The 72,089-nt window shown below is 32.6% G+C and overlaps 4 protein-coding genes across 5 annotated transcripts; 3 read left to right on the plus strand and 1 right to left on the minus strand.

The window, feature by feature from the left end:
• The first annotated feature begins 13,994 nt into the window (after window positions 1-13,994).
• Window positions 13,995-16,835, plus strand: LOC105788595 (cell number regulator 6). Its single transcript, XM_012615549.2, has 5 exons — window positions 13,995-14,161; window positions 14,252-14,353; window positions 15,120-15,234; window positions 15,539-15,804; window positions 16,380-16,835. Exons 2-5 carry the CDS (start codon window positions 14,252-14,254, stop codon window positions 16,599-16,601), a joined length of 705 nt encoding a protein of 234 aa, XP_012471003.1. The 5' UTR covers window positions 13,995-14,161; the 3' UTR covers window positions 16,602-16,835.
• A 1,755-nt stretch (window positions 16,836-18,590) lies between these two features.
• Window positions 18,591-26,268, plus strand: LOC105788596 (structural maintenance of chromosomes protein 2-1). Its single transcript, XM_052627425.1, has 20 exons — window positions 18,591-19,082; window positions 19,251-19,931; window positions 20,111-20,254; window positions 20,368-20,658; window positions 20,738-20,923; window positions 21,003-21,167; window positions 21,260-21,319; window positions 21,486-21,548; window positions 21,733-21,824; window positions 22,069-22,165; window positions 22,307-22,423; window positions 22,539-22,757; window positions 23,155-23,295; window positions 23,369-23,536; window positions 23,613-23,797; window positions 23,946-24,039; window positions 24,116-24,204; window positions 24,361-24,586; window positions 25,165-25,239; window positions 25,787-26,268. The coding sequence occupies exons 1-20, from the start codon at window positions 18,765-18,767 to the stop codon at window positions 25,904-25,906; spliced, it is 3,531 nt and encodes a 1,176-aa protein (XP_052483385.1). The 5' UTR covers window positions 18,591-18,764; the 3' UTR covers window positions 25,907-26,268.
• A 35,528-nt stretch (window positions 26,269-61,796) lies between these two features.
• On the plus strand, window positions 61,797-64,336 carry LOC105788599 (putative glycerol-3-phosphate transporter 1). 2 transcript variants are annotated; one of them, XM_012615552.2, is made up of 3 exons: window positions 61,797-61,937; window positions 62,385-63,470; window positions 63,546-64,336. In XM_012615552.2, the coding sequence occupies exons 2-3, from the start codon at window positions 62,456-62,458 to the stop codon at window positions 64,109-64,111; spliced, it is 1,581 nt and encodes a 526-aa protein (XP_012471006.1). In that variant the 5' UTR covers window positions 61,797-61,937; window positions 62,385-62,455; the 3' UTR covers window positions 64,112-64,336. The 2 variants fall into 2 exon arrangements, with proteins under 2 accessions (XP_012471006.1, XP_012471008.1); XM_012615554.2 differs by having other exon boundaries at window positions 61,800-61,937; window positions 62,393-63,470.
• Window positions 64,337-66,369: 2,033 nt separating this feature from the next.
• Window positions 66,370-67,192, minus strand: LOC105788600 (uncharacterized). The gene has a single exon (XM_012615555.2). It carries the CDS (start codon window positions 66,958-66,960, stop codon window positions 66,790-66,792), a length of 171 nt encoding a protein of 56 aa, XP_012471009.1. The 5' UTR covers window positions 66,961-67,192; the 3' UTR covers window positions 66,370-66,789.
• Between the last annotated feature and the right edge of the window lie 4,897 nt (window positions 67,193-72,089).

The following is a 72,089-nucleotide window of genomic DNA, read 5'->3' on the forward strand; positions in this document are numbered from 1 at the left end:
GAATGCACTTTCCAACACCTCTGACTATAGGATCATTACAGATATAATACATGAAAAAGATTATCACAGAAAGGTTATGTCGAATTACGACTTCTTGTAACTTAGGTAGCAATGATGCAATGCTAAACGCCACTCATTGCTTGTAATATTAGAAATGTTCTAGTATTACTACTAACGTTAGAAGAGCCTATAGGGTCACACCCTATAGTGGAAGCAAACAGAATCCAAATACATTTGGTATTGTATTTAGCTGTCACATGAATTAAATTAATTATTGAATTAGTTTAATTTGATAGTTAAATATTGAATACATTATATGTACAAGCTTGTTGTACACATATAGAGAACATAGATAAAATTAATATATGAATTTGATTCATACAAAATATTAATTGAATATATTTTACCGAAATTATTAATATAAAAATTATAATAATTTCGGTCAAAATATAAAAGACATGGAAATTGATATTATTTAATAAAGAATATAATTTTTATTCCGACTTTCCATTTGTTTCTCTAAAAATAAGGGAATAATATTGTTTTTTCCTAATATGTGATATCAAAGAAAAATAAAAGGAATATGAATCCCTAATGTGTTAGGGTTACCAAAAAAATACAAATACACAACTCAAAAGGTCTAGCAGCCATCTTTGAATTCTCTTTGAAATTGTTCAAAGAGTTTTCCTGTTCGTGGTTGACTGGGTGGACTACATAGAAGCAGAGACACTTTTGTTGCGGCTTGGATTGACATCACGCAAAGGATTTCAACCAAAAATGTTACACACCCTTTTTCCAGTTTGAAAAGGTATATTTTCAGCCCTATTCCAATCCGATTCGTTCCTCGTACATAGATCTATGGTTGATGATCGCCAGAATAATTTTTTCATTGTGCCATGTGGAGTACCGACGATCCAATAGTGCCATCAATAGTTGTCACAATTGGTCGAGTCCACCAATCTTCAATAGCTCCCTAATCTATTTTATTAACAAGCATGATGAAAGCCCTCATACATGCCTTCTAATATGCATAGTTTTCTGAACCAAATAGCAATGGAGGTCAAGTAATCAAACTACCTTCCTTTATGGATTCCATGGTTACAAGCTGAACACATGATCACCTTCAACCAACTCTTGAAGCCTACTATGATACCAATTGAAAAATCTTTCGGTTTGCTACTTGTCCCATTTCAATGTCCCAACTAATGTTCCAACACAGATTGGAATAAGTACATTAATAACAAATTTCAAATTGAGTAAAGTAAAGAGTAAATGGCACACAAGGATGGTTAACGTAGTTCGGATTCACCAATCATATTATGCAGAGCCTTGCTTAGTGAATGATTTTATTCAACAATACATTCATAACAATAGATCCACAATTTTATTCAACAATGTACCCTTTTGTAATGGATAATTGCAACTCCAACAAATAACTCCAATGTTACAATCACTCACCCCAAATAACCTCATTTAAAACAAGGTTTACTCTCCAAAAAATACTTAAAACAAGAGTGCAATCAATACACAGCTAATACAAGATGAAAGCAATAAATAAAACTCATGCCCAAAGCACTCCAAGGATGCCTCCAATGAACGCTATCTATTTATAGGCTAAGATTGACAGCTTCCCCAAGTAACTTGAGAAGATAAATCTTCATTAAAATAAAGAAATTATCCACACAAAATCTCGTCTTTTAAATTTTAAAAAATGCTTCCTTCTAAGTAAACCTGATCAGCTTTATCATCAAGGAAAATAAATTGATTTAAACCTTAATTGATAAGGATAAGGTTTGTTTTAAATTAATCTCTTTCTCTTTTCTCATTCTGCTAAGGGAAAATAAACCCACCAAAAACAATAAAATTAATCCAAGTAAAAACAAGAGGTCTTTTGTTAATACAAAGTCAACTAAAATTATACAAGTATAAAATGTCACCAAACTTACTGAGCTTTAACTGTCCTAACATATTGTCCGAACTGTTGTCCTAACTTGTTATCCCAAGTGTTGTTTGAGTAAGGAATGAAACATGTTGTCTTAAGTATTTTTCTAACTTGTTGTCTCAAGTGTTGTTTGATTAAGGAATGAGACAATCACATCATAGACAATTAAAGTCACAACAATAAATATATTTTTTTACATAATTTTTTAATAGAATCTATTATTTAAATTAAGAAAATGAATTACTTGCAAAATATTTTTTAGATTATCTGGAAAATATTATAGTTTAACATAATCCATTTTTCCCACTTTGGTACCTAACCTTTTTTGGGCTCAAATTGGTACTTAAAGTTACATTTTGTCACCAATTCACTCCACTACCGTTAAAAAAAATAAGATCAAATGTGACCCAAATAGAATGTGCCACGTGGCACTTCAATCCAATTAGGAAGTGCCATGTGGCATCTATATGAATTAACAATAAAAATATATTTTAAAAATTCAAAACATAAATAAAATTATAAAATAATTAAAAACTAATTTATAAAGTAAAAATATAAAAAACTATTAGATCAACTACTGATCAATAGTCGTTCTACACATGGTCAACCATTTGTCACATTAGTCAACAATTGAACAACACCGGTCAACACTAGTCAACACCAATCAACGGTCGATCAATGGTTGCTCAACACCGATCAAAGTCAAAAGGTGATTTCTATTTATTATTTTTTATATTTTTTATTTATTTTTAAATTTTTTAATCTATTTTTATTTTTATTTTTATTTTTATTTTTATTTTTATTTTTATTTTTATTTTTATTTTTATTTTTATTTTTATTTTTATTTTTATTTTTTGTAATATATGTATGCCATGTGGCAATTTTTAATTGGATTGAAGTGTCATGTGACACATTGTAATTGGGCCACATTTCAACCAACTTTTTTTAACAGTAATGGGTTTTTTTTAACAGTAGTGATGTTTTTTTAATGGTAGTTGAGTGAACGGATAACAGAATGTAAAGTCAGGTACCAATTTGACCCCAAAAAAAATTTAGGTACCAAAGTGAGAAAATTTGTATACTTTAGGGCCAAATGATGCTTTAAGCCTAGTTTAAATATTATTTATCCATACTATTATTTAAGTGTCTTCTTGAATTGATGTTACAAGTCAATTCAACATCAAGATGCTATTTGATAAACTAAAAATTAAGCTCTAAAAATTAAGTATACTAAAAAATATTAAATAATTAATAAATATTATTACAAATTAATTTTGTCATTAATTCTTTGGGATCAAGTGCCCTTATTGTAGTGATATTGTCTATATACCTTATGTACTTGTAATGTTTGAACAAATTGGTTTAATAATTTTCATCATTATCATTAATATCTATTGTATAACATCCTCAACAGTTTTTGCACACAAAGAAAAATGAAAGTAAATATTATCTCATTGGTTATCTAATGTTTAACTAATATTGAATTACATTATGTGGTCAGATCATAAAGCGAGAAGAAAACTTGTATTAGTAGATAATCTAAACAAGTCCGTAGTCTAATTGAAATTGAGAAAATCAATTGAAAGACTATTATATTGTCTATCAAGTCCAATTAAAGAGATACATTGTCTTGGGTATTGAATCCCATGACTCCCAAAAGATGGAGACATAGATGTGACTAACTGGACTGACAATACATTAGACAGGTTCTAATAGAATAAATCATAGATCCGTTTATGGATGTATTCACTTGTGATGTTCATAGTGTGGCTTACCTCAATCTTGAGTAAGTGACAGACCATATGTATGTGACTCATATACTTTGATGTATTAAAAACCTGAGTTCAATTAGTAATATAGTCCAAAGCTGGTAAATTATGTATACGACCTCTGCATGACATATCTTCTTTTAAAATAATGGAATTTACAGCCCAATAAGGGTAAATAATAGCCTCTTATGGTCATTACATGGTATATGGAAAAGTAACGTGGTCACAAGTAATTTGTCATAAAAAGAATGATTTGACTACTATTTGTTAGTAAATGACTTTTTCATAAAGGAAGATGTAATGGATACCATGAGATAAAACAAGATTATACTGGGAGAATGAATTATATCCCAAAGAGATTAAGGATGGTAATACACATATGATACGGTCATTGGACGAGCACCATAACGCCCCGAAAATCCCAATATGACACATTGCATAATTTTGAGCTCGAATATTGAGAAATAATGATAAAAAATTTCAATGCGCGACTCAGATAAGAAATTTTTATGAGAGTAATTTGATATTCGAAATGGAAATGTGTGAAAAGAGTTATAAAAGCAAGAATATGTCAAAAAGGACTAAATTGTAAATTTTGAAAAGTATAGGTCTAATGTGCACAATTATAATAATATGAAAATATTAATTATTATGTATTATTTGACATGAAATGGATTGAAATATGATTTGGTGTGATGAAAATCACTTTTGGGACTAAATTAGAAAAAACGAATAGTAGGGACTAAATTTAATTTTTTCATTTTTTAAGAAAAGAGTCAAAGTTTGATTTTCATTACTCATGGAGTTATAATAAATATTTATGATGAATTATGAGCTTAAATTGGTCTACGATTGAATTTTGAAAAGAAATCTTTAAAAAGGGCAAAATGATAATTTTGTTAAAAAAGGTAATTTGGTTAGTTCTCGAGACTTCAATGATGGGGATAATATTTAAATATGATATTTGGTATCTAAAATTTATTCTGAGATCGTTCGAACCTCGTATTATGGAAATGGGCTTCAAATTAGTAAAAAATGGACTTGAAACAGGTAAACATGAGCCCAAAGCACATTTGTTGGTATTTTGAAGATGAGAAAGAAACTCATCAGCTCATTCTCTTCTTCTCTAATTACAGGAGCAGAAAAACATGGAAGCTTCCACTTCCTTCTTTCATTTTCTTGTTTATTTCATCAATCTCTCTAAAAAATTCCACTACCCACCTTAAGATATTAATAAAATCTTTATCGAAACTACCTCCTAAACTCATTACCATTATCAAATTCACTAATCTCAGCTTAGGGTTCATAGGGCTTTTGTGAGAGAAGATGAAGCTAGAGTGAGAAAGGTTCAACAATGGTAAGAAATGGTTTATTACACCTCCGTTAGTTTATATTTGTTGAAAAATGATATGAAAAAGCTTAGAAAGAACTTATATTAATTATTGGTTATATTTTTTGTTTATGGAAAATGAGGAAATAGTGATTAGTGGGTGTTCAAACTTGATTTATGGTAGAATAAAGCTTGTGGAGACTTGATTTAGTGTTGGAAAGAATCCGTTGAGGTAAGTATCATGGATACTCATCGTTCTCCTAAGTTAGTAAGCTTAAGTTTTATGTAATTAATGTTATAATTAAGTGTTTAACTATGCTAATATTAATGGGAAATTCCATGACATTAATATATGAAATAACACATTAAAATGTGAAGTTGTAATTATATAGCCATGAGGTGCTTTTGAATTAAAATTATAACATAAGAATTTTTTGGTGCCATGGAAGTATAGGAGGATATCTATGAAGCATGTCACTATTATGGAAACATTAGATAAGGCCACTATGGCCAAAAACATGTCAAAGTGCAAATTCCTACTTCAAGTCGACAAGTGTTTATACAAGCTTACAATATCAAAACGGCTGAAAGATTATGAAAATCTTTTGTAGACACTTATTTTATGTTTAATTGAATTTATTGAAATTAAATTGAGTATAGTATTGTGAATTTATATTTTTATGTTTGAAAATTGTGGTTTAGATAAGAAAGTAAATGTTGATACAAACTTAAAATATTGAAACGGCTGAAAGATTATGAAAATATTTTGTAGAAACTTATTTTATGAAAATATTTTTAGCTTTTATTGTTAATAAATGGTTTTTGTTAGTTTTATGCCCTTTTGAGACCCAAATTGGCCCAATGATGCCACGAGGACCTAACGATAAAATTGATTTAATGTAGGAAGTCAATAATGACTCTAACTTGAAAAAATCATCATTTAGAGGGGGTATCGCGACATTGAGGCATGGAATTCGTGATACCGTTGACAGTGCTAAAGTGAAGAAAATTGAGGCAAACTCTAGTGAAATCGTGATACCAAGGATGGGTATTTCGAAACGAGATCCCTAAGACTCTCAGTTTTAATACTTTGTTGGGCATTGTTACACCAGAGCCTGGGTATCGTGATACCATGCATGACGAGGAGAAAATTGACTACAATGGTAGTTTTTGTCCAGCACCAATCAAAATACAATGTCCAAGGGCATTTTGGTCCAAAATTTTGGGTTGTACTCAGAAATTAAAAGCCACTTTTGGTAGAGAACTCAAGGGTTGTTTACTTTTCACTTTCTTATCAACTTTTTAGCTAAATAGTTGTTGTCTTCTTCATATTTAGGGTTTTAGTTTTAAAACTTTTATGGTGTTAGATGTTAGTTATTTATTACTGTAGATAGGTGTTATTTACACTTTAGTACTCAAAATTTACCTTATATTTTTATTTTCATCCTAAGTTCTTAATAAATTTTTGCTTCATTTTATTTTCAAGCTTAAAAATATGGTCTTTGAGAGTATTTGTGACCTCCATTGTTGCCAACATTAAAAAATGTATGAATTGATCGTTTATTAGGTTGCTATTTTTATGGAAATGATGTTAGGTAACTAAGTTTAGGGTTGTTGGTTGATGGAAATGTTGTTTGGTTAGTTTTTGGTACAGAGACTAAATTGTAAAAACTAAACTAAATTGAATAATATTCAAAACTTAAAATTGACGCCTCTAAGAAAACATATAAATAGGTGAGACCAAGAGGGGATCCTATTGAGCATCAATTTGTTTAGCTCGAGTTATTTTGGTGGGGTCGAGAGATAAACCGAACTAAATCATCAAATTTGGTAGAATGGTGACTAGGAGGTAAAATTGAGCCAATTGGAAGTTTAAACATTTTAGATCCCTAATCTAAAGACTAATAAACAACATGGAATCCAATCGAACACTTGTGTTTCTTGAATTGTTAATTGTGTAATTTTGCTTGTTTTACAATTTGGTCTTCATTAGTGTTAAGGCGTTACTTAGCTTAATTAACCCTGATCATGAATTATCGTAATATAGAACTTAATGAGTAGTTAGCTAGATTTCTTTGTTACATGCTTGTCAATTAGGAAATACTTTGTCCTTGAACTCTCTTGGGTTCGATCCTTGGAATACTCGAGTGTTCCATTGTAATACTAAAAATATTACAACTCGACCTGTTACACTTGCAGTATACCGCCCTATCACTGATTGTTTTTGTGTTGATTCTCAACCTTGGTTCATGCACAATGGGGCGCAGTCAATGTGTTTATTGATATTTTGAAAATCTTGTAACAAGGTCTTGGTAGCTTAAATAAATAGTTAGGATACGGTTGACATGCCAATAGGGACTCTTGATTTGTACTTCGGTACTCTTGTTACTTGTATTTCGGTTGTCCTTCTCCTAATACTTTAGTTGATCCTATTTTGGTCTTCGAACACCTACGCTTCGGCGTTCCTATTATTGTAGTTCCAGGTAAGTCGTCCCTAGTATCCCTATTTGTTTTTCTAGGCTTACTAAAGGCTGAATTTAAACTGATTTCATCATTGTATGAATGAATTTTTGAAATTGTCAGATGTTATTTTTTTTACTTATGAACTTTATGGAACTAAACTAATTTCTGCTTTTCGAACTGTTGAATAGATGCTATTAACACTACTTTTAAATGCTTTATAAACCATTGTACAAAGTCCAAATTTTCGTTTAAAAGGGTATTAACTTTAAAGAAATTAAATGGAAAAGTAAACATTCAAGAAAGTGGTGTAACAAAACATTTAAACAAATTGTGGTTTAATTAAAACCCTTAATGTGTTATTGATGTGAGTTAATAATTGTGTAAGTCCTTAGGGGTGAAAATTGAAAAAGGTGAGATTCATAAATGAATCAAATGTCAAAATTGGAAATACAAGCATAATGGGAATCGTTAATAAATCATCAAACTATAAGTTGAGCTTAACTTGCAAACTCACATGAGAGGTCTAAAATAGTAACAATGTGGCTTAAATAAACTTGAAATGATGCTTCATCTAAAGGACTCAAGGTTAATAAATACTCAGGATAAAGTTTGATTATCCTTGTTACTTACTAAACTTTATAGCTTACGTATTAGTTGTTTAAAACATGTAGGTACGGACTTGTCGAGAAGTTTCTATGATAGCTAGAGAGCATCGCATCATCCAATGATCCTATAAGGTTGTTTTTCAAATGTTAAAGTGTAATTTGTATTATATTAGTGGCATGTATACTAAATCTCATGATGAATATGAATATTTTAATGTGAATAGCATGTACTTAGAGCATCAACTTGTATAAATATGCTTATTTCATATGTCAAATAATACTTGAAACTTGGGTTATGGTGTAGTGGCTGAAGACTTAAGAAATTAGTTATAGTTCAAGAATATGCAAAAATTGTAAACAGTTTCAATACCACCTGAGAGACAACTTGTGTCGCCTAGGCGGCAACTTAATAAAATTAGTATTATCTACATTAACACTTGAGTGGTGGCTTAAGCCGTCTAAGCCGCTCTTTAGTGAAGAAATTATAAATCTAGTACTGCCTAGGCGGGAGCTTGGCAACTTAACGTACTGTTACTCTTTTTTGTTTTGCTTAATTTCTTATAAATTCCTTAAGAATTTGAGTAACCTTTGACAAATTAAGTAACATTCCCATATTTTACAAATTACCTAGTTATTTTGTTTTAATTGGCACTATAAGATTTTTTAACTTTGTTTTGGAAGCATGAAATTCATTTTGAATAGAATTTAAATATTTTTCTATAATTTATAAAAAAAATGTTTTATAACTTTATTTTCTTAAATAAAGTATTGGTTTTGCTCCGAAAGTTCCATGTTAGTGTCTCACGTTTGTATCAACCATTGAGACGTGCAATGGGCGTTACAAGCACTTAATATAGTACCTTTAATAATGGTATATAATTAGGAAAGCTCAGTCATGGTACTTTAGTAGAACGACTCCATGACTAAATCATGTTGTCATTAATAGACGAAGAGTCGGAACTTAATTACAAATTATTTGAGCCCTAATAATATATGTCAAATCGGACCCTCCGCTAGCTCATTATAATCTTAATGGTTTGCAATAGAATCGATGATATAAAAATGTGAAACGACGCACTAGAGAAATAGATCACATTCATCACTATCTACAATGAATGCATTTTCTCACTATGAAAAAAACGACAATTTGGAAATTAAAATAATTTCTTTTAATTATTATTTAATTATTTTAATTAAATAATTGAAGTTCAAAGTGGAAATTAAATTAATTATGCCATCATGGTTTAATGAGAACAAAAATTAAATTAATTTACTCATAGATTCTAATACGGTAAAGTCGTCATGATTTTAATGAGATTATAATTGAGTTGAAAATAATTTAATTAATTAAATGAATAAATAATATTTTGAGCATAGGAAATATATTTATTGGGTTGGATAAATTATATGAGTTGGTTTAAATACCAAATAACACATATAATTGACCCGATATATGACAAGGCCCAACTAAGCTCGACTTAGTAGTAGGGGAGGCAAACCCTAGTCCCAGAGAGGGGTGTCGCCGCCCCTTCATGTACTCTCCTAGTAGGAGTCGATTTTTCTATTTAAATATGTTTATTTGGTCACACCTTGTTCTATTGAGACTCTTGTTATTTTCTCTAGATTAAGGACTAAGTAAAAAAATTCACTTCACTTGCGTTGATATTCTATCAAAATATAGTCAAGTTGTTTTCTCAAAAATATTCTATATTTTGATAGAGTTCGTCTTCGATTTTTAGCTCTTGAAAGTTTTACAAATGTTTTCGAGCTCACACTCTAACAAACAAATGTCGAGATTAGTAGAGAAGATCGAGTGGTAGCCAAGAACAACTAAGTCTGCATAATCCAAAAATAGAAGTATAATTCACGTAATAGGTTTAATTTTATAAATATCACAACTAGTCAGTTTCAAAGAAAGTTTTAAACTTCTGCTATGCATCTCGACATTGTTTTCAAAATAAAATTTCGAATACTAATACTTATATAAATTATATAAAGACAATTTAAATTCAAAATAAATATACAAGATTTGAACCTAAAATATCAAATATTTTAAAACTTTAAGTTTACCATTTCAAATAAAACCTCACTAATATTTTACATAAATTTTATTTTCATGCGATAATTTAATTCAAATAATAAATTTCAAATTCAAATTATCTAAAATTTAAAATTTTAATAAGATGGCTGAAATTGAATGACACTTTTCCTTCTCCCAAAACTGCAAAAAGAAAAGAAAAAATTGTAATCATATATATATATATATACTATAACAATCCGATGTTTCAATATAAGAAAACATTCCTATGTGGCATATTTAATAATTTGTTATTATATAAAATTGTTGTACAAGCCCAATTTTGCCCAGCCCAAACTAACCCAAACCCCAATTACAACCCAAACCGAAGCCCAAATGCACCGGCCCAATTTCCCTAAAAAAATACCACTTTTTCTATTGTTTAAACATATTATTAACCTTATTTTTAACATTATTTTACATATTTTTAAATTAAAAATATGCCTTAATCGTACACTATAATGACAAATGGATTAATTTCCATTTAAATCCTTGGTTCAATTACCACTTAAGCCATTTAATCAATAAAAAATTATATCAATTAATTTTTATAGTTTTTACGATTTAGTCCTTGTACCTTAATCACTAACTGTTCAATAAAATTATAGGACCAAATTTCAATATAACTCTATAATAGACTCATAAATATTAATAAATAAGATTTATTGATTCAATCATCGAAAAATGATTTCCGAAACCACCGTTTCTGGCACCACTGAAAACGGGCTGTTACACCTACAATAATATGCAATTATAATTTTAATAAATTATTCTTTCAATATGTAATATACCAAAAAAATAAAATGAATATTTGATATGGTAAATTAATATTTAGGTAACTAAGTTTTTTTATATGAAAAATATGTTTGTATAATAATATTATATTTAAAGTTGGAATCATCCAACATTTATATCAATTGATTATGAGTGTTTCTTTTAAATTAATATTATATTAGGTATGATTTATTAGCAAGAAATCAGAATAAAAATAATTATACGATTTTATTGGCTAAATTACATAAGGTTTCTCATAATATCATAATTCCTAATTGTAAATTAGAGATTTTAGTTTAGTCAAATATTACAAAAATTTTCGTAAATAAAATTTCCAAAACATAGCCATACATGGGCATTGTTAAGTAAAAAACATAGGCTTAGTTTGGATGGGCGGTGTGTTTTGCTCCGGTGAGGTTAAAAACAGCGGTGGCGGTGAGATTAGTTACTTAGCGGTGAGATTAGAAATAATGGTGGAGTGTGTGTTTGGATTCAAATGCAGCTGTAGCGATGATGTGAGAATAAGAAATGACTATTAAGGACATCATATTAGAATTAATATATAATAGAAGTTTTTTAAATTATTTTACTTTTTTTAAAATTATTAAAATATGTGAATTTATAAATTCATTATTAAAATGTATCTTCCAATATTTTAATGAATTATATAATTAATTTAAATTATTTATTAATATTTTTTAGAAAAATTATTTTTACATATATTAATATACATATTAATAATTTTCTATTAAGCACCTTTCTCTTTAAATTTTCTATTAATATACATATATGATTTATTTTTACATATATTAAGCACCTTTCTCTTTAAACTTTTTATTTGTACCTGCACAACCCCCTTTTGTTACAGAGAAAAGGCATAAGTTGTAGAAGATCGGTAATGGCAGAAGTTGAAAATGGTTGAAAAGCCCACAAAAGTCCACTACCACAACCACAACCAAACATGGTTGAAAATGGTAGAAGTTGCAGCAGCAGAAACACCACCATCAGTACAGAGAAAAGTCCAAACAGCAGAAACCCAGATCATTAGAATCATAACAAATAAAGCTTGAGGAAGGAGATAAATGACTTACCTGGAGCTTTGTGAAGTGAACTGGTTGCACAAATTGAAGAAGGAGAAGCACGGTAGGAAGAGGAAAGATATGGAGAGTTAAAGTAAGGGTATTTTTGGAGAGTTAAAATACCAACAAACTCAACTGCACCTCCATTCTTCTTTGAAATCACCGGTGATTTTCAAGTGAGCGATGTGGTGGAGACTTAATCTCACCGTGACCGACTTCTTTGAACCAAACAAAGACATAGCGAGTGAGATTGGCACCATTTCCCCCCTCCCCCCAACTTCACCTCACTGGCTGTAAAAACCAAACCAAAGGAAGCCATATATTATTTTCCTCAACATTGTCATTGTTTCCAAGGACAAGAAATAAGAAGTGGTAATTATTTTTAGTTTAAATATATATTTTAAGACGATTGTCTTTTACATCAATTTTATTTTATTCATTACATTCATAGTATTTAATTTAATGCAGGAAAATGTAGAAAACAGTGAAACCTAAAGTTAATAGTATAATTAAATTTAATTATTTTAGTCGATAATATTAATACATATCCCATACATAACCCACTAGAAGAGTTATTAACTGTGATCTAAAAGGATAGGGATGACCACGCTATAGCTTGATAATATTAATACTAAACCTGTTGTTTTTGATAGATTAAATAAAAATACACGAGTGAATATAAAGTTGCCTAAATGAATAGATTTTGTTTTAAATAGACTCTTCAATATTAAATATTCAATACACGAACCATGTCATTGAATTAAACCAACTTATATGGGTTTATATTAATTCACATTTGTTATCAATAACAATTTTTAATTTATATATTTATATTAGCTTTGAAATGCTATAAAATTTAATTGATAATATAACAAATCCACACATCATTAAAAATTTATATAAAATTATTTTAATAAACCATTAGTTTTTAGTAAAAATAAGTTATTAATTTTAATATGTAGTGTAATTCCATTTATTTAAATTAATATTGACAAAAACTAAAAATTTTAATTATTTGGCACTCTGAAAAATCAACTTATTGTAACTATATGGAAACTATAACTTAACTTATAATATGTCAAATTATTTATTACTAAATTTATAATTAACATTCAACAATTTTGCAAAATAAAAGTAGAGATATATGAAAATAAATGAAACCTTACCATAAACACTTCAAAGTAATTGCTTTATTTTTATTTTTCCTTTTATGTTTAAAAAACTGCCAAAAAAGTTAAATATTTTTACCCACATAGACACTTTACATATTTATATAAACACTTTAATAAATTCTAATGTTTGAAAATATTTTTAATTATTATGTTTAAAATGTTAAATTAAATTGTTTTAAAAATGTTTTGTACATTAATTTTTTAACAGAATTTAGAAAAATAAATAAATATTTTAACAACATATTTAAAACAACTTTAAAACTTTTTGAAATTATTAGAAATTTTACTTAAATGTTTAAAATTAGATTAAAACATACTACAATTTTTAATTAAAAATGTATAGAAATTTAAAACTATTAACATGATATTTTCAGATTATTTAAAACTACTTATAAATATTTTTTACAAAACTAATTTAACTTTAAAATTTATATAAAATGTATTTAAAATATTATAAAATAATTATATTTGGAACAAAATTTAAGTTGTTTATATATTATTTATATAAACATTTTAATTTTAAAAAAAGTTTAAACTAATATCTAATTAAAACATCATTATAAAAAAATATAAAATGAGTAAATATTATTTTCATTGATATATGATCAGTCCGATGGGTATCCAAATTAGTAAGTAGTCAATCTATGAGATTGACACGTGGGAGCTTTCGCTTTCAACACGTAACGTCAGTCTGGTCCGAACCCGGTTCTTAACGAAGTCCATGAGAAGGGTTAGGTTGGTCATTGGCGCCGGGTGCGTGCGGGCACTAATATTGGCATAGTCTAATAGACGAAACTGTAGATACCGAGAGACTCGAGAGACGTAAGTTAAACTTGGAGAAGAGACGAAATTGTAGTTGACCCTTTAACCATTTATTTCTTATAAACCGAATCAGTCCTTCGGCGATTTTGATAATTCCCCCATCTCCCTAGATCTCCTACATTTCGGAGGTTGTAAGACTTTGAAGACTCGGCTATGTACGTACGCCTCCTCTTTCTTTTTCGATTTAATAATTTTTTTCTTGTTTGCTTTTGGATCAGATGGCGGATGCGCAATCCAGATACGTTAAGCTGACAAAAGATCAGGCGCCTTTAGAGGATATCCAACCTGGTGAACTTAATCAGCCCATTGATGTTCCTCAGGTCTCTCTCTCTCTCAAAACGATTTTATTCTTTTTTTTTGTTTGTTTGAATTGTATTGAGAGAACCTTGTTGCTTAGAATTTTGAAATTGCTTTACCATGTCACTTTCTTTAATTATTTACTGAATGCTCACTTTGGTGATATGAGAGGATGGTATAGCTATTTTTTTTAGGTTGATAATTATAGTCTGGAAACCAGTTTGAAAATCGGGGTAAAGATTTGTTTGAAATCCACCAAATTTGCGCATGACCTATCAACCGTTGGAAGCGTTGTTTTGGGGACACTCAGATCTGTTTGGAAGACCGATTCTAAAATGTTTGTCAAACGTTTTAATGGTTTTTCTTGGTGTGCATAGGAAACATAATTTAGTCAGTAGATCTTTTACACACTTATCTGGCTGATTGCTGAATTTAGGACCAAATCTTCCACTAATTGAGTGATTTAGGATTAAAGCTTTTATTTGTGTCTAAGAAGTGCTAAACTTTTTTTTATTTGTAATAATTAAGGGTTTTCTTTATTTATTTTTTCTATTTTTTATGAGCTTCACTCGCCAATTAGATAGTAATGGAGTAATTATCCCTTAGATCTTGTTCCTCAAGAAAATTATGAACTTGTAAGGGTTGATAATTGTTATTAATTTATATAACATAGTATGATACAGCTTAGGACAACCCCCCCCCCAAAAAAAAAAAAAAAAACGGAAGCTTTTTTTTCTTGTTGGGAGATGCACATTGGGATATTCTCTCATCTTTTGGATTGTTTCTTAGTTGCATGTCCGAAAGTGCAATGAATGTGGACAGCCTTTACCTGAAAACTTTGAACCTCCTGCTGTTGAACCTTGGACAACTGGAATTTTTGGCTGTGCTGAAGATACAGAAAGTTGTAAGTTCATATGTCTTTACTTTGTCAAACAATGACTTTGTCCTTGTTATTTGTTGAGAAACTCTAATTAATTGTGTAAGAATGTTTACATACTTGAATCAATAAACAAATTTTTATGTATGTTAACAGACTCATTTTCCAATTGCTTGATGATTGTAAGCATGTTTTATACGAGTGTAACAGAAGGAGAAAACTTTTATAAGGAAGCTGCTGTAATAAAATAGTTTAGCATAGGACACTTCTATGCTATTATCCTTCATTAAAGCTATTGTGATTTACACTAGCATATTGATTTGTGCTGCAGGCTGGACAGGACTATTTTGTCCATGTGTTCTATTTGGGCGTAATATTGAGAGCTTGAGAGATGATACGCCTTGGACTACACCATGCATTTGTCATGCTATTTGTGTTGAAGGTGGCGTTGCATTGGCAGTTGCAACAGCTTTTGTCCATGGTATTGAGCCGAAGACAACATTTCTCATTTACGAGGGTTTGTTGTTTGCTTGGTGGATGTGTGGAATATATACTGGCCTTTCTCGGCAATCCTTACAGAAAAAGTATCATCTCAAGGTAGTATCTAATCTTTCGTTGCCCATATGCACTTATTATTAATGCTAAACAAGCACAACCTTCTAAATATAGACTATCCAGTTTAAGTAGTTCTAAAGTGGCACAGTATTTTATCAAATAAGCATGTGTACTATCATAAAATAGAGTATTACTTGGTCCAACTAAAATAAACATGGTTTATATGATCAGCGAATTAGCTTATATCCATAGAAGTAAATTTGAAAAAGAAAAAAAAGTTTGTCTTAGAGTTCTATCTAACAATTTGAACGTCTTGAAACCTTTTGTTTCTGAATATTATCAAATTGTAATTTAGTATTGATTAGTAACTATCCTTTGTCTCTTACCTAGATTACTAATGCACTAGCCTGTTGTGTCTTTTGGCACGGACTGTGGAGAATGATGTTGGTTCATATTCAAATTAATTTGATATCCATGCCTGAGTTTTAGTTGCTGACATTTGAATTTTCAATATGTCTATTAATTTGTACCGGCATCCAGTAGCAAGTTTGCCCAAAAACAGCGGGAGTAAGAGCTTCTACTTCTAACATTTTCTGACTTGTATTTGTTAATTGCAGAATTCACCCTGTGATCCTTGCATGGTGCATTGCTGCATGCACTGGTGTGCTTTATGCCAGGAGCATAGAGAGATGAAGGGACGGCTATCAGATGACTTTGTCATGCCAATGACTGTTGTCAACCCTCCTCCTGTTCAAGAGATGACGGCCAATAATGAAAACCAGGATTCCACACCACCACCCTCTGGGACTAGCACAAACTTGGAGATGCAAGCTCTCTAAGTTCCGGCATTCTTAGTAAAAAATGGCGCATATTGTTGAATGATTTTTGTGTTGGAGGGATTTTATTTAAATATTCATGCCTTGTTTCTCTGTAGAATTGGTTAGTCTTCACAAAGAACTTTTCCATACTCTTCTTATGGTACATCTATTGATACTGAGAGATAATTCTCTAATCAGCGAGGCTTTTGATTTGCTATATATATATATACACAGATACCGTTACTTCGTTTTTAATTGTTTCATTGTACATAATCCTTCATGATTTTTTGTCAATTGCTATCACCCCATTGAAGTGGTACCTGGAGATTTGCAGTTTAAGCCATGTCCATGCAAAACCAGCATCAACATTTCAACCAACCATAACATGTAGCAGTAAGATTTTAGAGATTTTATATCAAGCGCTAAAGTTTATGATTTTTTAAGTTGTATTTACTGACGATTAAAGATGTATAAACCAGGCATAGCAATTCGTGTATATTGAATTTCGCTTTCCATTTTGTATTAATTTGTGCATGTATAAATAGAACAGAAAGTATTATGTCGGGTAAGTGTCAAAATTTTAGCCACAGTAGGATACATATCTTGGCATGTTTTAATAATGTTGATTGTCTAAATCTGTCATGTCTTGTGTGTTTGCGTCTTCTTGAAACGGATTTGGATTGTTGGAAGACTGAGTGTTGGGTTATGAACTTTCGTTGGACCTGCAAGGAAACGATGGACTAAGGGTGGAGTTGGCACTTCAATCGATGGACTAAGGGTGGAGTTGGCACTTCAATTGTTAAGAGATGACAATGGAGCGGGATGGATGGATGGTATTAAATTAATTTGGGTTTTTTATGTATATATTAAATAATAAAAATTAAAATGAATATCATAAAAAATTTAAATTTACGAATTTGGATTTTAAATATTAACGGGTATCAGGTTTTAAATTTTAAGGGCTATAGGCTTTTAAGAGTATTAAGTTTTAATGGGTATTTGAGTTTGGGTATGTAAGATTATGAACTTTTAGCTTACGAGTTAGGGTTTATTTAATTTAAAATGTCAAAATTGAAAACCGACTGAATAAATCAATTAAGTCGAACATGAAAGTTGATTAAACCAAGAAACAGAATGAACCAATAGAAATGGATTTTTTGAGTTGGATTGTAAGGGCTAGTTTGACAATACTTTTGAAAAGTACTGTGGAAAAATGCTTTTGGGAAGTGCTTTTGAAAAATTTAGTTTAAAATTTGAGTGTTTAACATTGCTGTCAAAAAGTACTTTTAAGAAATAAAATGTCCATTTTAGACATGTTATTATTAAGTAACAAATATGTATTTAAATAATATTTAAATTAGTTAATATTATTAAATTTTAGTAAGAATATAAAAAATATTATAACTTGTTGTTAATATTTTAATATATAAAATATAAATTTTAAATATTTTTAAGCAATAAATATTAATTATTTATAGAATTTAATTAGAATATATAAATTATATTTTAAATATTTAAATATAACCATTAAATATTTGTAATTAGTATTTTAAAAATATTTTTAATTAATGATTTTAACACATTTGTAATTAAGCACCAAGAAAAAAAGTATTATGTTATTGAAGGGATAAAAAAGTAATTAAACACCAAAAGTGCTTTTGGGAGAGTAAAAGCTAAAATTTTTAGCTTCTCATTTTCAAAAGTACTTTTGCTAAAAATTTTAATTAAAAATAACTTATTCTGCAAAACTTTTCTTCTAAAAATATTTTTAGAGTTAGAAATATTTTTTTTAATCAATGAAGAATTGGCCTGAAATGAGTTTGGGAAGTAAAACCTAAAAAATAGGGTGAGTGTTGAGGCCTTGTAGTTTGGGGGTGAGAGAAGTGATACGGGGGCCCATGGCATCCTCTTCCGCGACATATTTATATTTTTAAAACAATTCTGACATCTGTATTTCCCGCTCTTTCTTCAGTTTCTCAAAATTTCAGAATTTAAAATGATCTCAAAGCCTTCCCATTTCTTACTTTTCTGCTAAACCTTCATTTTTAACTCACTCGCTTTTTTCATCTGAAGACCTCCAAAGGGTACTTATTTTCTTCACAATCCCATCCGATTTCTCTCCATTTTCTCTTGTCCTTTCAAATTATAGGATTCTCCTTCTCTGAGTCCCGCAATTGAGGCGCAATGTACATCAAGGAAATATGTTTGGAAGGGTTCAAATCCTACGCCACGAGGACCGTCGTCCCTGGTTTCGATCCCTTCTTCAATGCCATTACGGGTTTAAACGGGTCGGGGAAATCCAACATTTTGGACTCGATTTGCTTTGTCTTAGGTATCACCAATTTGCAGCAAGTTCGAGCTGCCAATCTTCAAGAGCTCGTTTATAAGCAAGGCCAAGCTGGAATTACTAAGGCAACCGTCTCCATTATCTTCGACAACTCCGATAGATCTCGGAGTCCACTTGGTTATGCGGATCACTCTGAGATTACAGTAACTCGACAAGTAGGTCACGAATAAATCCCCCCCCCCCCCTTATTTCAGTTATAATTTTATTTCAATTTGAATTATTCTTGCAAGATTTCCCGTTTCTTTAGTTTTAATTTATATGATTTCATGGAACTCTTTTCTTTTTTTTTTTAAAAATTGAAAATGTATTTGAAACCTCTGCAGATTGTAGTTGGTGGGAGGAACAAATATTTGATCAATGGAAAACTTGCGCAGCCAAGCCAAGTACAGAACCTTTTCCATTCGGTTCAACTTAATGTTAATAATCCGCATTTTCTGATAATGCAAGGTCGCATCACCAAGGTTTTAAATATGAAACCTCCTGAGATTTTATCGATGCTTGAAGAGGCTGCTGGGACAAGAATGTATGAAACAAAGAAAGAGTTCGCATTGAAAACACTCGAGAAGAAACAGAGTAAGGTAGATGAGATAAATAAGCTTCTTGATCAAGAAATACTGCCTGCTTTGGAGAAGTTAAGAAAAGAACGGATGCAGTATATGCAATGGGCTAATGGGAATGCGGAGCTGGATCGACTTAAAAGGTTTTGTGTTGCTTACGAGTATGTTCAAGCAGAGACGATTAGAGATAGTGCGGTTGGTGAAGTGGAAAGAGTAAAGGCAAAGATAACTGAAATTGATAATGATGCAGAAAGAACAAAGGTGGAAATTCAGGATATGGAGACAAATATATCGAAGCTGACTGCTCAAAAGGAAGCTACTTTGGGTGGAGAAGTTAAAACCTTGTCTGATGAAGTAGATTCACTATCTAAATCTCTAGTGCAGGAAGTGTCTGTGCTGGAGAGTAAAGAGGATACTCTCAAGGGTGAGAAAGAGAATGCTGAAAAGGTTATAGATTTCTGGCCCCTAGCTCTGCTGTTTCTTTGGCATCGCTCAAGCATTATAATTATCTAACATAGAGAAAATCTGTTTTATTTTCTCTTGAATTTGTTTCGTTTTTATCTGCTTTCTAGTGTTTTGTTCCTATTTTCACATAAAAGATTGATTTTAACATTTGGTGTTCCCAGATCATTCACAACATTGAAGATTTAAAGCAGTCTATTGAAGGTAAAGCCATTGCACTGCAAAAGTCTGAACAAGGAGCAGCTGATCTGAACAAGAGATTTGAGGATCTTTCTAAGAGTTTGGAAGATCTTGAAAAGGAACACCAGGTAAACACTTGCTATGTCATTGTTTTTCTAATTATAATTTTATAAGCATTTTATTTCTTGCATTCATTTGTAAACCAAATGTTTTGAGGAAGTTTGGGTAATGAACATGGCAGGCTGTCCTAGCTGGCAAGAGCAGTGGAAATGAAGAGAAATGTCTAGAGGATCAACTAGGAGATGCCAAAGTTGCTGTTGGGACTGCTGAAACAGAATTGAAGCAGCTGAAAACAAAAATTAGCCATTGTGAAAAGGAGCTAGGAGAGAAAACACGCCAATTAAAGTCAAAGCGTGCAGAAGCAGTTGATGTGAAGAATGAGCTTAATTCTAGGAGAAAAGGTTTGGAAAAAGTTGAAATTGAGTTGGAAAATCTTCCATACAAAGAAGGCCAGATGGAAGCATTGCAAAAGGTTCCACTCCTCTCCCTTATTGGCGAACTGTCTGAATTTTCTTTTGGCTAAATCTTTTTTAATGGACATACATTTGTAGGACCGTGCATCTGAGTTGGAGCTCATCCAGAAGCTGAAAGATGAAGTACGGGATCATTCAGCGCAGTTAGCAAATGTTCAGTTCAATTATCGTGATCCCGTGAAAAATTTTGACCGGACAAAGGTGAAAGGAGTGGTTGCAAAACTAATAAAAGTGAAGGATAGCTCAGCAATGACAGCCTTAGAGGTTGACAGCATGTGAATGATTTTTTTTTTTTTGTTCATTACCATTGAATTTTATGGTAACCCTTCAAATCAACTTGTAGGTTACAGCAGGTGGAAAGTTATTTAATGTGGTCGTTGACAGTGAAAATACAGGAAAGCAACTGCTTCAGAATGGTGAACTACGAAGAAGAGTAACAATTATACCTTTAAACAAAATCCAACCTAATAATGTTCACCCTAGGGTCCAGCAGTCTGCTACTAGATTGGTTAGTCATCGGCGTTCTTTTAAATCTATTACTATATTTTCAAATCTGTCCCTTTCTATGTTTTGATTTCACATTATATAATATATTTGTAGGTTGGCAAGGAGAATGCAAAGCTGGCACTTTCTTTGGTTGGCTTTGATAAGGAATTGGAGGTATGCTTTGAAGAGGCTCTACCCTTATGCTGCATGATGGCTATTGACAATTTCTAGATGAGCTGAGCTATATACTTTGAACCTCTATACGCAGTGAAAGAAAATTGATGGTAAATTTTTTTTGTTCAATGTTGTCTTGTTCTGAAAGTTTTGAATGATATTGCAGAGTGCTATGGAATATGTATTTGGTGGCACTTTTGTTTGTAGAACCACTGAAGCTGCAAAGGAGGTATGTCTATATGAATGTGTCCAACTATTTGTTTTTTGAACATATGTAAAACACTTCACTTCTTTTTTTCTTTTTTGGCCGTAACTTACGTCGAAAGTTTGCCTTCATCCTCCGTCGCCTCTGAACTGCTTGTACTGTGAATTCAGTTATGGTTTTTCTTTTCAACTCAACAAATCTTTTGTAGGTTGCTTTTAATCGGGAAATTCGTACTCCTAGTGTCACCCTTGAAGGTGATATATTTCAACCTAGTGGTCTTTTAACTGGTGGAAGCCGCAGGTAAATCAGTAGGCTACAAGCATTCAAGATTTTTGGTTCTCGTAGAACGCGTATGATTTATTCTTTCTATCTCTCCATCTTCTTTTTGAAACTAATCGTTTCATTTTGCTTTTGGAGTGGGTTGGCGGGGAGCAATTAAATTGATAAATGAATAATTTCTCCTTTTAACTTCTTTGTCGAACATTTCTTTTTCCAAATAGTTTGTATATATGTATTAATTAAAAATTGATATAATTTTCCACAGGGGTGGTGGTGATCTGCTAAGGCGACTTCATGATTTGGCAGAGGCTGAATCAAAACTTGCAGTGCACCAGAAGAAGTTATCAGAAGTTGAAGCAAAGGTAATACTTTAGCAGCTTCTTCTCTTTCCCAAATATGATTGTGAGGGCTAGATAAAAAAATTGCTAATTGAATGAATAACACAATAAATCAACTTTCCATTGTATTCGATTTTGTATTACCTTCAGTTTCTGATCTTGTAGATTGCAGACCTTCTGCCTCTTCAGAAAAAGTTCACGGACCTTAAAGCACAGTTAGAACTTAAAATGCATGATCTTTCCTTGTTTCAAAACAGGGCAGAGAAAAATGAGCATCATAAGGTTTTGCACTTCTCTTTTATGTTTTTTAACCAATCAGTTCAACTCATTTAATTCAACATCCTGATGCTTTTGGGAGTGATTAGTTTAATTTCTCCTTATTTTTGGTTGCAAGTAGCTTGCAGAAATGGTAAAGAGCATCGAGCAAGAACTTGAACTAGCAAGATCAACTGTTAAAGAAAAGCAGATTTTGTATGAAAAACTTGTTAGTACAGTTTCAGAACTTGAAAAATCAATTAGGGATAATGATAATAATAGAGAGGGCAGACTTAAAGACTTGGAGAGGAAGATTAAGGCCACAAAAGCTAAAATGCAGTCAGCTTCAAAGGATCTCAAGGTAAAATCTTAATACTGTTTTTTTTGTTGTTCCCGTAACCATTTCGAGGAAACAAAGGTTCAAATTATTTTGAACTTTTTATGCGATGCTGTTATATTTTAGCTTCATATCTGAGGTAGAAAGAGGTTATGGTAAATTTGTGTAGATATTTTTGGACTTCAGTAATGTGGTTACAGTTATTGACACTACCAATCTTTCTTTTCTCCATTTCCATGATCATACACTTCTAGTACCCAAAATCCTTTTTTCTTTTAGAGGGGGTGGAAGGCCTCTTACTGTCTGTTTTTGTAATTGATAAATGTTCGTCCTCCCTAGAGCTTCAAGTTTTTTGGTTTACTTTTCTGTCCAGATAATGTTGGCTCACTCATCTATGAAACTTGCTTTTGTGTATTTTTAGGGGCATATAAATGAAAAAGAGAAACTTGTCATGGAACGGGAGGCATTCATACAAGAACAATCATCTTTAGAGAATCAATTGACTTCTTTGAAAGTGCAAATTAACAATCTCAATGTGGAAATGCAGGAACAAGTGGCCAAGGTATTTGCTGATTTTGTTTTCAGTCTTGTTTAATTCTATGGTATAAAATTCATTTCCTCATACTGTGGTGCAGGTTGATTCCTTAAAAAAAAATCATGACCAGTTGCTATCTAAGTTGGATTCTGCTCGTTTAAAGATGAAGGAGTGTGATTCGGAAATTAGCAGTATTCTTAAGCAGCAGCAAAAACTTCAGCATAAGCTTAGCAACGTGAAGCTTGAGAGGAAAAAGTTGGAAAATGAGGTAATTTTATTTAGTCAGCCATGTAGGTGTCCTGACACTTGAGGCATCGAAATATAACTTTGCTTTTTTCGTTTAGGTAAAGCAAATGGAGATGGAGCAGAAAGATTGCTCCACGAAAGTAGACAAACTGATTGAGAAGCATGCCTGGATTGCTACTGAAAGGCAACTTTTTGGCAGAAGTGGGACAGATTATGATTTTGCATCCCGTGATCCTCATAAAGCAAGGGAAGAACTTGACAAGCTTCAAACTGAACAATCAAGGTATGCAGAATTAGACCAATTCTGTTTGCAAATATTTCATGTTCATTTAGTCGAGAACAGTTTAATACTTATCATCTTCTGCTATTATGAGAATGGATTGCTCACTTGGTTTGATTGGATTATCATTTTGTGCTCCCCCTTCATGAAGCCTTGAAAAAAGAGTGAATAAGAAAGTGATGGCGATGTTTGAGAAAGCTGAAGATGAGTATAATGATTTGATGTCGAAGAAAAACACTGTGGAGGTTGGCTGCTCTCAATCTCTATTAACGGTTTTTTTTAGCATTTCACTCTTCCTTATCCTATTGTTTCTCTGCCTAGAACGACAAATCTAAAATTAAGAAGACAATTGAAGAGCTAGATGAGAAGAAGAAAGAAACACTAAAGGTCACTTGGGTCAAAGTTAACCAGTAAGCATTGCTCTTTGATATGTTCGGTTTCTTTCTGCTTTTACTTGGTGTCGGAATCTCGTTTTTCAGATGTTTTGTTGATCTCTATGATGGTTCTTTTGATTTTGGGGTTTCTAAAAGATTTATCTTGCTTCGTCCTTTGTAATGCACTTTCAGTGATTTTGGGTCCATCTTTTCTACCCTGTTGCCGGGAACTATGGCAAAGCTTGAACCACCAGAAGGCTGCAGCTTCTTAGATGGTCTTGAGGTCCGTGTTGCATTTGGTGGTGTTTGGAAACAGTCCTTGTCTGAGTTGAGTGGGGGTCAACGGTCTCTACTTGCACTTTCACTAATCTTGGCTCTGCTGCTGTTTAAACCGGCTCCACTTTATATACTTGACGAAGTATGCTTTTTTATTTTTCTTCCGATTTACTTTACTGCCCACACAACCATCTGCATTCATCCCAAATTAAGTGACTTCATTTTTTTATGAAAGCGGATCCATTGAAGTACTTCGATTTGATTACTTCTAAGTTCTGATATGGTTTAGAAGTCATACTTTTTCTACTCCTTCTAGTTGGTCTTATTGATATTTCCTAGTGGCATCTTCATATTGACCCTCTGCCAGACCCATACAAGGTTTCTGGTTATTATGCTATGCTTTAGATTATTACAAATAGCATAGTAACGGCATGAAACAAGAAAATACGCAATTGTAGCCTGATATTTGAAAGATTGTTTAGACAAGCTGGACTTTGAAGTAATTTCTGAATCTTTTATTTGATCAATGGATTTTAATTTTGCATCTAAAAACGCTTGAATATGCCAACTTGCACAACCATAAACTGTTTGTTCTCCTGAAATTGTATTTTTCTTGTTTTGCCTTTTCATATCGTACCTTTTGTTTTGTTTTCAGTAAATTATTGTTCATTAAATGACACTCAAAAGTGATTAACCTCTTTATGGGAATGGTTGGAACAGGTTGATGCTGCACTAGATCTAAGCCACACTCAGAATATAGGGAGAATGATTAAGGCTCACTTTCCGCACTCCCAGGTTTGATGAGTCTCTGTTATTCCCCTTCCTTCCTGGAAATTCTAGTTTCTAGAATTATAAAACTCTAAAAGAAAATTCTACAATTATAAATTGCGCACTCATTTGATGCCTTAAAATATATCTGCAGTTGGCTCTGTTGGTAACGAACACTGAATAGTGAAACTAAAACATGGATGAAAGTATGTTTTATGATCATTAACTCTCTCAGTAAGGCAATCATTTTTTGCATTGACTGATTGTAACTCTGATTTCCCGATGCTAAGGTTGCCTTGGCTACAGAGACTATAATAAATCTAGGAGTCGACAGTCATTAGTTTTTTATTTGTTTATGAAACTATATCAACATGGATGTCCGATGAAAAATGCGTGGTGGTTTTTATTAGGGAGTAGCGGATACATAATCGTGTTAAGTTATAGGTAATGACAATGGGTTTTGGATGCATGCTATGCTGGCCAACTTTGCATTGGATTATAGAGGTGTAAAAAATATATAAACCCTAAACAAATTCTTATGTATTGTGGGCCTAATTAGTTATTGATCTTGCAGTTTATTGTTGTTTCACTGAAAGAGGGCATGTTTAATAATGCCAACGTTCTTTTCCGAACAAAATTCGTGGATGGTGTTTCCACAGTCCAGAGGACCGTTGCATCTAAGTCTAGCAGGTGATCGTCCAGTCCACCCACAAATAGAAAAACAAGTGAAACCTCTTTCCAGTGAATTTCAACAACTGAGAAGGCCGGAAGCCTGCTACATGATGTACGTATGATTGTATAAATTATGGAGTTTGTGTGCGAGTGGAGGTCTAGAAATCCTTGACCATGGTAACTTCTCATATTTAAGATGCGTACTTGGTAGTGTATGTTCCAAGTTTTATTCACCAATGTTTCTTTATTCATATTGAGTATGCAAGTCGCAGAACTGGATCTATTTGAACTGAGCTCTTCGGTAAGTGTTCTACTTACATATATGCATTGCGGACATTCTTGCTTATAGATTTAACTGTGAAAATGAAATGGTAGTTATATCAATTGTAAGTAGTACTGATATTGAAACAGCACTTGCTTTTTTGAGAGATGGGGTTTAACTCTAAGAGTCCAAACATTTAACTTGAAGTTTATGGCTCTTTCTTGCAACTCAAGTAACTTCTGGCAATGGTAATTTTCAGATCAGAGTTCTTGGATTCAAATTTGAAAATTTTCTTGCCACAATTAGATGATAAATTTAGAACTTAAGAATCAAACAAGGTAAGAAGGTAGAAGCATCCTTGAAAACTAAGCAAGCTATAAGGCTTTCTTGGGCACCAAGTTGGCTTGCGCGATCTTTGAGGAAACTTGAAAATTTCAACTAATTAAATGATTATTGACCCAATGAACTCCAAAATCGAAGAACTAAAGAAAAGAGACAAAAGATCATAGATGGATTGATGAAAAGAAGATAAAAGATGGATGTGAATTGCACTAACAAAGAAACTATATTGGTCTTTCATCAATCCTCTCAATTGATTTGAATCAGACAAGCTAAAGTTAATATGAATCTCTTTCACAATCTTGAAGAAGAAAGAAAAAAGAAACTAATCTTGAAACAAAAATATCCCTTAGAGTATTTTATTAATAAAAATCAAGCTCTGTCAAAAATAAAATAAAATAAAAAATCAAGCTCATCAACAAATAAAATAAAATAAAAAGTCAAGCAAATTACATTATTAGGTAACTAGCCATGCTTGCCTATTTATAGGCATGTTTAAGCCCTATTTGAACCTTAAGTAATTACTAAATTGTCTAAGGCCTACTCAATTATCTTGTAAAACAAAACTTAAACCTCTTTAGGTTTAGTCAAACTCTAACTATTGAAGTTAAAGTAAAAATTCATAATAATTAATTATTGAGGTTGGTTAAAAATAATTATAATCTGTTGTCTGGCACGTCTTTGTTTCTCTTTGTCTGTCCATTGTGATACATTTTTTTAGGTTTCCTTTCGGTTGTGGTTTTGATTCTAGTTACCTTTAACACAAATCTTGAGTTTTTTGGAGTAAGACTGTGGGGATAAATCAATGGAAAACGATTTAGCGAGGTTAAGGATTGAGAAAGACGAGGAGGTATGGCAATTCAATGGGAAAGGTGAAAAAAATACATCAAGGTATGAACATTGTCTGGTTGGCTGCTTTCTTACGACAAGTGCGGTGCACTTTCCGACAATGCGAAACAATATGTGGCATCCACTTGGGGGAGTTTTAATTTCAGATTTGGGGGAGAATAGATATTCGTGTAAGTTCTATCAAAAACTGGATATTGATAGAGTTATAAATGGCTGCACCCTGGACTTTTAATAATCATCTGTTGCTCTTTCACCAGTTAGGCGAGAACGAGAATCCGCTAGAAGTCTCTTTAGTTTTATCTTATTTTTTGGTTCAAATCCATGACCTCCCACATGGTTTCTTTTTAAACGGAATAGCAAAATAGTTTGGGGAATTTCTGGGGAAGTTTATGGAGTATGACACAAAGCAGATCAATGGTGGTTCTAGAAACTATATGAGGATTAAGGTTTTAATCGATGTGAGGATGCCCCTCAAACAACGCAAGAGTATTATGGTCTCTTCCTCGAAGCAGGTTTATGTGAAGTTTAAATATGAGAAGTTAAAATTGTTTTGTTTTTTATGTGGATGTTTAGGCCATAGTGACAACTTTTGTCCGATTAGGATAAGAGAAGGGGGAACGAGTTGGAGATGAGATGTGATCTTTCATTGCGGGAAAACCTTAGAAAAGCTACTACTGTAACAAGTGTATGGTTGAGGGAGACGACAATGAAGATTTTTTAGGGTTTTGGAGGTATGGACAATGGTTTGGGAAAGAAGGTGGAGAAGGAAGACGAGTGGAATTCATGTAAAGTTCACAGGGTATCTTGGGCTTCAAATTGGAAGAAACTAACAGTAGTATGGATTATCCATAATCAAAGGTGATAGTCAGATCTAGGAGGGATTTGATAGAACATGATGCGAAAGATAACCTTACGGAAGAATGTGAAGGGAAGAAAAGGCCAAGAGATGGACAACATATCTTAAATGAGGTTGATTTGGCCGAAACAATTGGTAGCAATGAGTAGCAGGATAGTAGTAATTATCATAAGATATCAACAGCCGCTAGTGGGCAGACTGATCGGACGTAATGAAAATCTTAAGCTGGAATGCCCATAGATTGGGGAGTTCGTGGGCATAGAGAAGACTTCAGCATGTGCTGAAATCATATCATTCCCAAATAGTCTTTTTTATGGAGACAAAGTTGGATTAGAATCGTACGGAGAGAGTAAGGAGAAGGAGTGGGTTTCATCATGGTATTGATGTTTCAGCTAAAGGAACAAGACATGGACTTAGTATAAGATGGATCTCGGGAAAAATGGTTAATTTGAAGAATTTCTCAAAGAATCATATTGATGTAGAAATCATAGAAGAGAAGAGCTTGAGATGAAGATTTACGAGTTTTTATGGATCCTTTGATTTATGGTATAAGGAGGAGACATGGAATCTTCTAAAATGGTTAGGGTAAGATCAAACTCTACCGTAAGTGGTTTATGGATATTTTAATGAACTTCTGTACTATTTTGAGAAAATAGAAGGGATAATGATGGAGGAAGGGAGAATTGAAGCTTTTAGACAAGTTTTATCGGCATGCAAGTTAGAAGATTTAGGGTACACAGAATCTTGGTTTACATAGGAGAGATGAAAATTAGAGCATAATAATATAAGAGAAAGTTAGATCGAGGGGTTACAAACTCAGCATGGTGGTTAACATTCCCTCATTTTTTACTTATCTCACTTGATTTCTAATAATTGCCCGTTATTATTAAACTTAAAAAATGATGAAAGGAGTATGAAAAATTACATGTATAGATTTAAGGCGTGGTGGACATTGGAGGACTCATGTGAAGCGAAAATGAAAAGGTTATGGTCTCTAAGCAAAGGTGAGATTCAAATTTGGCTCTAATTCATGATGAAAAGGTTGCAAAGATGGCCAACATCTATAAAAAAGAGTCAAAATGGGGTAATAAAAGAGTAGTATAGGAAACTAGACCAACTAAATAGTATGGAAAGGGATGAGAAGGCTTTAGATGCATTAATTGGAGCAAAGCTTAATTTAAATATAGAGATTGACAATAAGGAACTATATTGGGAGCACGAGGTAAGGGTGAATTGGTTGAAAAATGGTGACCGCAATACGACTTTCTTCCACAGACCGAGAACTCAAAGGAAGAGAATGAATCAGGTTAAAGGATTATAGGGAGAGAATGGTTAGATTGTGTCAGATAGATCAAGAATGACAGACATTGTGAAGGATTATTTTTTCAAGCTATTCAAGTCACAAGGTATGGGAAATACAAATCATATTTTGTCAAGGGTGTAAAGACGCATTATGGACAATATGAATAGGACTGTCATGGCCAAGTATAAGATTGACGAAGTTTGTGCGGCCTTGAAAGATATGACCCCAATGAAGGCATTCGATGCTGATGGTTTTCCGGCATTGTTCTTCCAAAAATTTTGGCATAGTATTAGTTGAGAGGTAGGTGATCATTGCCTTAGCATTCTCAATGAATGTACTTTTGTGGAACCATTCAATGATACTCATATTGTACTTATACTAAAGATCGCGTATTCGAATAGTCTTGCACATTTTCGACCTATTAGCTTATGTAATGTGATTTATAAAATAATATCGAAAATAATAGCTAATCGATTTCAGAAGGTCTTTGATGTTTGTATTGACGAAGCACAGAGTGCTTTTGTTCCTAGAAGGATGATTACAAATAACATTTTACTTGATTATGAAGTTTTGTATTCATTTAAGAATAAGAGAACAGGGAGAATAAATAGTTTTTCTCTAAAGTTAGATATGAGTAAAACTTATAATAGAGTTGAATAAGAGTTCTTCAGAAAGAAGATGTCGAGAATAAGTTTTGCAGATTATGGATCTCTATTATAATGAAGTGTATTAACAGTGTGTCATATACAGTGGAAATTAATAGAGAGGTAGGAGAGGTTTTCAAATCGAGAAAAGGGCTCAGGCAGGGAGATCCACTAAGCCCATATCTATTCTTAATATGTAGTGAGGGTTTGTCCGCTTTACTAAGACTTGCAAAGGATAGGGCAAACGAAGGGAGCAAAAGTTTATAGGCGAAGCCCCGTGTAACACCCCAAACCCAGCCTAGAAGTTATGCCCAAATCTGGAAATGTTACAGAAAATAGTTATAAACCCGATGTTTGATTTTGAAAAACATCGTATATCTTTATTATTTAAATGAACCTGCTTCATTTGAAAACTTATTTAATTGAAATCATTGCTCGCTTACATCTTTAAAATAAATCGTGTATTTTGTAACGGAAATTTTTAAAATGTTTTATTTTAGAAAATCAAGTTTGCTCTCTCGAAAACAGTTGTTTTAGTAAAATCGTTTCATCGAGTGTCGAGCCAAAAATCCAAAATTTAAAATCCAAAGCAAAAATAATTTCAAATGTCTCGAGAGTTCAAAAATTACAAAACTCTCAAATCAGAATTTTAAATAAGACAAATTTAAGCAAAATAGAGTTTACGGAAGCGTGGACATAACCGAGCTCTCGTCGCACTGATTCGCATAGGTTTGAAGCCTACCTAAAATTATCAGACAAACAAACAGTGAGTTTTTTTTTATAACTCAGTGTGTAACTCATAAGAAACAAAAATTCAAATTTAATCACCCGATAGAACAGATACAGTCATATTTCTTATACAGAATCAGAATCATGTCAAAGTAGTACAGATACAGATAAATATAATCTGATCCCCCATCCTCTACACACCAGCTCTGATCATTCCAGCGTACCATGTAGGGTATAAAACACCCACCTAACCCTACACACCACTTAGTGGCCTTACGACACTTTTCAGAATAATCGCAGCAATGCTGCCAGTATAATGGCGAGTTAACGCCTCACACAGAACACTTCCTCCACATAATACATAATCCGCCCCATAGCCAGATATAAATAGAATACCAGAAATAATAGAAATAATAGATACCAGAATTTACATGTCATGCATGCTCGTATAACAGATATTGAACATGCTTATGCATAACAGATCATACATATCGCATCACATTACATGCATTTAGACGTTATTTATGTCAAATTTCATACTAACAAATTAGCAGATTTCATGCTTTAAAGTTTATATAAACACATACCGTCCCCACGAAAGGCCCATAGTCAATTGGGACGACATGTATGACATTAGGAAAAATTTCTAAAATTTGGGCCCACACGGCCCAAAATAGCATAGACCGTGTGGCTCACACGGCCTCGCACATGGCCTATCATACAGTCATGTGTCGTACACTGCCAAGTACACGACCGTGTGGCGTCAACATGCCCCAATTTTAGCTTTCTTCGTTCACCAATTTTCGAGTTTCTCGTTACACACCTGGTATTTCTCGACACTGATTCCAACACGAGCAACCCAAAATCTATATACGTCAATAAGAAGCTTAATTAATATGATTTCTCACACTCAAAATACGAATCAACATTAACAACAACCACATTTTAATGAAAAAATTTGACCCATGCCTCAAATTGAATTCTTACCCTCACGAAGATAGCAACCCACGTACGTTTAATTCACTAGGGATTAGTCGAATGTACCATGCACCTCTCCTAACAGAAGAAATAAATCATAATCATCATTCAACATATTTTGCATCACTCTCAAACGAAAATCGAGTATTAAAACTAAAGCTCTTACCACAGAAAATTACAAAGATAACACCCAAAATACTTACGCTCAAATCTAGTGACACCACACAGTGCTCATACGAATGATGGATAGAATAAAAAAAAGAAAGGAAATAAGGGGAAAAAGGAAGGCAGCGTGAAAAATAGAAAATAAAGAAACAATTGTGAACAGGGGTATCGTTCTTTGGAGACCAAATTAACAGTTTGAAAAAAATAAAATAAAATAAGATCCACTTCCTTATAATTAAGCCACCTTAATCCCCAACCCAAAAATAACTTCTAACAACCCACTTCTATCCACTTACCATCTTTTCTAGAATTTTAAACCTAATCCAACACTATTAACAAACATCACATTAAAGAGTAACAAAAATAAATTCAATTGCTCACAACAAGACCCGAAGACCAAACCCCAAACACACACTAACTACTAACCACTGAGATAGACACTTAATTGTGTTAGTTTTTAACAAATAACAATTCAAATTCTTTGGGACATTACACCCCGCGATCACGCATTTTTTATTTGTGGACAATTGCATTTTATTTGGAGAGGAAAGTAGGGGCACAGATAATGAATGAGATTTTGCAAAAATATGAAAATGGCTTTAGACAGTGCATTAATTTTGAAAATTCATTTATTTTAGTACAAATGTTCAGGAACAAACAAGAAACGATATCTCCTAATCTATAAGGGTTTGACACAAAAGGAACACTGGAAGGTATCTTAGATTACCTAGTATGGTGGGACGACAAAAGAAAGCAACGTTTTAGGGGTTGAAAGATAGATTATGCAATCGAGTGAGTAATTGGTGTATCTAGCCTCTCTCCTAGGGAGGTAAAAAAGTGTTTATAAAGAGTATTTTACAGGTTAAACCAACTTCTTTGATGTTATGTTTTCTATTACCCAATTCTGTTTATTGCGAATTAGAAGTAATTATTAGTAAATTCTTGTGGTAGAAGCACAAAGATAAGCGAGCGATTCATTTGTGTAGTTTGACTTTAAAGGTGAAATACTACTCGTTATCTACGTTCTTAGAAGGAATAATCATTCTTATACCTGAAGGAGTATTTGGGCCACAAAGGGCTTCCTTAAATTCAGGATATGCTAGATGGTTGGAACGGGGTAGAATAATGGAATATATCTGTGAGGGATGATGCATGGATCCCTGAATCTGTAGATTATAAAGTTCAAAATCGGGTTACAAATAGTTCGATAACTAGAGTGTCAGATTTGATTATTCAAGAAACCAAATAATGGAGGGAGGATTTGATTACCAATGTTTTTGCGATTGAAGATGTAGAATGCATTCTATGTATTCCTCTCTCAAAAAACCCACAAGAAGACAAATTTGTATAGAAAAGAGAAGCGACAGGGGAAAATACAATGAGAAGTGGGTACAAGAAGGCAATACAAGACACCAATACAAACAATGAGCCATATCTTTACAGAAATTATTACAAGAAATTATGGCATACAGAAGCACCTAGCAAAGTTAAAATTACAAATTGGAATGGGTTTAATAATTTTATCCCGACTCTCAACAACCTAGCCTTCAGGAGACTAGGGAATGAAACGACATGCCCCATATGTTAGAATGGTTGCGAAACTCTTGAACATGTGTTTTGGGATTGTGTAACTGCAAAGGAAGAATGGGGTAAGTTAGGAATTTGGTGGCCGCAAAATCTTTCAGTAGTCGAATATAGGGAATGAATGACATACCTATTAGATAATGGAACATGTGGGTAGAAGAGCTTAATAATCGAGATTATTTGGGCAATCTGGACATCTAAGAATCGGGTCCTACATGAAAGACATAATCAACTGGCTCAAGAAATAGTAGAAATAGTGAAAAAAATATACAAAAGAATGGGGAGAGGTCAAACAACGCTTATCTGTTAGAATTCCTGTACTAGAAGGATAGTGACCATCGGTGTCAGATCTGATCAGAATAAAATTTGATGGAGCTTTTCAAAGGAGCACAAACGAGTCGTGTACAGGATTGGTAGTGAGGAGGCCTGATAGGACGGTGTTAGGCTTGAAAACAATAATCAACAAATGTATTTCATCGGTGTTTGAGGTAGAAGTGGTTGCATGTCTCTAAGTGACACAAGTAGGAGTAGATTCAGGATTTCAAAGGGTTGAGATTAAGGGAAATGCTCTTGTAATAATAATAAAAGACAAATATAAACATGAGAGATGAATCAGTGATTAGTGCTTACATCTAAGATATTAGAAAATTGAATGAAGTTTTCCATACCTATCGTTTCTCATACACTGCAAGAGGAAGAAATGGGTTGGCTCACATGCTAGCAACGGAGGGTATGAAGAGGAAAAAGCAAATCTGTCTGGTAGGAGAAGTGTCCCTGTTTGCAAGGAGGAAAATGGAGGAGAGAATCTTAATCAGCCGATGAAGCATTAGGGCAAAGATGGGGCACAAAAGGTACCTTGGGGAAAACAACAGTGTATTCTTTGAGAAGCTAAAATGGAAATGATAGAGATGAAGGCTTCGTTCTTTATTGCATCTGAGATGGGCTTTTACATGTAAAAGCACTTTTCTCTGAAAAGCAATAAAGAACGAACTTCATCTCTTGCAAATTTCTATCATTTTTGAAGTGCTTTTGGGTAGATGAAAAAGGAGATTTTTTAAGCTTTTTCAGCCAAGAAGTGCTTTTGGGCTGGTCTTTTACTTTTTTAGCCACACAACACACAAACAACGTTGATTCTTTGTTTTCATCCAAAATGCACTTTGCTTCCATCTCTTTTCATTGCTGGTTCTTTGTTCCTCTTCTCCACTGAAGAAGTCTCTGGTTCTTTGTTCCTCTTCTCCACTACCGGTGAGTTTATCTTTTTCTTCTCTGTATATTTTTGTTTGTCTTTATTATGGGATTGATTTTTATCATTATTTCTTCTGTATATTTTCTCCTCTTCTCCGCCACCGGTGCTTCTCTTTGGAGGATTTTCTTCTTCCATTCAAAACCCACATTCAGGAGACCATCCTCTCTCTTTCTCTGGCAGGAGGAGAGTGTTAGGATTTTGTTTTTGAGTAATCATGAACATTTCTTTTGTTGTCTAAATGCTTCTTGATCACTCTGTACCAACTTTTAATCTTCACTATATCTAGGTAACAAGTCAGGAGACCAACCTAGTGGCTAGATGTCGACGAGTATACGGCCATGCTCATGATTATCACATCAATTCTATTTCAAATAACAGGTAGCTAGTGGGTTTTGTTTTTATTGCAATTTTGTGGTGTTTTGGCTCCGTATTTTAGTATTATCTGAAAATCAATTGAAGAGGAAGTATTCTTTTTCTGGGATAATATGTGGTAGAATCACACATATTACATTTTTCTTCTCTGATGGAAAAATAAGTCTTCATTAGCTTAGTCTCTTGAATTCCCTCACCAAGATTTCTAGCCTGATAAATTGCTTAACCTTTATTGCATCTTTGTTCTTTATTATTATTAGTGTTTTTTTTTGCAGCATCATTATGAGATGTCTCTTGAGAAACTGATGCCATCTAGTTTAGGTTCTGGATTGGAGTGTAGATTTAAACTGTTATTGATTGCGCTTCTAGGCTCTCTTCCCCCCATTTCCCATTCAAAGTTCGCATTCTGGAGAAGACATATGATTCTCTAGTTGTAATGGTAAAGGATGATTGTTTCTTTAAATAATGATATAACGAATCATGGTTCCTTCCTGATAACTTTCTGTTGCTGAACTTGCGTTGTCATGTTCGAACTTGTGTTGTAATTCTTTCAGAATTAGTGTTCCTTTTTTCTGTTATGCCTCTTTTGCTTTACTAATTTGCTCTGCTTTGTGTCTCTGTTGCTTTGCTCTGCTTTGCTTTAGCGATTGCTAGATCCTCACCAATCAGTTAGTGCATGTGTTTAATATGTCCTAAACAGGCATATAATGCGGAGGGTAGCAGCTTCTTAATTTCCTCTGCTCATCTATGATCTTATTAAGGGTTTGAAGCTGTTGATTTAAGCTGGTATTTCTTGAGACAAATGATTTCAACTATGGTTTCTTTTCTTGTTTTAATCTTCCTTTCTTGCTTTCTTGTTTCAATATTCCTTTCTCTCCTTGTCTTATTTTGCTCTCATTCTGTTTGTTGATAAGATCCGAAGTGATCATTTCTTCTTGTATTTGGACTGGGCTTGAAAATGTTTGTTTTGTTCTTCAATTTGTTAGTACTGGATGGATTAGTTCATTCATGTAGTAGATATTTGATACAATAGTTAACATAATTGAATTAATGCACTTCACAAGATATTGATTAAAATTTTAAACCCCATTTTAATGGTAAAATATCATGGTGTCATGGAGTTGCAAATGCTAGTCCTCATCCATTGTTCAAAGTTCATAAGTTAGAAACGTCTAATGTAAATTTCTTGACCAATCAGTGCCATTGGCTAGATGGTTTGATCCATATTATCAGATCTGTTTGTTTTTAGCCTATTATTTGTAATGTCTGTTAATGAGTTTCTTCTTATAAACTTCTTTTGATTCTTAGGCTCAGATGTGAACGACTAAAACATTTGCTTCCCCCATTTTCTTTTTCATTTTATATGATTTTTTTAACACTTAACTTAGGTTGGAAACTTCTCTTATCACATTACTTGTTAAGGCTAGAGGCCAAAGTTTACTTCTAGCTAATATCAACAATCTTTTACAACAAGATTTTGATGTGCTACAACAATCTGTTGACCAATATTTTCATGATTGGCTTCTGCAAACACTACAGCTTGTACACTGTAACAATCTGTTTACTTCCATTCCTGGAAACATGTTTTGCTTTACCATTTACTCATGCGTGGTGTATGCTGGAAGTAGGATATTGGATTTTGGGTTTCAGCTAGAATCATACAGGCTTGGTGAAAATGATGATTTCTTGATTGTAACTATTACTTGCGATAACTTTTCCGGTTTTGCGAGGCAAGAAGATCAAGAAAGCTCAAAAATCCAGAGGTTGGCAACTCCATTGACACTCGGAGGAAGCTAACTAGAATTGCAGAGAAGAAGAAAAGAATTACAAAGGCCAAGGTGAGGCGGTGAGTACCGTAAATTGCTTGCCATGAGGTTGAAGGAGCAGAGGGAGCGGTTGTGAGAGTTTAGCAAAGAGGAGGTCTAAGCTCTCTCGCTTCTAAGCCTCTGTTGTGGCTTAGACTGCTTTTTAAGTTTTGGTAAACAGGTTTTGCCTAGTGTTAGATATTTTGAATAGTGAAGACCCGAGTTAGCTTAGGCTTTTTGTGAATCTTGAGTTTGGTATCCTATCTATTATGTTATTTTATGTGGTCTACACTTATCGCCTTGTGGATGTGCTCCTTTGGCATGGCAGATCTGTTTATTGTGTTTAAATTGTAGCCTTATAGTATAAATATATGTTATTATGTGTCGATGCATGGCGTCCCCAATATTGAGTTTTCCTCATCGAACTTTACTCCCGATACTGAGTGATTCTTTTGTCCAATATTTGAGTACTTTCACTTGACCTCTTTTGAGTAGGGCGAGAAAAGATAAATGATTTTGAATCTCTGATTGCTTCAAAGTACACACAGTTCCGAGTGGCAAAAGCTCCTAATGTCCGCCTTGTTAGAGTTGAATGCAACCAAAACTACTTATGTGAGGAGTGATGTAAGGAAAAAGCTGAATTGGAAGTCTGTGAACATATCATTTAACAAGTATCCTAGCTAAGACCAACCGTGCAGATCATTGTACTCCAAATAAAGCATGCAACCTCACACAATAATATTTTGCCATGAAGATCATCCTTTGTCCAAGAAGAAAGAATTTCAATCAATTTTCGGTTGGTTAATGTTTTGTATTTGGTATATAAATATTATCCCTTTTAAAACTTTAATCCAAATATATGTAATATTTTAATTTGTTAGGTTTATATTTTCTATGTTATATTAATATATAATATGAGTTATATATTCAAATACATTTTAAAATAAAATAATACAAATGTGTTAAAAACATTAATTAAAAATAAAAATAATTTTATAATAATACAGTTGTGTCAATATCTAATTACAAATATTTAATTTTTATATTTAAATTTAGTAAATAATTAATATTAATTACTTAGAAATATTTAAAATTAATATTATATATTAAAATATTAACAATAAGTTAAAATAAATTATTTTTTTATATTTTTGCTAAAATATCATAATATTAACTAATTTGAACATTATTTAAATACATATTTGTTACTATATCATATCATGTCTAAAATGGACATTTTATTCTTCAAAAGTACTTTTTGACAGCAATACCAAACATTCAAATTTTTCAAAAGCACTTCTCAAAAACACTTTTCCACAACACTTTTCAAAAACACTTTTCAAAAGCAATGAAGAACTGGCCCGAAGAGAAGAGGCTTGGTCAAACCAGCTGGGTAATTAAGGGTTAATTTTGGGCCCCTAGAATACCATCGATTTTAGTGGTTTTCAAAGCAGATGGTTTTATTTTAGCTGGATTTTTATTTTCTTTTTTGGTTATTGTGTAGTTAGGACTTTATTATGTTTATTTCTTTAACTCATCTAATAAATCCAGTGGTTAGTTTAAAAAAAAATCATAATAGATAAATATTTGACATGATAAATACATAATTGGGCTTATAAGTAACCAAAATTAAACATTACAAATTGGACCTAATATGATTTAAAAGCTTACCTAAATTCCCAAACTCATAATTCCAGTAATAATCATGTTTAGAATTTTATGGCTGTACAATCTTCAGTAAACCGCTAATAACTTGAGCTTCCCAATGCGAAAGAAGATGATTCAAAGTGGATTTTGAAATTAAGAGCTAGCTCTTCAGTCTCTATAAAGATATCTCAACTTAGAAATTCCTAAACCCCATTCAAGATACTTGAAAAACATCAACTTTGGTGCACTTAATTGAATAAGTTTCAACCCATTAGTGCATGCATTACTTTATCCCATTTGTCAAGCATGGTTGTCTATAAATTTTGCATCATATCACTACAATTGTCAAAATCAGTTGAAACTTTTTTCACCAATTTAAAAGTAAAAGCAACATAATTACTTAGGTTCTCATCCTCTTCATCTTCATCACTCTAGTCACACTAAAAGATTTCTTCCTTGTCCAGTCATAGTTTCAACATTCATGACATTGGATTCTTTGAAATTTCCCTTTGCATTTGTTGAAGCTTTGACCATCTTCATTTCCTTTATTATTCTTAGATAGCTTTTTGAAGGCCCTATTGAAATTTTTAGTGAGAGCTACTTTTGTAAGTCTTCTATATTAGTTTCTTCATCAGTTGTAATTGAATTTACTAATTTCACTCAGTGATATTAACCTAGGAGGGTTTGAAACATCAACTACCCATTTTTTGATGAGATTTGAGTATGTTTTAGAGTTTTATGTTACTTAGAACTTTATTTATTCATTTAATTAGAGTTTCGGTAACATAAGACTTATAAAATCGAGGAATTTTAAATTTCTTATTTTTTATTAAATTGTTAGTGTCAAATTTTATATTATTTTTAGGAGTTTATATTTCTTTTAAAATTTATTATGCAAGAAGAATTGGCCAATCAAATTAGAGATATTTGAGTAAATTTGAAATGTGAAGCAAGTTTATTTGGGAGTGGAGTGATTCTTCTCTTCTTCCTTAATTATTAACATTTCTAAGAGTCTTTGTTCTAGGGATTTTGTAGGGTCCAAATCTGATTATTGACATTTCTAATCACAAATTGATTAGGGGTTTTAGTTACAAAAGACATATATTTGTCCTATGAAAAGTGCATTGCCTAGATTTTATTTATTTCGAATCTAGCAAGTGAATCTACACATGCACTCAACCGGTTCAATTCTTATATATTAACAACCCAATAAACCGAATTTTGCCTAAATCAAACTAATTGAACCAAAATTCTACTCTATTCTAATAAAACTGAATAAACGAGTTGAAAGAATGACATTTATTTATACAATTATTTTTTTATTTTTTTACTACATCTCATAATATATTTATCAAACTTTTAATCCGCTTATCAAATTAAAAAAAAAAAGAGGAAGTGGTATGCTTTTATACTTCATTGCTAAATGTGAAGATTGAAAAGAAGTCACTAAGCTTAGCCCATGGAAAAATAAATAAAAATCTCAAAGCCCATGCCTATCTCTTTATATGTCATTTTTAATCTGAGGCTGGCATTTAGCCCTCGCCTTACACAATATTAAGTTTTAGTCCCTCCACTCCACTCATTACACATGCTAATTAAGTGCTCCACTTTACACTCACCATATTTATTTTACGATTCACTTTCGTGATTTGTAATCATTTCTTTTAATAATATTATTTTTAAAATTTAAACTTACATTATTTTTAAAAATATAAAATACCTTATCTTTAGAGTCAACCACTTATCGATCGAATCATATTGTATGGTTTGAAGGTGAGGTGGCACCCATGCACCTAACCTACTTTTATGGTAGACTTTGTCACTCTTAAACAATTTCTTGTTTTAAAATCTACGTGCACATCTAATCATACTCCAATATTGGAATATAGTCCGCCTTTTCCAAACCCTCCTACATCATCAATCTTACCCACCCACTAACAACATTTATAAAAAATTAAATGAAGTTTTAGTTAAAATAATAATGTTAAAATATCAATATTTTCTAGATTTTATATAAAAGATTAAAAATAAGTTCATAATATATTTATTCTTTTATAAAATGATTGAGTATTTGATAATTTCATAACCGAGTTGGGACCTAATTAATGGGTGATACCAACTCAATCAACTACTTAATATATCATATAAAAACTGCTAGATCCTTCACTTTTGTTGCCAAGTCTTGGCTTTGAAATACATCAATATATATATATATATATATATATATATTTAGTTTTCTTACCCATGTAATACATAGATTAATTGTATGTATTAATTAAATTATTATTATACATATACAATATTTCATTAATAATGTATTACAAAATTAAAACATAATATATACATTTTGAGACATGACTATGTTACTATAGATTTTTAGCTTTGAAGTTTTTGTGTCTCAAAGCACATTTTTCATGTCTCAAGACTTGTCTAGACTTGAAAAATCTGCTTTAAAACACTTTTAAATCATACCAAATTGTCCCCAATCAGTCCAAACATTAACCAAAACTCATAAACCATGTAATATATTATATTTACCTAGTCAAAACGCCATATAACACAAGTATAAGTAAAACTAAACACCCACTTACTTGCAACATTGTTTCACCTATGTACATGCCATTAACTTAAATAAAAAATTTGAAGATTTTATGCTCTTTTCCAAGTCCTTGAGATGTGATGTGATGTGATGTGATGTGAAGTGATTAATCCTCGACAAAACTTCACTTTAAGTTTTTACCTACACGTTGAAAAATAAGTACAATGAGAGTTAAATTTACCTTTACATTAAATAAAAGTACATAATGTACATTAAAGTTATATTAAATAATTTTAGTACATAATAAAATTAGAACTTTCGTATTATAACTCATTCAATATAATTCAATTCACTGTCATTTTCTTTCATTTAGCACATAAGCATGTCATATTGATCATATCTTTATTTTGTCTTTTATTATCAAATAGATTCTCAATTTAGACTGAATAGAACAGAGATGCACCAAAGTGCAATAACTAAACAGAATGACATCGAAGTGCAATATCATAATAGAATGACACTGAAGTGTTTTAGCATAACAGAATGATACCAAAATACATTAATAGAACAAAGAACGCGCTAAATATTTCTTAATAGCATGTCATCTATATGTTGTTAGACTTTGCTCTGCTGTTAATGTACCAAAACACCCTAAAAAGACAGATTTGTGATGGAATAGGTCCTTTTCCTCCAACTGTGACCAAAGAAGCATCGAGAGGCATGTTGAAATGAATCAATCAATGCAAAAGTCCAAAGCGCACCCCACCCTGATTTGGAGGAAATTTCTACGTACTTTCTTCGAAGTTCCATTTATACGGAGAAGGCCAAATTAAAATGTCCCCAAGAATGATAATTAATTGTTCATACCCTCCAACATTATCCCCTCTTCAGCTGTCAACATTATATTCTCCCTTTGCTGCTTAATCTTCTTATCCATTAGTTTTATTCATCACAATTTCTTGTGAAACCATGCAATCATTCAACCTAATAATTCCCCCACCTTTATCCTTGATAAAGATATAAAACCATGAACATGTCATTAGCTTATAAGTACATAGTATTAATGGTAACCTTTTCGGTTGGATATGTGTCACTTCTGTACATGCCACATTTCGTATTTATTGTACTTTCATTCCAATAATAAATTAATTATTGTACATTAAATTAATACAATTATTTGTATGGATTGCATGCATGCTAACTTTAAAAATTAAAAAAATTGATAATGTGGAAAATGGACTAAAAATGAAATTAGTGTGCTCATAACTCAACCCAAATTATAATGGTGCGTTTGGATACCATAAAGTATTTGGAAGAAAGTATAATTACTAGGATAATAATTGCTCCCTCTTGTATTGGTCATATAAATTGTAATTACACAATTACGTAATTTTAAATTCTAAAAAATATTAATAATTATAAAATTATCAATAATACTTAAGGAAAAAATTCTCTTAGCAAGTAACAAAACTTGAAATTAAACCATATTATATAATATGTTAGTCTAGTAAAGTATTTGACAATATTTTTTTATAAATGGGAGTAGGGATGGAGTTGCCCAGGTTTAAAAGAGTATCAGACAATGAAAAATAACCATCATATGCAATTTTATTTAATTATTCTAGCATTCTACATTTTTGGATTATTCCTCTCTAACATTAAACATATAAATAATTAATAACATATACTGTTTAATATAAATCATTTATAATATAGAATAATATTTGATGCACAGTTGATTTATAAGTCTTATGTATAATCAATGAATAATAACATGACACATTATCATTAAATTAAACAGAAAAAAAATATGAAGAACTTGTGAATAAATACTAATAATTTTTTTGAACATAATTAAACATTAAATGTAATAAGTTGAAACATATAAATTATTATATAACTTTCCAAACCTACCCAAATAAATATTAAAAGGAGTGAGTATTCCCATTAAGCTTGGTTCAACAGCTTTCATGATCTTCCAGTCCTTAGGACCACAGCCCTCCTTGTTGCAATAAGTTCTTCAACTCATCTCACAGCTTCTTCTCTTCATTTCTTTTGCCATATTTTCTTTATGGGTAAACTACTTATTTAGTCACCTGAATTTACCCGTATTTTTATTTTGGTCATCTATTTTAAAATTTTGTTATTTTAGTCATTCTTGTTAGATAAGTTGTCAATTTAATCACTCTATCATTAAAATAGGTTTCATCGCCAAATAGAATGTTAATGTAGCATGGTATAATAACAAAACCATCTCTCAGTGTTCATTTATTTTATTAATTTAATCTCAATTTTGAAAAAAAATTAACCCTTAATATTTACATATTATACCAAGTAGGTCATTATTCTAAAATTTAAGAAAAACATAAATTAAAATTAAATATATATATATCCAAAAATTATTAAAATTATAAAATATATAAAATACTCAAAAATTATAAAAGAAATATATTTAAAAATGATTAAATTTAATATATTTTATCTCCTTCCTTCCCTCAAAGTCCACACATTTCCTTCTCACCTTTCTCAATCAACGCCAATGTTTCTTCCTTGTTCTCTCAAATATTTTCTGTGCATATAAGTTTGACTTCAATTTTTCTATGTAAAAATGGATTAAGCTTTGATTGTCAATTTGGATCAAAATAATAACAAAGAGGAGTTGTGAATTTTTAGAGTTTGAAGGTAATTAATTAAATAATATTGCTAAAGAGGAAATTAAATTCCATTGCAAATCACCTACAATCTAAAATCATCTCATCCCCCACCATCTTTCTATTGTTATTTCTTCTCACCTTTTTGCTTTGATGCTTCCCTCTAGCCATCGCTTGTGCCATTTTCTTTGTCAACTTCTCTTACAATACCTTTGCATCTCTGCTCATCAGACATAATTTGCAAAACCACAAGTAAAAAATAAAGACGAAAAATTCATACAATTAAAAGAAAGAGAGAACCTTTCATGGTGCTCTTAGGGGGTTAATGCCTATTTTTTTTATTATAAATTTTTGAGTATTTTATATAGTTTTATAAATTTTAATAATTTTTAATTTATATGTATTTTTGAATTTTAATTTAGATTTTCTTAATTTTAGAACCATAACTAAATTGGTATAATGTGCAAATATTAAGGGTTAAATTTGTTGTATTTTTCAAAATCAAGATTAAATTAATAAAATGGGTAAACATTAAGAGTTAATTTTGTTGTTATACCAGACTATACTAGACTATGTCAGTATTTCATTTGGTGATCAAACCCATTTTAATAGTAGAGTGACTAAAACTAACAACTTAATTGATGAGAGTGACTAAAATTGATAACTTATCTAATAAGAGTAACTAAAATAACAAATTTTTTAAATAATGAACAAAATAGAAACATAAATGAACTCGAGTAATTAAATGTGTAATTTACGATTTTTTGATCGTTTATCATCAGATTTAAAAGCAATTTTTAACAACTCAAACGCCATCTCTCGAACCAAACCACTAATTGGTGTGGTGAGTTTGAGGAGGAAAGCTGGTGGGGGAACCTGGAACCAACAACTCGATGTCAACCCCACTCAAACTAATCCGTAATTTGGCGGCAAGAGTTAGCTGCGGTGGCCCACATTCTCAAAGCTGAGGGAAGAGGCTGAAAGAATATACCTTATGATAATACAATCCATATTTCTTATTTAAGCTATAATAGTAAAATTATAAAAATAATTTTTTAAAATTTAAAATAAATTGTATTATTTTGAGGGTATTTTAAATTTTTTTAAATTAATAAAAAATTTATATTCATATTTACTTATAAAACCTTAAATTATCTCTCAATAAAAATTTAATTTATATATTTTAAAAAATTCTTAAAAAATTGTAATATTTGTTGGATATGCCACCCGCCTTTTGTAATATTAAACAACCCACAGCCGGTGGGTTTTTTACTAAAATAATACAAAAAAATTAAAAAAATATCAAAATAGTATAGCTTTTTTCTATTTACGAAAATGGTACAAAAAACAGTTAAAAAAAAGAAGTTGAAACCCTGGTGGAGGGCTTACCACAGGCGGCACCAAAGGTGCCTGTGGCAGAGGCGACACCACTTCAATTATAATAGGCCCGATTTAGTTCAGCTGAAGAAGAAGAAGAAGAAGAAGAAGAAGAAGAAGAAGAAGAAGAAGAAGAAGAAGAAGAAGGTGGTGCCGGAAAAAGAAAAGAAAAAGAGAGAAAGGAGAAAGAAAGAGAAGAAAAAAAAATAGAAAAAATAAGGTATTTTTTTAAAACATAATGGATTATCTTGTTATTATGTTTTTTTGTATAATTTTTATTGTTTTTTGTTGTTAGTTTAGTTATTATTGTTAGTTATTAAGATTAATAAAAACTCAAATTATTATTTTAATTAGTATTATTATTGTTAGTTTTAGGGTTTAGTTATTAATAATTATTGTTACTTAGTATTATTGTTAGAAAAACTAATATTATTATTATGGTTAGTTATTAGGATTAGTAAAACCCTAATTATTATTTTAGTTAGTATGATTGTTAGTTTTACATTATATTATTGTTAGTTATTATTTTTAGTAAAAAACTATTATTATTATTATTATTATTGTGTTAGTTATTAGGATTAGTGGTTAAACGTTGTTCATGTACAAAATGATAACTGAAATAGTATGAGCTTAAGAATGAAAAAATTGCATATTGAAACATTAAATTTTTTATTTAAGTAATTTATTTACTGTTTGAGATTGTTTTTTGAAATTTTGTTTATTTTTTGACAGATTGGATATTGAATATGGATGATAAGTTTTTTGTATGCGTTTATTTCGATGGAATCATCTTGACAACAACTGTTGGATGTATATTTGAATGTCGACAACAAATAGCAATGAGATTTAATAGAAATGTCTCGTTGGATGATATGAAGGGAATGATTAATGCAAAAATTGTTAGACGTTGTGGGAGAAGGATATCAAAAATTTTCTACAAGTTTCTAATTTCGACAAATCCGATCAAATTCACCGCAATGGAACTTGTAGACGACGAAGACGTGGAGACAATGGTCGCTCTTTACTGTGGGAATGAGAGTGACAAAAATGCACCGACTCACTTATTTGCTGAGTTAGCCGATATGGAGCAAAATGAAGATGTCAATGCATATGGTGAAGAACACGGAGCTCAAAAACCGTGCATGGTGGCTCCAATATCGTACGTTGATAGTGAATCGACTATAGGTGGGATCGGTATCGATCTGAATATTACACCTAATATTGATGTGGTTGGTGATGATGGATACGATGGTAGCGATCATTGTGATGAAGATGTCAATATTGATAGTGATCCCGATGTGGACGATGTACCTGATGATATTGACGATGAAGATGTGAATAACGATGGAAACATTAGCGCTTCTTCTGTTGGGAACCAGATGCGACGTATTTTGATACACAATAATCCTGGGCCACACATGTCGCTCATAGACCCCGACGCAGCGCATGTAGCTGAGTTCCCGGAGTAACCTGAAATAGTTCCTACTCACCGGCTGGCCGTAATTTCTGATCATGAGGAGTTATTCGTAGGCTAGAGATTCGAAAGTAAAGAAGAGTGCGTACTTGCTATTAAACGGTATAGCATGAACATATTAGTGGATGATAAAGTCGCAGTGTCTAAATCGACAATATATATTAGGGAGTGTTGGAAGGCAGCGGAAGGCTGCAATTGGCGGGTACGAGATGCATTTATTCAGAATTTGCAAATGTGCGAGATACGAAAATTTGTTGGGCCTCATACATGCACATCAACACGTATGACAGAAGATCATCGAAAACTTAATTCGAAAACTATCTGTACGTGTATCATGCCAATGGTGAAGGACATGCCGACCATTAAAGTTTTGGTACTGATTACCGAAATGCAAGCACGATTCCAGTATCAAGTATCATATCGAAAGGCGTGGATAGCTAAACAGATGGCAATGGAGCAATTGTATGGGGATTATGATTCGTCGTATAACGAGCTACACAGATGGATAGCTGCTATGCGGAAGTATGTACCGGGAAAAAGAATTTTCCATCGGATGTTCTGGACATTTGATCCATGTGTGCAGACATTTCCCTATTGCAAGCCATTTTTGTAGATGGATGGAACCTGACTATATGGAAAATATACATAGATCCTACTTCTTGTGGTTGCTCAAGAAGACAATAGAAACGTGCTTCTGATAGCATTTGCCATCGTAGATAAGGAGAACTTGGAATATTGGGAATTTTTCCTTACCAACCTGTAGAGGTATGTTATTAGCAATGATAATATTTACATCATCTCCGATTGAGGGAAATGTTTAATTGCAGCAATTAGGCATTTCGGTGTGTCATGGAGATCCGTTTACTACATCCGTCACATTGCGACTAACTTCCATAAAGATTATAAGAATGCAAACTGAAAGAGATAAGTAGTGGCAATGGGTAAATGATAACCTTATCTTTTCAATATAAGTTGTAATGGTTTATGTTATCGAGTTACTGGAACTTATCTTTTCTTAATATGTATACAGCGTACGAGTTAGAGCCACATATTTTGTGCCAAAGAATGATTCGACTTGAGAGTGACATGGAGGGTTAAATAAATACATCTTTCTAACAATGGTTGGGTACAATAGAGCCGTGGCAATGGGCTCAAACTTTTGACGAGGGCTTTCGTTATGGTCAAATGACCACAAACTTAGTGGAGGGGGTCAAAGCTTTGTTATTGAAAACACGACATCTTCTGATTGCATCTGTCTTCTCGGCTACATTCTACAGGTTGGCTATCTTGATGATAAGAATAGGTCAGCAACAAGTTGACCAGATAAAGGCGGGACACGTGTTTGTCGAAGATGTCAGGGATGCAATGGTTTCAACGACGTCTGAAAATGTTTCGAGTTACTGAGACCATCGGTCGTCGACCCAGTATACCACCTAGGTCCTATGGAGTTGATCTCCGGAACAGACGGTGCAACTATAAGAGGTTCAAAACACTTCATTATCCATGTGCGCATGTCGTGGCAGCGTGTGCTAAAGTGAACCTTAATGTTGAACAATTTGTCGATGATGTACACACGCTCGAACACATATTGCGTGTCTGGGAAAATGAGTTCCCCGTCACGCCTGACCTGTTTACGTGGAAGGTGCCTCCGACGACTTTCGAGCTTGTCCCAGACAGAGGGTTACACAGGAATCCAAGAGGTCGTCCGCAATTATCCAGAATCTATAATGAAATGGACATTAGGGAGAAATCTGACGGTAAGCGTTGTGGATTATGCAGGTTAAGTGGTCATAATCGGAATAAATATCCTCAGCGAAACTATCATGTTGGACAATCGTCAGGATCGGGTCAGAATTGAGTTTATGCTGTAAAATTGTTATGTGTAATGTTGTAATGTTGCAATGTTGTTGTATCACCCCTTAATTTAAATTCAGCTTATGCTTACGCTTATGCTTAAATTCAGCTTTAATATAATGCAAAAAAGTATAATTATTTATAGGTTTCCAAATCAAGTTATAAAAAGTATAATTCATTTGGAATAATTAAAATTATATCCAAAATGAAGCCATTTAACCTTAAATTCAGCTTTAATATAATACAAAAAGGGAAAAAAAGTTCCGTAGTAAGCACACCTAAAATTAGAATAATTAAATTTATACAAAAAGTACAAATTTTGTAATGTACAAAAAAGTGCAAGAAACCCCTAAAATTGATGGTTCGATGATGTGGTCCTAGGGGTATACCTATGCGGAGGTCGACGGTCACGTTGTGGGTGATCGCGACGACCAACATCCTCATTAGGCGCATGTGGGGGTGTGCTAAACATATAAGAAAAATCATGTGACTCGATCGGCATCGACGAAATTGAACCAGAAGGAGTCCCATGATGCTGTGGATACGGGTTGGGAGTGCTGTACTGCGGTGGGTACGATCCAAAGATATCAAACTCGTAATGGTATTCACCCCTTGACAAGCTCAAAAAATAGTTATTGCCCGCCAAATCTGGATGATAGCAATGTCAATCCCCATGTGAATGTGATTGCTCGGGATCTGACTTGGGCTCCAGCTCGGGCTTTGGTTCGGGATCGACCGTCGCAGCTCGCCTCCATATTAGCCACCGCTCATATGCCTCGTGTCGTTGTATGCGGGGAGTACGGTCATTCGCCTCTAAGTAGATATGGCTTTCCGCAACTAGAGTACCATTGTATGTACTCTACTGATGGTTACAAATCGGAAGCCATAACCATCTGAGGTACTCGACCCATCCGATTGTTCCACAGCGTAACAAATTAACCTCCTAATTCAACTGCGGTTTTCCTCTCTTGTTGATGCCGTGAACCACCCCTACATCGCATGCATGGCGGATCTGAGATATATTGGACGCAACCAAACTGTCGTAGCACTCGATCCCCATGGTACCACTCGACTACATTGAAATTTATAATTGGTGCGTTAGTGCGCCACATTTGAGAATGAACGTAGGCAGACGAGGGTATCATAGCTGCAATTTCTGGTCTATGATATGGCATCCATATAAACTGCATGATTAATAACATGGTTATAATTTAACACGGTGTGAGTAAGATATAGAAAGTAACATGTCACGAATATTAGAATAGCTTACCCCTTCCTCGGCATGTTGTTCGATCATCAGTCGGTATATTGGGATAGTGTACGACCTCCCGATACCTAAATAAATACTCCATCTACAAAAACAAATATAGTATGGTTGGTAACATCAGTTAATGGATAAACATATGGTTGGTGAGTAACCGATGCCAAAAATGGCATCCGATAAAGTACCTAGGATTGCAACAATGTAAGGCATTCGCCTATGTCTACAACAGTAGGCTTTGTCGTCCGACAAAGCTCCCGATCTAACACTTGCCGTAATCTGCGAGCCTGACTATCTGACGAACATTGGTCAAATCAGCTAATAGAGGTAAGTACATGATATAAACCTTGTTGTTGTTTGAATCGGGCATCAGTAATCCCCCTATAATATGCATGATGCACGCTCGAGCAGCGCAAACCAACTCTCCTTCAGTGGCATTAGTTGATAACCGTCCAAATTTGCCTTTCAGCCATGTAAATTTGAAACCCGTAAAATTTGACTTATCATCATTTGGTGAGTCTCCTAGTAGCTGATAACATAGTGCAGTCGGCTCAGCAAATGCACTGACTCCCGTTACGGGACTCCCGTCGATTGGGAGCCCAAGCTGCAGTGCAACATCCTCTAAGGTCACTGTGCACTCCCCACATGAAAAATGAAAAGTGTGGGTCTCCAGGCGCCACCACTCCACTAGTGCAGATATTTAATCGTACCGCAAGTTGAACGTCCGGATCAATGTTGCTGACCCGAATCTAGCTTGCTCCAAGTAGGGCATCAATCGTTCATCCGGGGGATATCCTATACCATTCACCTGGCCCCTTAATACGCGGTACGAGCCCTGATAGTGTTAAATTACAGAAAATAAATATTAGGATAACATGATTTATTTCTATATATTATGTATATCTTTTTTTAATAGAACCCGTGATTAACAAATAATAATATATTAACATATTATTAGCCACATCAGATATGTGAGGATCGTCGTTAATCAATCGAGCCATTGCGATGCCTGCAACTTCAAAACAAATTTAGTAAAAAACCCTTATTTCGGCCCTTTGTTCATATTTTTTCCCCTAGATTTTATTACTTTCAAAAAATTTACTATTTTCTAATTTTATTATTTTACATTATTTTAGTATATTATGTTTGAAATGTATTAATTAATTTTATTTTTAAATAAATTTAGTAAAAACCCTTATTTCGACCCTTTGTTCGTATTTATTTCCGAATTTTATTACTTTCAAAAATATACTATTTTTAATTTTCTAATTTTACATTATTTTAGTACATTATGTTTGAAATGTATTAATTTAGTGTGCTTTTATATAAATTTAGTAAAAAACCCTTATTTCGACCCTTTGTTCGTATTTTTTCCGTATTTTATTACTTTCAAAAATATATTATTTTCTTATCTTACATTATTTTAGTACATTATGTTTGAAATGTATTAATTTAGTGTGTGTTTTATATAAATTTAGTAAAAACTTTTATTTTGGCCATTTGTTCGTATTTTCTTATTTTGATTTTATTACTTTCGGTGAATATACTATTTCCGTTTTTATTTCTTTTCGTATTTTATTTTTCTTAAACATTTTTTATTTTATTTTTAATGCTATTTTTGTAAAAAACTCATTACAACATGCTAAATAAATTTCATAAAAATATATCTAATCAATATAGAATGTACATAACATGGGTTTTTCATGCTAAATAAATTTCATAAAAAATGCTAAATAAAATAATAAAACATACAATCTACATAACATAGATTTTTACACAAATAATACAAAAAATTAAAATAATACCCCAAAAAATTACATTTCCTTATTTTTTTTTCTTTCTTTTTCCTTCCCTCCCTCTTCTTCTTCTCTTTTCCTTTTCTTTCTTTTTCTTTCTTCTCCTTCTTTCTTCTCCTTCAGCCGAATTGGTCCCCCCAATATAAGAGGCTGGTGCCGCCTGTGGCAGTGGCACCTTTGCCGCCCTCACTTCGGCACCTCTGGTGCCTCCTGTGGCAGGCCCTCCACCAGGGTCCTGTCACTTCAACCCTCAGCTTTTTTTTTAACTTTTATGTTTTTTTTATTTTGTACCATTTTCGTAAATAAAAAAATTATACTATTTTGATATTTTTCTATTTTTTAATATTATTTTCGTAAAAAACCCCACAGCCGGCTATCCCTCCTCGTTTTTCAAAACTTCTTTGACCACACATATATTCCAACACCCAAAATAGATGCAATGTTGTGCCTTTGCATAAAACAAAGACCTACTTGCTTGCTACTCTTTATTAGTGGAAGCAGAACACAAAAAGTGTAGCTTAGGTCACACTTTCCCAACTGAGTGTGGACTCGTCACTATGCGATAGTTATAATTGTTAAGCATACAAAGAGAAGTAATAGCCACATACAAATGTTATTTTCCAACTTTCACTTTCACTTATTTCTGGCTTTTCAACACAACAGCTAGGCTACTATCTATTATTGTCTTTGCTATAATTATTGCGAAAAATACCCTAATACTAATACCTTCCTTTTCTTTCTTCATTTCTACCATACATTTCCATTTTCAACAACATAATAATGATAAGGGTAAACTATTAAAATAGCCACTTTTATTTACCTCATATTACATTTTAATCACTTATGTTTGAAATGTTACGTTTTAGTCACTTAGGTTATCGCGTTGTAACATTTTAGTCATTGAGCCGTTAATTGTCGTTAATGGTAAGCTGACGTGACACGTTAAATCATCATTTCAAACAAAAATTTTAGGTTAATTTATACAATCGATCCCCATATTTTTTCATTTTAAGCAATTTAATATCTTCTCTTTTATGTTCTTTTAACTTTCCTTTTTTTTTCCATTCTCTTCTGCTTCTCCCTCTGTTTTCCCCCTTCTCCATTTCTTTTAACATAGTTTTTCAATGTTTGTCATTTGTTAAAACTAATCCCTATACTTTTGTTTTTTGAACAATTTAATTTTTTTTGAGTGAGGCAAGCTTGTGGACTAATTTTAACAAATGAAAAACATAGAAAAACTAGATTAAAGAAATGGAGAAAGAAGGAAAACAAAGGGAGAAGCATAAGAGAATGGAAAATAAAAAATAAAAAAAGAAGTTACAAGTATAAAAGAAAAAAATTAAATTGCTCAAAATGAGAAAAATATAGGGACCAATTGTAGAATGTAACATCAACTTACTGTTACATCGTTAATGATAATTAACGGCTCAGTGACTAAAATGTTACAACACGATAGTGTAAGTGACTAAAACGTAATATTTCAAGCATAAGTGACTAAAATGTAACCTAAGGCAAACAAAAGTGACTATTTTGATAATTTATCCTAATAATAATAATAATACTATTATATATGTTTTTGTATATTACTAATATTAAATCCAGCTAGGGTTTCTTTCTTTTATGATTTATTTATTTAATAGTGGAGTAATAATCTATAACAATTATAATAAATACATAATTAAATTAGTAAATTAGTGAATCTATAACATTTTTTGTTAAAATAAGAAATGTTTCTATTATAGAAAAATAAGTACCAAGCATGTTTAATTTTTTTTTCATTATTAAAAATACTTTTTTTCATTACCTAACATATTTTTCAATTTTCAAAAACAATAAAAAATATTTTTAAAAATGAAAATAAAATAAAAAATATATTTTCAAAAATGGGGAGCCTTGTTTTCTCAAATTTGTGATTTTCATGTCGACCTGACAATTTCTTTCCGACGTGGCCGAACATCACATTACATCAATGATGGTATCCCTTCATTTTATATACTAATGGCCAAATCTCATACATGGATAACCGCTAATTTGCCTGTCATTTTCTTCTTTACAATGAGCCTAACCAGTGGGGTAGCTACGGGTTGGTTGCCACAGAAAATTTTTTATTTAAATTTTTTAAAATTTTTAAAATTTTAAATTAGTAAAAATAAAATTGTGCTTTGATTCTTTTTAAAATTGATAAAAAATTAATTTAGTCATTTAAAATTATACAAATATAGACTATTAAATGATGAAATTATATTTTTACTATCGTAAAATTACAATTTTATTTCGACCCTTAAAAATTTTCTAACTTCGCCTGAACCTAACGATACTTTTATAAATTATTTAAACTTTCTATTTTTTTAGTTAGTCATTATTTTTCTTTTTAAGGAAGATATTTAACTCCTTTTTATTGTTAACAAGGAAGTTAAAACTTCCTCTCTTTTTTTCACTTGTAAGTTGTAATCAATATTTTTAGAATTGGATTAGTAATCGGATTAATCAGGTCATTGGTTCATTGGTCTAATCAATTCAATTAAATAATTATAAAAATATTAAAAAATAAAAAAAATATGTTCAACTATCAGTTTAATCGGTTTTTTAGTTAGTTCAATCGGTTCGTATTGGGTTTTAGTCCAACCAATTCAATACTATTCTTCAGACCAATACCTCGATCAGTCCCTGTCCAACCGACTATTCTGATATTATTTAAACACCATTGCTTGTAACTACCTTTGTCAATTTTCACGATTTAAAATGGCATGCCTAACTTTTCTAACATCTTCTACTTGTTAAAATAAAATAGATGAATTCTCAACGAACAAGTTCTTCACATCTTCCACGAAACCCCTTAAGGGGTGTTCTTCAACAATAAACACCAACTTAAACTTGGTTGTAGAAAATGACTTAGTCATCATATCTACAGGATTTTCATGAGTACTAACTTTGCTCACAACAATATCTCCACGAGCAATAATATCACGCACAAAATGATACCAAACACCAATGTGCTTTGTTCTCTCCTGAAACATTTGATTTTTCGAAAGGAAGATGGCACCTTGATTATCGCAAAACATTGTACTGATATGAAGGTCTTTACTGGGTTCACCAAAGAGTCACTTTAACCAAATAGCTTCTTTACAAGCCTCAGTAATCGCTATGTACTCAACTTCAGTAGTAGACAAAGCAACTGCAGTTTGCAAAGTGACTTTTCAACTGATTGCGCAACCCCCAATAGTAAAGACATACCCTGTGAGAGATCTTTTATCAAGGTCTCCAACAAAATCAGAATCAACATACTCAATGACTCCATCTCTAGTTCTTCCAAACTGTAAGAAAATATCAGTAGTACATCGTAAGTAAAGACATACCCTGTGAGAGATCTTCTTTTATCAATGTCTCCAACAAAATCAGAATCAACATACTCAATGACTCCATCTCTAGTTCTTCCAAATTGTAAGAAAATATCAGTAATATATCGTAAGTATCTGAAAATCCACTAAACTGCTTTCCAGTGTTCTTTACCGGGATTCGCCATATATCTACTAACTGCACTAACTGCATATGATAAATCTGGATGTGAGCAAACCGTAGCATACATGAGAGATCCCACTGCACTAGAATATAGAACACGTGACATGTAGTCAATCTCATCATTTGATTGTGAAGACAAAGCCGATGAAGTCTGAAGTGGGCTGCTAATGGAGTAGTAACAGGCTTGACACTCTGCATATTGAACATGCAAAGAACTTTCTCAATGTACCATTTCTAGCTTAAGTACAATTTACATACTGTTCTATATCTGAGAATATCCATCCCAAGTATCTTCTTTGCTGCTCTCAAATCTTTTATCTCAAAATCTTCATTAAGCTAGGATTTAACCTTTCTTATCTCTCATTTATATTTAGCTGCTATCAACATATCATCAACATAAAGGAGTAGATATACAAAATAATCATCATTGTTTTTCTTAAAATAAACACAACTATGAAAGCTGCTGCTTTTGAAATCATGAGTAGTCATAAATGAATCAAACATCTTGTACTACTGCCTTTGGTGACTATTTCAAGTCATAAAGGGACTTTTTCAGCAAGCAAACTAGTCCTTTTTTTCTGATACTATAAAACCCTCTGGTTGTTGCATGTAAATATCTTCCTCAAGTTCCCCATACAAGAATGTTGTTTTTACATCTAACTGCTCAAGCTCCAAATCATACATGGCCATAATACCAAGCAATGCTCGAATCGAACTATGCTTCACAATTAGAGAAAACACATCTGCGAAGTTTACACTTGAAATCTGACTGTAACCTTTTGCAGCCAACCTTACTTTATATCTAGGTTCTTCAACTCCTGGAGTCCATTATTTCTTCTTGAGCACTTATTTACATCAAACAACCTTTTTACCCTTAGGAAACTTCACTAGGTTCCATGTTCTATTCTTATGGAGTGATTTCATCTCTTCTTGCATGGCAAACATCCACTTTTCTGAATCTTCACAATTAATTACCTCGGAATAAGTAGATGGCTCTTGATTTGCACCTATATCTTCAGCCACGTTTAAAACATAAGCAACTAGATCAGCCTCGATGTACCTTTTTGGAAGTTTAATTTCTCTTCTAGGTTTGCTCTTGACAATAGAATATTGTGGTACTGATTGTGGTGATGAAGCAACTCTACTCTAAGTTTCTATTTTAACCTGAGAAGTAGAATCTATTGTAGATCCTAGATTAATCTAAAGCCCCATCTACTTCACATGTATGTTTAAACTTTGTTGGACTTTATTGGAAGAGTCTTTAAGAGATAAGTTAAGTAGCATAGTAGTTTCATCAAAAATAACATTTCTACTAATTACAACTTTCCTCGTTTCAAGACACCATAACTTATACCATTTAACAATAGCTTTATGATTACGAAAAAACATTTAATAAGCCTAGGCTCCAATTTCTCATTATCAACATGAGCATACGCAGGACACCTAAAAATCTTCAAAATAAAATAGTTAGTATGATTACTAAACCATACCTCCTGTGGAGTCTTTTTCCCAATGGCGACAGATAGAGACCGATTAATAAAAAAAACATGTTGTAGAGGTCATTTTAGCTTAGAATGACTTTGGTAAATGAGCATTCGACAATATGCATCGAACCTTTTCCATGATTATTCTATTCATTCGTTCTGCAATGTCATTTTTTGTGGAGTATGGCGAACTATTAAGTGTCTCACGATCCCTTCTGATTTGTAGAATTCATTAAACTTATCATAACAAAATTCCAAACCATTATCTATGCGGAGGTGCTTATCTGTTTTCCTGTCTGCTTCTCAATCATAATCTTCCAATTCTTAAACGTGGACAACACATCACTTTTCTGCTTTAAGAAGAATGCCTAAACTTTTTTGGAAAAAATCATCAATAATCATCAGCATATAATTATCTCCACCCCTCGAAGGCACTCTAGATGGTCTTCAAAGATCAAAATGAATATAATTCAGTGTTCCTTTTGTGTTATGGATTCCTCTAATGAATTGAACTCTCTTTTTTTTCTAAAAATGTAGTGCTCACAAAACTTCAGTGCACTAATTTCTTGTCCATCAAGAAGTCCTTTTTTGCTCAATTTTATCATGCCGCTTTCACTCATATGCCCTAGACGCATATACCAAAGCCTAGTAACATCATCATCTAATAAGGAAGAAGAAGTGACGGTTGCATCACCAATAATAGTTTAACCTTACAACACATATAGCTTGGCAGTCTTTCTCTGCCTTTTCATCATAATGAAGGAACCCTTGCTAAACTTCAAAACTCCACTTTCAGCTGTGTACTTGTGCCCTTTTGAATCAAGAGTACTTAATGAAATCAAATTCCTCTTTAATTATAGTACATGTCGTATGTCACTACGTGTTCTAACGACTCCATCAAACATCTTAATTTTGATCGTGCCAATACATGCGATTTTACATGAAGCATTATTTCTCATCAAAGCAACACTTTCAAACATAGTTTCATATGTTGTAAACCAGTCCCAGTTAAGACTCATATGGAATGTGCAACTAGAATCGAGGATCTACTCCTCACTCACTTTAGAGTTATCGACAGAAACAACTAGAAGTTCACCATCACTGTAGTCTTCTTCTACATCAGCTTCACCGAATTGTTCTATTTGTTTTCCCTTTTAATTCGCAACCTCCCTTTTGATCTTGTTCTGCAACTTATAGCACTTAAACTTTATGTGCCCTTTCTTCTTACAGAAGTTATAGGTTTTACCTCTGTTTGAATATCTTCATCTACCCTTAGATTTAACGTAAGGATTTTGTTCATGTGTTATCCCACGATTATCATCAATATTTCATTCTTGTCTCCCACGAACAATGAGACCCTCTATCAGAGAGTCGGACCCAACCATGAGATGTTTCATCTTGTCATACGAAGTCAATGAAGCATAGACTTCATCAACTGTGAGAGATTCATGGCTATACAAAATTGTATATCTAAAAGTTCAATAAGACAGGGGGTAATGAATAAAGTAGAATCAATCCTAAATCTTCTTTATCATACTGAACCTCAATGGCCTTTAGGTCTAAGAGAATTTCTTTAAACACAATTAAGTGTTCATGCACAGACGCACCTTCCTCCAAACGATGAGCATAAAGATGCTGCTTCATTCCAGCTTGTCAATTAAGGTTTTCGACATACACAGTTGCTCAAGGTTCTTCCATAATGAAGCGACGGTCTTCTCCTACAACCCATCCTATAGAATTTCATTCGACAGATGCAGTTGTAATTGCCTTAAAGCCTTTCGATCTTTATGCCTATTCTCTTCATTCGTCAATGTTGAAGGCATCTTATCTAACCCTAGTAGGGCATCCTCCAAATCCATCTGTATAAGAATTGCCTGCATCTTTACATGCCATAACGCGAATATGGTGTTGCGATCCAACAGCGAAATATCATACTTCATTGTCGCCATTACCGTAATTGAGACAAGTAACCTGAAAAGATCTGATACCAGTTTGTAGAACTAACGTTGATAATGGCAATATAGAACGATCGCAAAGAAATAAGAAAAAGAAAAAGAAAACACATAGATTTTATGTGAAAAATCCTTTTAGAAAAAACCACGGACAGAAGAGAAGAAAATTCACTAATGTCAAATTCGAATGATACAAGAGGATTTTAGACTACATTTATTTATAGGTTGAAAAACCTTATTCTAATCAATGTCAAATAGATGAAGTGTAGTAAGGTTGAAAAACCTTACTCTAATCAATATAAAATAAAATAAGTATAATTCTATATGGATTTTACTTTTATTTTATTTTACCACTGTATTTTATTTTAATAAGCATTCGAGTCACTCAACTCTAACGAATATGTTTGGTTAGATCAATCATAGATGATCATTAATAAAATTTTAAGATAGCTAACATTAAACTGAAACTTCAAGAAACAATTAAAGGTCGTAAGTGTTTTAAACAAAGATTCTACTTAATCTCATGGGCTTCACACAACTTTGAACCAGAGATCAATTCTTCAATTAATCATATTGATAAAAAAATACACGTTAGTATGAAACACATGCTACAATATTACTCTCCCTTATCCCTTAGAGTGCATATAATTATCATAATATCAATACTATACATATGATAGTTCGGATAGTATCTAACTTGAGTCCACAAATCTTCTTTCTTAATAAATTCAACAATATGATTTTCACTTGGCAATCTCTTATTCTTTTTCATTCATAATTTCTTCACTATATAACCTCATATTAATGCATTATCTTGTTCAAGCTCTCAATTTTAAAACTTAAAACTAATTTCATCTCTATCTAAAACTAAACCATAAAGGAGATTGTTTGTTTGAGAAGGCTAATCATCTTTCCAACATACCTTTAATCTTATATATGTAGTAAACATATATATATTTACACATGTGTATGCTCTTATGAAACAAAGATCTATATCAACAATAAGAGAATGGTTAATATGTAGTTTGCCCCTTGAACTTGTTCAAAAGTTTCTAGTTGGTACCTGAACTTGTATTTCGCCATCTAGGTTGGTACCTCTAGTTAGCATAAACTAACAGTATTAGCGCAGAGGTACCAACCTAGATGACAGAATACAAGTTCAGGTATCAACTATGTACAAAAAAATGTAGGTACCAACTAGGTACTTTTAGACAAGTTCAATGGGCAAACTACATATTAACCCATAAAATAAGTACACGTTGTTAAACTTGAACACTTTAGGAAATACAATAGATTCTTATAGGTATAACATGTCTATAATATAATCTCTGGGTATTGGTTTCATTAGCCAATCTATAATAATTTTATGCATAGATATGTATTACATGTTGACTTTCTTATGTGTAACCATGTCTCTCATATGATTATACTTGGTATTTATGTGTTTGGTCATTGAATGATATTTGGGATCCTTTGTGTATGCAATTGTAGCTTAGAATGGTACTTCATCACTATGTTTGATGTATCTATTAAATCCCTAATAATTCAAAAAAAGAACAATTGCCACAAATTCAACATTCATATCGATAATGTTATACACGAAACATATATGGAAATAGATTCATTTGATGTAAATTGCATCTTTAATAGATGTCTGCATATCCAATTAGATATTTTAATGAGGATTAACATAACTTTATGCAAATCATAACATATATAATGCTACTTACAGTATTGGAATAAACAACTTTTTCTTTTCTTATAGAGTTTAACAACACATTTTATTATCTTAGATTAACTTTTAGTCTTATATCACGTATGACAGTCAGCTCAAAATTTGTCATCCACGTCAAAAGACTCTTTCTTTGTCTTGACATAGATTAAAATATGCTTCAACCCCTATATTCTTTATATAGTTAAACGTTTGGTGTGCATTGTTTTCTTGTTTCTTTTCAATTTTTTTTCGTTGCTCTTTCACTTTTGAGTTTGCGTCTGTCTTATTTTAATGCCTTAGAGAATTTCTGGGAGAATTTGTATCTTTCAAGAGTTTGCTAGACTTAAGTTTTAGCCGCCATGACATTTACACGTGGCACACCCAAACTATGGTCACTTTCTTTTCTTTTTTCTTCATTTTACCAAAATGATTAAATTTAGTTTTGGTTTCTCTACTATGTCTAAATTTAAGATATAATCTCTATACTTTAATTTTTAATATAAATTGGTTCCTATATTTTTATAATGTTATTAATTAGTCTAAATAGTTAATAACATTAACTTTTCAATTATATATAATTTGAATACTTTAGGAGTCCTAGAAACTAGCACATAGTTTTCTATTTTTTTAGGTTTATATATTTTACCATTTTTTCAATTTTAGAAAAATGATTAAATTTCAATTTTGGTATCTCTATTATGTCTAAATTTGAAATTTAACTGCTGCACTTTAATTTCTAATGTAATTTGGTCCTGTGTTTTTTCACTATTATTAATTAGCCCAAATGGTTAATACCATTAATTTTTCGATTAAAATATTACGTTATTATATATAATTTAATTCCTAAAGTTCTTAGAGATGGATAAGTAGTTTTCTATTTCTTTTAGGTTTGACTTGATGCAAACTTTTTTTTATGACATTATAAGGCAATAATCAAACTTTAGATTTAACCTTATACTATGCTAAAACTTGAAACTTAATCTATATACTTTATTTTTGACATAATTTGATCTTTCTACTTTTATAATGTCATTAGTTATTCTAAATATTGTTAATTATTTCAATGAAATTGTTGACGTCAATTTTCTTAAGAACAATATTCCAACAAAAATTATCATGATGAGTTCGAATAAATGTTTTTAAAAGAAAATTCATATAAACATTTTCAATGTTATTTTTATTGTTACAAGATTATCAAATTAATTTTTTAACTTTAAGATATTAGATCAATGAATTTAAGAAAAAAAATTTAAGATCTAAATTTCTAAATTCAATAAAATAAAAGGCCTAAATTTATGATTAACACAAATAAATAATAATCCAACATGATGAGCAAAATAATCAAGGGTTAGGGGTGTTGATGGGAATTTGGTCCAAAACACGTGACTTGACCCAATTCATTGAGAATGATGCTTTGGGTGTCAACTGTGAAGGGGCAATTAAGTCATCTTAAGCCAAATAGAAATGAGAAATTACGTAAGGGTATGATTGGCAATTCAAGTCTTTAAATTATTATCGTCATCCTCCCGCTGGGATTGGAAAGCTTTTGGTTGGTTAACGACTTGAAAAATAAAAAGCAGAGAAGAAAACCAACAGTTTCCATTCACTGGCTTCTCACTTTTGTTTACATATCAAAGCTCAACTCAGCAACAGGCAATAAATCTTTTTTTCTTGCTCTTCATCTCTCTGTTTCCATCATCTTTTGTTTGCTTCTTTTCTTATTATGAATCTATTCCAAGATTCAGTTAACTTCCATACAAACTGGGGCCTTTTCTTAACTGAAGAAGCCTCTTTCTTTTTTCAAGTTGTTTCTCAACTCTGAATCCCCTTTTCACCTTTGGAATTGTATTCAACTTTGACAACAATTTGACCCACTATTTAGCTTTTCTTTCTGTAGTTATTCTATAGGGAGTAATTTGGGGTCTCAATTCTTTTTCCCTGGAAACCATAGCGCATCGGCTTTGTGCCTTGAATTCGACGAATTTTATGCAATCTTCTCTTCGATGATGTGTTGCTTATCTGCTCTTCTTTTTCAATTAATACTTTTGTTGATTCTTGGCTTATAGAATTGCAGTCTCACTTTGGTTATTGGTTTCATAGTTGTCCAGATTGTTGTATTTGGCCTGTTGGAGAAAGCTGGAGGCTCTAATTTCTCGAGGGAATCAAAATACATGGCTTCACCATCTGAATTGGCTACTGAGAGAAGCCATAGCAAGCCACTTGGGATTCGATGCTGGGAATACATTAAGAGAGCAAAGCTTTCCTATAAAACTCATCAAGCAGTTGTCTTGATTATAACATTTTTCGCTTATACTACCTATCATGCAACAAGGAAAACCACCAGCATTGTCAAGAGTGCCCTTGATCCCCAGTCATCTGCTGCAGGCTTCAAGTTCTCATGGAGGATAACATACCTTAGCTCACCTGCTGAAACCCAAAGACGCTCATGGGTTCTAGGAGATGGTTGGGCGCCGTTTAATGGATCCGATGGGACAGCCTTGCTTGGTCAACTCGACGTGGCCTTTCTTGCAGTTTATGCTATTGGGATGTACTTCTCCGGACACTTGGGTGATAGAATGAATTTAAGGATCTTTCTAACGGTGGGAATGATTGGAACTGGTTTGTTTACTTCACTGTTTGGTGTTGGGTACTGGGCTAACATCCATAGCTTTTACTACTTCCTCATAGTACAAATGATTGCTGGTCTATTCCAGTCATCAGGATGGCCTTCGGTTGTTGCAGTAGTTGGTAACTGGTTCGGGAAGAAAAAAAGAGGGCTAATTATGGGCATATGGAATGCCCACACGTCTATTGGGAACATTACTGGTTCTTTGATTGCTTCAACACTATTGAGCTATGGATGGGGTTGGTCCTTTGTTGTGCCTGGTTTGCTTATTGCTTTCATGGGCATCCTGGTTTGTCTTCTTCTTCCTGTTAGTCCTGAATCAGTTGGAGCTGATAGACAAGAAGAAGAAGAAGATGATGCAGTAGATTCCCCTAAGAAGAATAAAGAGGGAGTAACAGAGCCTCTATTGGGCTTACATACTGAGATGAAGGAAAATGCAGTGGGGTTCATAGAAGCATGGCGAATCCCAGGGGTTGCTCATTTTGCTTTTTGCCTCTTCTTTGCCAAATTGGTTGCTTACACATTTCTCTATTGGCTTCCATACTACATTAGCCATACAGGTATTTTAATTTATTTCAACTTTTTAATACTCATTGACTCATTGCTGATTCTCTTCTCTATTCATAAATCTGCAGCTATTGAGGGAAAATATTTATCCGATGAGACAGCAGGGAACTTGTCGACATTTTTCGATGTCGGAGGGGTGCTTGGAGGAATCTTAGCAGGACACATTTCGGATCGGCTAGATGCCAGAGCCATAACAGCAGCAACTTTTATGTATTGTGCTATCCCTGCCCTCTATTTCTATCGTAGTTACGGACACATTTCCTTGGCAATGAACATAGCTCTCATGTTCATCTGTGGCATGTTTGTAAATGGCCCCTATGCTCTTATAACAACTGCCGTCTCAGCCGATTTGGGAACACATAGTTCATTAAATGGGAACTCAAAGGCATTGGCAACTGTGACAGCAATCATAGACGGAACCGGTTCTGTTGGTGCTGCAATTGGACCATTATTAACCGGTTACATCTCTGCCAACAGCTGGAGCGCGGTTTTTACGATGCTCATGGCAGCAGCTCTAGTTGCAGGGCTGCTACTGACAAGGCTTGTAGTAGCCGAGGTAGCTGCTAGGATTTCCGAAACAAGATCACAAGGAAGATCGCAATCAAGATCTCAAGAACCAGAACTAAATGTATGATTTACTTGCAGGGGAAGCAACAGAAACTGCAGTTGTATAAAGCTTGTATGATTTTCATAGTGTTTCTTCACCTCGGATTATAAGATGAAGAGGAAGATACCTTTAAATCATAGCTTGGGCTAGAAGATTTTTGTAGCCTTCTTCATGATGCTAATTACCATGGAGTGACCACCACTGTATTTATATATGTACATATATTTTATAATCATACATAGTTTATTGCTAGTTTTTGTTTTTTGTTCAGACACAGCCTATAGGCCAACAAAATTGGAAGTAAAACCAAAAGAAACCATATATCCAGCAGGTTGCGGTGAAGAAGAGTTGCCTATGTTTGTGTGACAGGATTCAAGAAAACGAAATCTTGAGTAATTCTAAAGAAACAAGGTTTGGTCGAAAGAAAGTTATGTTCCAATCTCACAACCTGGTCCAGAGGTGCATGAATAGATAGAAAATGTGCAGAAAATAAAGGGATGAAATGAAAGAAAATTGGTCCACAGGAACACGACTGAAAATAGCTTTTAAGTTATCCACCATGTATTTCACAAAGGACCTGCCCACTTGTGTTTTGCAGCGCTAAGCATTAATAAAACAAATAAATGGTTGCTATCAATCAGATTTGCCAAAAAAAAGGGTGCTGCACCCCACCATTGTTCAAATGAAAATTTCCCCTGCAATTTCGTTGCTGATTACAATTGTTACTTCTTATACTAGTACCTGGTTTGTCTGGATATTGAATTTGTATTTGATTGAGTCCAACATCAAATTTTAATAATTCCATTTTAAAGTAAAAATCTATATATTGCTAGCCATTTTCTGGGTCTTTTTTCTAGTTTTATATCATGACTTGATTATGGAAAATACAATTTCTTTTCTGGACATATAAAATTATCTCTATTTTTGTATTATATATATGCTTACACAAATTTTGATAACTTAATAATATGTTTTTATATTGTAATTTGCGATAATTAAAAAATATGAACTCAAACTCCGAGTTCAAAACGGGTATTAATACCATTGCATTAGGAAAAAAAACTGATAATAGAACAGTTTATAAATTTTTAATTACTATAAAACCCTGCTCAATTTCACCAAAATTTAAACATTACCCAAAACTACAGCTCAGGCAAATTTTAGATTGAAATTAACTTTGTCCAAATTCAAATCCATTATTTTTAGAATTCAAATCTACAGCATTAAAGAACTTTCTGAAATATGAACTATGTCCTCAACTCATTAGGAATGAAAATAAAATTAGATGACAAATACAGCAGAGAGTAAATGAAATGCAAGAACTTGGAAATATCAATGAACATATCTCAAGAGTATGGATAGCTTAACTAACCAAAACTATAAACAAAAGCATAGTGACCCCTAATAAATAATCTCAGGGTCCAATGTTCCTCTTAATTCCCTGGTGTGGTGTTCACCATAGAAAGGACACCAAAAACTAGTACAACAACAAAAAGGATTGATATAAAGTACTCACAAAAAATGCACAACAATCATGGGTTTGCCAAACATTCAAGTTTCAACATGCAGCATTTCCATGTTCCTCATTCTTTACCAATACTGAACCAGGAGGCAGCTGACGGCAATTTATTTTCAACACTACTTATATTAATTGTTTCATTGCAAACAGATTAGGTAAAGTCGACATACAGAAGAAAGATTCAAGTAGATATAGATTTGCCCAATGTTTCAGCTTTCATGGAACAAACACATAACTTGAAATAGAAAGCAATACCATCCACCTATCTGTAAATCATGTCAATAGCTAGTAGAAAGCCATACTAGATCTCTCCGCCTACAACACTCAGAAAATATAAATGCTTCCATGTAACATTTGACAACTACAACATGGAAGCTATGGCAGAGACCTTGGAACAACACATTCCGCTTCAATATAGAGAAAATTGTAAAACAAATGTCAAAGCCATATTAAGACGCAGTATTAACCACCAAGCATGCAGGTGCAAGAAACAATGACCATTCACATCTATAAATTAAGGTAAGATTCTTCCTTCTTCAATTTAAGCAAGGCCCAAAGAGAAATAATACTAAAACTAATACTACGTCAAAGTGGTTAACCTAGATGGCAGCTGCATTACATAACGATTCAAAACTCATCAACAGTTTGGTAATTCGAAAAAGTATGATCACGGGCAATGGAGAAGGCCGACACAATTTCCATTTTCAAACCCAAGATAACTCCATCATTCAACAAAATAGCCAATTATGCAAAGCCCGAAACCAAGTTAATGGAACATTTTGATTTTTCAATATGTGAAAAGAACAAACGCACGATCAAATAAGGGTAGGTTCGAGGGGTTTTTTTAGCGGTGTTGCATTCATTCCCTCAAGAAAGAAAAAACCCAAATTCAACATAGTCCCAGAATCACAATGAACATAAGATTCCAAAAGCCAAAAAGAACAACGTAACGCTTTAAAAAATATATATGTAAGTTTAGGCGTCTCCAATTGAATGAAAGAGCACTAAGTTATCATTATGCACCAAATTTGTCACTAATTTATCCCCTCTTTTCCCCATGTACAGAATCGCAATATGGTATTTGATCCGACAAAATAATTCCTTTTTGTTTCCCTGAAGAGAAAAATAAAATAAAATAGAACCTGCTGACTCTGCCAGTTTCAGAAAAGTGAATCGTACAGTGGAGCTAATCGTCGTCCCTGTTCTTGGGCTTACGGTACTTCTCTTCGACATGCTTGACCATGAAGAGGGCGGTATCGGCCAGCTTTTTGATGTTCGGAACGTTATAATTTTGGGCAACGTAAACCCCGCAAACTGTTCCTACGATGAACGAAAAACTGCTTTTTATTATGCCCATGATCTGCACTGAAATTTGAGATGCAGAGAGGTCGAAATTTAGGAGTAAAAGGGCCAGAGATAGGAGATTTTCTGGGGTTGAATGTTAGAATCGGCTTTTTAGGGATTTAGGGTTTTATTACAGATTGAACTAATAAGTTTCTGGAAGCATCCGGAATTGTGACGGGAAAACATGTAAATACTCTTAAGCATCTCAACAACTATGGTTGAGTGTATGATTATTTTAAAGAATTTTGGCATAATTTTTATAACAGTTATTGTATTTTTTTGGCAACATAAGGCATATTGGCAGATTTTTTTTTTCTAAATTAGGGTTTTGGGTATGTTCTAATTTTAATTAGGGATATAAGTCAATTTTGTTGTAAAGTGCGTCTAGCTTGATGAGTTTTATAGAAAGCGAGTTTAGTTGGACGCGTTTTCCAGCTAACGGTCAAATCCTAACGGCTTTTTGAACGTTGTTGCCACCAACTTTTTTTACCCTATAAATACCCTTCAATTTTTTTTTTCATTCACATCCTTCTCTCAATTCTCTCAAATTCTCTCAAACTGTCTCAAGTCTCTCAACTCTCTCGTTTTTAATAATTTTTGATATTTTTATTTAAAAATATTATTTTTTTAATTATCTCGTTTTTATTCTTTTAAACCGATTTCTCACGAATAGTCACCTCTCTAATTTGCTTCGACGATAAGAATATTTCCGCCGCCCAATTAGTAATGGTAAGATCGAAATTTAAATTTCGTTAATTTCAATAATGTTAAATTTAATTTTTATTATTATAATTATTTTTTTTTTGTAAGTAGAAGGATGATGGTGTTCTGGAAGGCTTCATCCATAATATAGGAAAGCATTCTTAAAATTCATGGTCACTTGCAAGCAGTTGGATTCTTGCATGCATCTAGCATGCCCGAGGGCTATAAACTCGATTTGCAACAAATCAGCGCATTGGTGGAAAGATGGAGGCCCGAAACACACTTTCCACCTTCCATGCGGCGAGTGTGCAATCACACTCGAAGACATAGCGCTACAACTTGGTCTGCCAGTAGATGGGTCAGTTATAATGGGATTTAAGATCGTTTCGAGCAAAGTGACCCTCTGCTGATCACTATTGGGCAATGTCCCAAATAAGTTCAAAGGTAGTCGGATATTGATAAACTGGTTGAAGGGTAATTTCAACGAGCTCCCTGAAGACTTTGAAGACCGAACGGAAGAGGTGACAAAATAATACGCCCGAGAATACATCATAAGGTTAATCGGGGGCATTTTAATACCCGACAAATCTCAAAATTTGGTGCACGTAAGGTGGTTACTACATCTAGTGGACTTCAATGATTGCCGGAAACTAAGTTGGAGATCTGCCATATTGTCCACGTTATACTAGGAGATGTGTCGGGCCACGAACCCGAGGTCAGCGTCAATCGGTGGTTGTTTGCTTCTGCTGCAATCGTGAGTCTGGTGGCGACTACCGTTTCTACGTCCCAAGGTGACCGATTCATATATATTCTAGTTGGTGACAAGGTAAACATCATTTATTAACAAATACGTAGTTTGTACAATAATTTTTTTATCATACGTTTTGACTAACATATCACTTATACAAGTGGAACCATGGGCCGAGTTACGTGGGACTGCCCGAGGTTCTAGAAGATATTAGGTTTTTGTTAGATCAACGGTCGGAAGTCGAGGTTAATTACATATTTTTTCGAACCTATATTAATTACGTAATTATTCGTAAAAAATTCATAAATAACGATATTTACAATGTTGCTTATCAGTTTAAATGGATGTCGTACGCCGACACTGATGTCATATCCTGCATCCCACCAGAAGTGTTGTGAAATCGACAGATGTGGGACGCAAAGGTGTCGTTGATAGTGTATGCGACGGTGGAAATGCACGAAATAGACTGAATGTTGCAACAGTTCGGGCGAAGGCAACAAATTTCACTATCACCATAAGACCTGAAGGATCTGCACAAGGTGGACATGCAGGGGAAGGACAACATCGACTAGTTAGTGCGGCATGAGGAGCACATCGAAACGTGGGATCATAGGATGCAATCCATACCCGTTCGCGAACAATTTTTCTCAGCGGACACAGCGACAGTTGATGATTACTTGGCATGGTTTAGAATTGTCGATAAGTCGTATCTGCTATCACCGGAGGAGAGGAGTCGACAAATTTGGACGAAGAGGTCACGTCGACCATCATAGCAAATTAGGAGGGGACGCAGTCGTAAGACGGGTTAGTCATTCACTCTGGTAGAAGATGCGCCGACTATGGCTATGCAATATTCGGGTCACTTCCCTCCAGGTATTCCCATTCAATTACCTAACCATGTGTTTTCACAAGCATCACCGCTCTACAGGCCACCGTTGCACATGGCTGATTCTTCTGTTCCTGCAGGTACATATTTCACTCCACTGACGTTCTCCGCATACTGCACCCCTACACAAATGTCAATGCCAAACCTAGTGTCAGGACAGTTTCCAACGTACCCACCGCCACCGATGCAAGTGCCCATGCAGCAGTCGATGACGATGTTGATGCCCAGTACCTCTCCGGCGTACTTGAGATTTAGGGCACTTATGGTTTCACGCCTATAGTGACTCAAACAACTTGCGCATCACTATTTTATGGGGGTGGCTCATCGTCCCAACCAGTGGACGAGGGAGTGGCGGATACACAATGGCAGACGAAGACGACGTAACAATCGATCACGAAAGAAGATGATGATGGGTGTCGATGCTGAAGATACAATCACCCAAGGGGGTCGCGCTAGTTACATACTCAGGCGATGATGACGAGGAGGAGGAAATCTACAGGCCGACACCTCTAGATGCACCTCCGGTGGTACGGTTGGTTATACGTAAAAATCTTCCACGCAACCGCCATCCATCGCCTTGTGGCACATATTCTCCCTAACGACACCATTGATTGTATTTTTTTTATTTTAATTTTGTTAATGTAAATATAAACATGTCATAAATAAAAAAAAAACCGAGGTTATTCATTCAAACAAACCACTTGTCATTATTACTATCAATGTTTCATCGATAAATAATAAAGGTCAAATTTTGTTATCTACATATTTTTTTTGATAATTATTATCACTTAATTGGATTTAATTATAAATTTAATTATTTTATATCAATAATTACTTAATGAGTGCTATAGTTATATATAAATTAAAACTAATATGTATCACTATAAATATATGTATTAACAAAACATTTTTCATTCAAATAACATCTAAAAATTTAATAAAATAATATTTTAATATTAATCAATAAGTTTTGTTTCCATCATTAAAAACGTATGATATTCATTATTATTTGGTTTTGTTTAGTTTTTATTATTAATTTGATATTCCTTAGTTTTATTATTATTAGATTTTAATAATGCTTAAAAATTGTAAATGTTTTTCTTTACTATTAATTAATGATTGTTTGTAGATGAAATTTTGAGTCATATTCGAATAATACCTATTTTATCTAATTACTTAATATTTTAAAATTGAATGTTTCCACTTATTTTTTCAATGCTTTTAAAATATTTTATTTTCTCAACTATTTATCAAAATTAGTAGACTTATACTTAAATTAGATCAATCCTCATTTATTTAGTAAATATGTATTTTAAAATATATATTTTAAAATTATATTATTTATGTAATGACCCAAAATTCGCGGGCATCGAAAAAGTATAATATCGGGCCTCCGTCTTAGTAAATTGAGTTTGAAAATAATTATTAGAAATATTTAAGAGGCTAGTTGTGTGTTTAATTAGGTTTTAGATGGGTGAATTTAGCTTAATTAGGAGTAATTAGAAAAAGGATTAAATTGCAATAGAAGTAAAAGTTCAATTATAGATTAAAGAAAAGCTAAAAGGATTAAAAAGGCAAATAAGTCAATTGCAAAGATTGAGGCAGTTTAAGTGTAAAATATCAAGGATATTTTATTAGTTAAAATATGTATATTATATATATATTCTTAATAAATAAGTATATAATAAATTAATTATATTATATTATATTATAATTATATAAAATAAATAAAATTTTGACAAATGTATGGTGATGATAATATATATGTGTAAAAAGTACATGCATACACTTGTAAAATATATATTATTACTTATTGTTTAAGAAATTATTATTATATTACATTATTACAATATTATATTAACTAAATAATAAACAAAACATAAAATAAAATAAAATAAAGTAAAAGAAAGAAACAGAATAGCATTCGAAAACAGAATAGAGAAAGAAGAAAAGAAAGAAAAAGGAAAAATAGGGTTTTAAAGCTTGGAATTTAATTTGGTAAGTCAAATAAGCCTTTTTTACTTAATTTTGATGTTTTAGAAGTTTAAAACAAGGTTTTGATGGAATTAAGTTGATATTTTGTAAGTTAATAGGTTTTCAAGTATAGTTTATGTTGAACAAAAGAGATGAATTAGGGATTTAATTGAATGATTTTAAGTTAGAATTGATGAAGGGTTAAATTGTAAAAGAAACTATAAGTTTTATGTTTTAGGGACTAAATTGAGGGAAATTCGAAATTAGGAAAATATGCTGAAATTTTAATAGTTACATTTGAGTTTGGATGAAATTTGAATAGAAATAGAATGTGAATAGAATTAGAAAAGTAAGTGAACTTAGTTAGGATTAAATTGAGAATAAGGAAGAAATTGAATAGAAATTCAATTATTTATCATAATTAGTGCTGTAATTAATAGTATAAATTATTATTATTTTCGTAGCTAACAAAGAACCCGAGGCATTAGCATCAAAAGGAAAGGAGAAAGCTATCGAGGACTAAAACGGGAGATTTACGATTTGTATTACTATAATTCAAGTTATTTATTATTAAATGATAAATTTAATTTATGTGTTTGGTAAATGAAATGTGAGGTAAGTATAAGTATAAGTATTATTATTATTATTACTATTATTAAGATGAGTGAGAATTAAATTGAATAGTTGATATGAATTAAAATTTAAATTGTTTGTTGATTGAAAGCATGAAGTGAATTTAAATCGAATAGTGACTGATATTAAATTGAATGGAAATGTATTGAGTTGTGAAAATTTGTGAATTGTGGATTAATTATTGATTGAAAGGTGGAAA

This window comes from Gossypium raimondii, chromosome 2, assembly GCF_025698545.1.
Source record: "Gossypium raimondii isolate GPD5lz chromosome 2, ASM2569854v1, whole genome shotgun sequence".
Taxonomy (NCBI): Eukaryota; Viridiplantae; Streptophyta; class Magnoliopsida; order Malvales; family Malvaceae; genus Gossypium; species Gossypium raimondii.

What these genes read in the sequence shown, in the direction of transcription:
- LOC105788595 (XM_012615549.2), top strand. Translation starts at nt 14,252, where the DNA reads ATGGCGGATGCGCAATCCAGATACGTTAAGCTGACAAAAGATCAGGCG. An exon ending in AGCCCATTGATGTTCCTCAG is followed by an intron (nt 14,354 to 15,119) that starts GTCTCTCTCTCT and finishes ATTGTTTCTTAG; the next exon opens with TTGCATGTCCGAAAGTGCAA. An exon ending in AGAAAAAGTATCATCTCAAG is followed by an intron (nt 15,805 to 16,379) that starts GTAGTATCTAAT and finishes TGTTAATTGCAG; the next exon opens with AATTCACCCTGTGATCCTTG.
- LOC105788596 (XM_052627425.1), top strand. Translation starts at nt 18,765, where the DNA reads ATGTACATCAAGGAAATATGTTTGGAAGGGTTCAAATCCTACGCCACG. An exon ending in CAGCAATGACAGCCTTAGAG is followed by an intron (nt 20,924 to 21,002) that starts GTTGACAGCATG and finishes ATCAACTTGTAG; the next exon opens with GTTACAGCAGGTGGAAAGTT. An exon ending in CACTTTATATACTTGACGAA is followed by an intron (nt 24,587 to 25,164) that starts GTATGCTTTTTT and finishes TGGTTGGAACAG; the next exon opens with GTTGATGCTGCACTAGATCT.
- LOC105788599 (XM_012615552.2), top strand. Translation starts at nt 62,456, where the DNA reads ATGGCTTCACCATCTGAATTGGCTACTGAGAGAAGCCATAGCAAGCCA. An exon ending in ATACTACATTAGCCATACAG is followed by an intron (nt 63,471 to 63,545) that starts GTATTTTAATTT and finishes ATAAATCTGCAG; the next exon opens with CTATTGAGGGAAAATATTTA.
- LOC105788600 (XM_012615555.2), bottom strand. Translation starts at nt 66,960, where the DNA reads ATGGGCATAATAAAAAGCAGTTTTTCGTTCATCGTAGGAACAGTTTGC.